At 57.8% G+C, this 55,935-nt stretch overlaps 1 protein-coding gene across 1 annotated transcript; it reads right to left on the bottom strand.

The window, feature by feature from the left end:
• Positions 1-20,363: 20,363 nt before the first annotated feature.
• On the bottom strand, positions 20,364-46,998 carry EPHA2 (EPH receptor A2). Its single transcript, XM_081817549.1, has 17 exons — positions 46,813-46,998; positions 42,241-42,308; positions 40,150-40,819; positions 31,819-31,974; positions 31,393-31,725; positions 30,806-30,921; positions 29,994-30,147; positions 29,226-29,325; positions 28,678-28,733; positions 28,307-28,432; positions 28,020-28,205; positions 27,768-27,829; positions 27,447-27,656; positions 27,086-27,235; positions 26,203-26,396; positions 25,435-25,590; positions 20,364-21,319 (listed from the first exon to the last, which is right to left on the bottom strand). Exons 1-17 carry the CDS (start codon positions 46,895-46,897, stop codon positions 21,214-21,216), a joined length of 2,928 nt encoding a protein of 975 aa, XP_081673675.1. The 5' UTR covers positions 46,898-46,998; the 3' UTR covers positions 20,364-21,213.
• Between the last annotated feature and the right edge of the window lie 8,937 nt (positions 46,999-55,935).

Here is a 55,935-nt window from a genome sequence, read left to right as displayed (position 1 = left end):
TGCAAGAGAAGACTCTGCCTGGATGAGAAGTCCCCTGCGACTGGGGTGAGCTGTGACCTTGAACTTGGCCGCAGTCTCTCCTGCAAGCTGCCACACACCCAGGCTGCGGTATTGCCTTGTTCCGCTCTCTGAGAGAGGGAATGGGGGGCGGGGGGTGGGGGACACAGGATGAACACATCTCAGCTCACCATCAGTCTCCCTCGGACTCTCAATAAGCCCCGGTTTCCTCATCTGTAAAATGGGGCTATAGTGGTGTTTGCATCAGAGGGCTGATAGGAGGGAAAAGTGAAACCATGTGCAAGGAGGCGTGGCATATAGCAAGTACCCCACACAGATACAGTCTGCCCATGGTGCCGAAGAGGAAAACTGAGGCTCCGGGAGGTTAAGGGGATCTGCCCCTGATCATCCTGCAGTTCTAACCATACAACTCCCCAGCTTGGCTTCTCTGCAGGGAGATGGCTGGCGGTGTATGAGGGAATGGGTGGGGTGCTAGGCTGGGTGCAGGATCCTCATGCCCTTCACTTGGAATGAAGGAGAGGGGATCCAGCCCCTCTCCCCGAGCCCTCTCCTCCATCTCTCCTGCCCTGACTCCCCACCCCTGCCAAAGGCAGGCCCTGAGACAGATCAGGCCGGCAGCCCCATAAGCATCCCTTTCTGACTCCAGCATCCCTCCTTGGGCTGTAATGACTCTCTCGGCTCTAACCCGAATCCTTCCCACTTTAGCAACAGCCTGTTTCTGCCCCACCTGACTCTTACTGAGCCGCACCGCAGCCCACCGATGTGGAAGAGAGGTCACCAACCCCTTCTCCAGGGCATCATCCTTTCTAGCGCAGGGGTGCCTGAAGCTCTACCCAGCGTCCCCTGCTAGAGGAGCAGATGTCCCTCAGGCTCAGAGGAGTTGCTGCGGCCCCAGGAGGGAAATCAGACATCTGGTTCTAAGCAAGGGTCCAGGATCCTCCTCCTCTGGCTTCCCTTCTTGTGCCCAGATCCAGCAGGGCCAGAGCACTGAATGACGACCAGAGCCAGGCAGGAGCCAGCCGGCGTCTCCTGGCACACCTGGCCAGGTGACAAGGCAGTGAAGCCAAGAGCCAGCTCATCGCTTGGGTGTATACAGCAGCCGGTGGGGAGTTGGCAGCCACCTCCTCTGCCCTTTCCCCAGCCCCCACCCCGCGAGCCCGGCCCAGGGGAATGAGGGTGTCCCAACTTGTTGGAAGAGTTTCCATCCCACACCTGTGCCCATCCTAGGTGGGTGTGTGGGGTTGGTTGACTGAAGGGGGCCCACAGAGGATCTTTGTCCTCCAGACCCGCCCCCCCAACTTCTCTTCCCTGATGCTGGGAAGGTGCCAGGGTTCTTGGAATGCCGAGGCCCCCACCTCATCCGACCCATCTCAGATGCCTTGGCCACTCATTCCCAGGGCCCACGCCAGCAGAGCAGAGCAAGGGCAGTCTGGGAACTGGATCATGCCCTGAAGGAGGACCCCCTTGGCTCCCGTTCCCACCAGCTGAGAGCTGTGTCCTTTGGAAGAAGGGGAACAGCTCCAAGGTTTCCAGACACCTGGAAACAACAAATCTCCCACCCAACACTTAGACCCTATGCCCTGTGCTCTACAGATGTGATCCGGGGAATGGGTATTGCCGCCTCTGCTTTAAAGATGGGGAAAGTAAGGCTGGTTGCATGGAAGCCTGAGCTCTGCCTTGGTTGCCCCTGGCTCCCCAGTGCCTGGCACACAGCTAGAGCTCAAGGTGTGCTCCTGGCATAGACGGATGAGGCTCAGAACACGCAAGTGCCAGGGTCAAGTTCACACAGCCGGAAAGTCCCTCAACTGGGAATAGACCCAGGCTAGTTTGAATCCTAAATTCAGGCTGTTTTCAAGACCCACGCACCGAGGTGGGGGTATCACACACGCACACACGAATGTGCACCCCCCCTGCTGTCAGATCCTGCCCACGCACATACACACAACCTCCCCGCACCACCCTCAGCTGAGAGCCCCCACCTGCCATACCACTCAGACCCATGTAATGGGCCCTCCCCCTGCCACCTCCTGTGGGTGCACAAACTTCCTTCTGTGCGGGCCTCTCACACCCTCCTGTCACCACCCCTTCCTCCACGCCTGGAGAAGACAGGATGGTGCATGCCCTCGTCCACCCCCGCAGCCTTGGCACCCTCTCTGCCTCCCCAGGCCCTAGTCACCACATTGGCACCACTGTTCTGGAGAAGGCCCAGGAGCTACAGATCACCCCTGTTGGGAGGGGACTCCCAACAGACCTGCTTGGGGACCAGCTGGGGCCTTGGGTCCCTGGGCAAGGGGGCCGGGACTCACTCTCCAAAGCAGGCTGTACATAGAGTGGGCCCCTCCTGCTTCCCCACTCATGAAGGCCCCACAAGGCAGGGGTGGTCAGGGAGGCAGGGACCCCAGGAAGTACAGTGCTTGAGACTCCCCCCCAACACAGTTTTTCATTGAGCCTTACGGCAACCCTGGGAGATAGGCACTAATTTATCTTAGGTACCAAGATTATTCCCATTCTCTGGAGGGGTAAACTGAATCCCAGAGAGTGAGGCACTTGCCCAAGGTCCTCAGTACCTGGCAGACAACAGGTGTTGGTTAAATATCTATGGAGTGGATGAAGTTGCAAGAGGGAAGTGACTTGTCCAAGAGCACAAACGAAGTCAGGATTCGAATCCCAGCCTGACTCCGAAGCCTCTTGGCTTCCCCGCACAGCTTCCCCTGTAGCCTTGGGACAGACAGACAAAGTGTGACTGACATTTACCCCTCACGGGCACCCTGTGTGACGTGGCTCACTTTGCAGGGCTCCATGCTGGTTCCTCTCACAGGGAGAAAGAGAAAACCAGCCCCTGATAGCCTGGCCTCCCCGTTAGGCCATGGCATGCTCCTGTGAACACAAGCAATTTCACAGATCACCAACATCAGACGAGGCCACCCAATGACCTTGATGGATCAAGACAAAGACAAGACCACTCCGTAATCGTGTCTGCACACAGACAAAAATGAACATGGTCCAAACCACAAAAATGACCAGACGTCCCTCTATGTGGCTGAATGAGGGACAGATGCTTCTTTGCCAAACACAGTTTTAGCTTCAATTCATTCCTCTTCCTTTCTAGATTAAAATGATTGAGACACCCAATCCCAGAATTATTGCTGCTGCCTGACTGTGGCCAATCCAGAGCAGGGCTCCACCCCCCTCGAGTCCTCTCAAGGAGCACCCATCACCCCTTCATACGCCCCGGCCAGCTCCCTCTCACGGGTGCCCCGCGTCTTCCTGAGGGGTGCGTTCTCCCCCCTCACTGGGAGAAGTAAGCCCAGCTTTGTTCAGGTGTGTTTCTGGTGGTCTCTGGCTGGAAAGCATCAACAGTCTTAGGACAACTCAGCAAGACGCGTTTGTTCAGCCCATTTTGTTGATGCCTCTGGAGCCTTGGGCCAGGAAAGTGTCAGCCTCTGATGAGGCATGACGGGGAAGGGGGAGGAGCCTGCAATCTCCCTCTGTTCCCAGGAGGCCGTGTTTCAGGCTCTCGGGGCTGGGGGATGGTTAACTCCTACAGCACCTGTCAGCCGCATCCACCAGAACCCAGATGTGAGCCTTGAAACCACCCCCAAACACCACCACCGGGTCTGGGCATCAGTCATCTCTATGGGAGGATCAGAGGAAGGAGTGATCGCTGGGCAAGGAGTTGGGAGACCTGGGTTCAGATCTTGCCTCTGCTTCTCATTTGTCAGGTGACCTGAGCCTCAGTTTCTCTATCTGGATAAGAGGGTGGGGTCGGGATGAGTGGATTAAGTGAAGGGGGGGACCCCTCCCCAGCTAGGATCACTCACCCAACTCTGTGCTATAAACCTTTCAGTGGTCAAAATAGAAACCTAGTCTCCCCTCAACTCCTGGCTCCCTAAGGTTAACCCTGCCAGGCTTGATGTTGGAGTGACCCAGGGAGCAGGTGAGGGACTGGGGTCCTATCTGTCCCCAGTCACTAGAATCCTGGCTGGGTAGAGAACAGTATTAGTTGGAACCATTCCTGAGGGCTCAGGGCTCAGGGCTCCGTGCCCCCACACCCTGTCCCTCCTCTCTATCAGGGTCCCCGTCCAAGTCAAACAAGATGGAGCCGGAAGTGCTGCAGGAAGGGCCCCAGGGCCTGTACAGAGGACACTCTGGCAGGGGCCACTGAGGAACACAGTCTCTGTGGCCTCATTCAGCTCCACATCCTGCTTCTCCTGCGACAAGGGGATGTGGCTTCCCTCCGTTCTGCCCCAGGCAGGAGGACAGGAAAGGGGCCGAAGCTGAGGGATTGGAATAAGCCAAGGACTGGGACCTTTCCTGAAAGGAACTGTTTAGTACAGAAGGTCAAGGAAGTTTGCTTTCCCTCAAGTGTAGCCCCATCTCTGTCCAGAAAGTCAGACGGGGGTGCCAAACCCACCTCCCAGCCTCTCCCCTTGGCCCCTTCCTTCTCCCTCCTGATTCACCGGCACCTCTCTGTGAAGACAGCTCTTCGTTCTGCCTGGAATGCCCTTCCCTCCCCCACCCCTGTGCTGGGTAATTGCTACACATCCTTCAAGCCTCAGTTTAAATATTATTTCCTCTTGGAAGCCTCCCTTGGTTGGATCTCCTTGCAATGTACTCTGCTTCCCCCTCACAACCTTGATACCACTCAGCTGCAACCAGCTGTCTGTCTATCACCCTCCTCAAGGGTAAGGGACATTATGGTCAATTGATTTTTTAAAGAAGTTTGTTTGTTTGTTTGTTTGTTTTAGTAATCTCTATGCCCAGCGTGGGGCTCAAACTCACAAACCAGAGAGCCAGGTGCCCCTGGTCAATTGATTTTTGACAAAGGTGCCAGGAAAAGTAAATGGGGAAAGAATCTTTTCAAAAATTATGCTGGGAGAACTGGATTTTCACATGCAAAAGAACAAAGTTGGAACTCTACTTCACACCCTATACACTATGTACGTCCATTGTTAACTCAAAATGGATCAAAATCCTAAATTTAAGAGCTAAAATGATAAAACTGTTAGAAGAAAACAGGTTTGACCTTGGATTAGGCAATTGTTTCTTAGATACAACATCTAAGCAGAAGCAAAGAAAAAAAAATAGATAAATTGACTTGATCAAAATTAAAAAGTTTTATGCTTCCAAGGACACTATCAAGAAGTGAAGACAGGGACGCCTGGGTGGCTCAGTTGGTTAAGCGTCTGCCCTCGCCGACTCAGGTCATGATCTTAGGGCCTGGGATGGAGCCGGTCAGGCTCCCTGCTCAGTGGGGAGTCTGCATCTCCCTCTGCATGCTGCTCCCCCTGCTTGTGTTCTCTCTCTCTCTCTGTCAAATAAATAAATAAAATCTTAAAAAAAAAACAAAAAACACCACAGAATGGAGGAAATATTTGCAACTCAGATTCTAATAAGTGCCCAGTATCTAGAATATATAAAGAACACAGCTCAACAATAAAGTGACAAATAACCCAATTTAAAAATGAGCAAGGGGGCGCCTGGGTGGCTCAGTTGGTTAAGCGACTGCCTTCGGCTCAGGTCATGATCCCGGAATCCCGGGATCGAGTCCCGCATCGGGCTCCCTGCTCAGCAGGGAGCCTGCTTCTCCCTCTGACCCTCCCCCCTCTCATGTGCTCTCTCTCTCTGTCTCATTCTCTCTCTCAAATAAATAAATAAAATCTTTAAAAAATTAAAAAATAAAAAAAATAAAAATGAGCAAGGGATTTGAGTGGACATTTCTCCAAAGAAGATATGTGAATGACCAATAAGCACACTTAAAGACACTTACATCATTAGTCATTGGGAAAATGTAAATCAAAACCACAGCGAGATACCACTTCACACCCACTAAGATGGTTACAGTACAAAAGAAGACATCGGCCACTGTTGGCAAGAGTGGGGAGAAATTGGAACCTCATACACCGCCAGTGGGAATATAAAATGGTGCAGAAGGGGCGCCTGGCTGGCTCAGTCAGAACAGCGTGTGACTGTTGATCTCGGCGTCGTAAGTTTGAGCCCCACGTGGGACGTAGAGATTACTAAAAAAAATAAATAAATTTTAAAAAATAAATAAATGATGCAGCCACTTTGGAAAACAGTTTGGCAGCACCTCAAAAAGCTCACTGTGGGGTTACCATACGACCCAACAATTCCACTCCAGGGAAAATACTGAAGAGAATGAAAAACGTGTTTACAAAAAAACTTGTACCAGGATGCCTGGCTGGCTCAATTGGTAGAGTGAGTGGTAGAGCAACTCTTCTTTTTTTTTTTTTTTTTTGAGATTTTATTTATTTATTTGGCAGAGAAAAGAGCACAAGCATGGGGAACAGCAGAGGGAGAGGGAGAAGCAGGCTCCCCGCTGAGCAGGGAGCCCGATGCGGGGCTCAATCCCAGGACCCCAGGATCATGACCTGAGCCGAAGGCAGACCTTAACCGACTGAGCCACCCAGGCGCCCCAGGAATGAATCTTGAAAATATTTGCACTAAGTGAAAGAAGCCAGACCCGAGGCTGCATATTGCATTTACATGAAATGTCCAGAATGCACAAAGCCACAGAGACAGAAAGTAGATTCGAGGTTGCAGGGGAAGGGGTGGCGGTGTGGGGGGTGTGGAGATGCAGAGTGACTAATAGGTATAGGGTTTCATCTTGGGGTGACGAAAAGATTCTGGAACCAGTGTTGACGGCCTCACAACCTTGTGAGTCTACTAAAAATGACTCAAGGGTATGTTTTCAAAAGGTGATCTTATGGTATGTCAATCATACCTCAATTGGGAAAAAAGATCCTTACACATAATGTTAGCTAAGAGTAAGGGCCCACATCTGTTGAGCACTAACCGTGTACCAGGCTTGTTGTAAGTACTTGACATGTATTAACTCACTTAATCCTGTGGGTAGGTACTATTATTGTTCACCTTTACAGTGGAAAATGGAGGCAGAGAGACGTCACTTGCCAAGGTCACAGTAAGCGGTAGAGTCAGGATTCAAACCCGGGGTGGGGGGTCTTCACAGGACCGAGTCTCCTTGATCCTCCAAGCCAAGTGGTTATTGTTCAGAGCGGGAGCTTGAGGCCCAGAGAGGGATGACGACTTGCTCGGGTCACACAGCAACACAATGGCAAAGCCAGGATGAGAATCCAGAGCTCCTGCCTGGGAGGCCCTCAGAATCAAGCCTTATGTGGGCTAGGGGTTGCTCTCAGGCGGGTCTGTCTGTGTGTTCTAGAGGCCTCAGGAAATTCTTCATGGAGAATAAAGAACGAAAACAGCTCCCACAATTGAACACTTAGCACAAGCTGAGCGCTGTGCTCAACACTCTATGCCTCATCCCAGCGGAGCCTCCCAAAGCCCTAGTTACCTTCCCCATGTGGGAAAACTGGGCTCTCAGAGAGACAATGACACCTGCCCGAGATCACACAACCGATGAGTGGCGAAGCAAAATATGAACTCAGCCGTGGAGCTTAGCGTGGTTGCTCTAACCACCGCACCGTGGGAGAAGGCAAGGCTAGTCGAATGAAGGGGAGTTAAAGCACTTCCTGGCAGGTCCCAGGCCCAGTCTGTCCCTCGATCCACTCCACGGATGTGGGGAGACGGGATGGGGCGAGGGAAAGATGTTTTGGGGCAACTGGGCCAGCTACTGGGTTAATCAGAGAGCCTGGGAGAGGGGGCCCTGGGATGTGGACAGAGGGATGGGCAGTAGGCTGTGAGTGTGCGCGGCCTCCTAGCTGGGAATCCGGCGGCAAAGGGCTCCAGGCAGCCTTCCGAGGTCCTGTGCCATCTCCGGCAGGCCAGGGCATCCACAGCCTCCCGCTGTCCCTATGGAGACCGCCCCCCCTGGTTGTAGCTCTTCATCAGGGGCTTCGAGCTAGGCGAGGGAGGGGCCCCGGTGCGGGGCTCAGCCCAGCCCTCAGATTCACCCCATGCCAGCCACCCCCCTGCCAGAGAGGCACGAGGAAGGCCACGCGCCTCCTCCCCAGCTCCCAGGAGTGCCTGGGAGAGTCCACAGGGCAGCGGTCGGGGCCCCAGTGCCCTGGCTGTGGCAGGGGATCCCCATGGTGAGGAGCCCCCCAATCCAGGTCCCCGAGTCTCCTGTCAGAATTTGCCAACGAGGGTCTCATCTCCCCACGCTGACTTGGAGCAGAGATGAGGAGCACCCCGACCTCCTCCTTTTCAGAAGCCTCGCTTCTACCCATAGCAGCACTGGAGGCGGCGGGGGTGGGGGGGGGAGGCGAGAGGGCCAGGGTACAACAGGGGGATAGTCCTTCTCAGGGAGAGGGAAAGATGGGGGTCTGGGTTACAGTCACATTTGCAGAGAGGCTATGGTGTGGCACTGTCAAGTTAGGGCATGAAACTCCAAAACCAGCTGCCCTGGGTTCAAATCTCAGCTCATGCACTGACTAGCTGTGTCACTTTGGGCCAGTTACTTGACATCTCTGAGCCTCAGCTTCCCCGTCTGTGAAATGGGTATACCAATGGTGCCTACCTCATAGGACTGAAACAAATACATATATGCAGAGTGTTCTAAGCAAAGTGCTTAAAATAGCCTCTGGCGGTTCTAAGTGAGCTCTCAATTTTAGCACCCAGTACTCAGCGTCTGGGTACTGTTGAAAGCCAAAGTCCCCAGCCTTTGTGGAGCTCACAGCCAAGTGGAGGGTAGACAAACTATAATAAGGATTTGAATAAATAAACAAGATCGTCACGATTTGGGCATAAGTGCTGGGAGGGAAATAAACAGAATGTGGAAGGGGGTAGCAGTGTCAGGAAAAACTGCTCTAAGGAGGGACTATTTGAGCAGATTCTGGAAGAATGAGAAGACAAGCTGTGTGATGATCTGGGGAGAGCGTATTCTAGTCGGGGCTAACAGCAAGTGCAAAGGCCCTGAGGCAGGGACTAATTTGGCATGCTCAGGGAACAGAGGGGAGGGGAGTATGTTAGATGATTCTTTGTTGTAGGGGCTCTCCTGTGTGTTATAGGATGTTTAGCAGCATTCCTGGCTTCTACACACCAGACACCAGTAGCAGCACACTCCCCTAACTGTGACAAACGAAAATGTCTCCAGACATTGCCAGATGTCCTTGGGGGGGTGGGTGGAGGGCCATGTTGCAGGGCCCATGCGGCCTTGTAAGCCACTTAGAAGCCACTTTGGGGAGGTGGATGATGGTAGGGTCACAGGGGCTGAGATGTGGCTGGGGAGAAGTGGACCTGCCCCCTGTATGGGCCTGACCCAGCTCTGCACCAGCGTCCTCCAACACTGCCGCCTCCATGCTGCTCCTCCATCCAAAGTCACCCTCCTGGCCTCTCCCCCGCCTCCCCTCCTGGCCCCCGTGCTCTCCAGCCTCTGAGCTCTTGCTTCTGCAGGTAGACCCCACCCCTGGGATGCATGCATAAGAGGTCCTCAAAAATTGCCTTAGGGACGGGTGATCTCAGATGCACAGACCAGGACAAAAAGCAGACATGAGGGTTCCTCCCTCTGTCCCCCACTCAGGGGCGGCAGAGGGGGAAGCCCCTCTGGCTGAGCCCCCTTCCCTCCAGGGCTGCTCCACCCCTGTGCTCTGTTCTCTGGTTCCCTCTTTGTCAAACTTCCATCCTTTCTCGGGGCGGGCGTCTCTTGGGCTTTTCCTTGGGCCTCTCCTTGTCTCCCCACCACTGCCCCAACATCCTCCGTCATCCTATCTGTCTGTCCGTCTGCCTCCCATCCCACCTCATCCCTCTGTCCCTGTCTCTGTCCTTCGCTGTCTCCTCTCTGCCTTGGTCTCTTTCCCTCCCTCAGGCCCCCCCCACCTACCCCCTCCCCTTGCTGCACCCCGCCTCCCCCCCAAGTCTGTCTCTCTCTCCCCCAGTGGCTCCAGTGGTTTGGACAAGCTCAGCTCCCTTCTGCCCAGATGACCTCACTTCCCCACCACATGCATGCACGCATGTACTCCATGTCACACACAAGTACCCACAGATGCAAACTGCCCACACACCCAAGCACGCACACGTGCACCAAAGCACACTGCTCTCTGGCTGGGTTTCACTCTCAATCTGGAGGGTCCCAGCCCGGCCCTGATCTACCTGGCCAGGTCCTGGGAAAGGGCGAAGCCCAGGCCAGGCTTGCGGAAGGCAGACCGTGCTCGGAATCCACTGGCCTACACCCTACCTGGTCTCTGCCAAGCAGCCCCTCAGCCCCCTCCCATCACCCCCCTGACTCATGGGTCAGCCCCCCCCGCCCCAGGATGGACTAGCCATCTCCACTGTTCCCCTTCCTCTCCTCTGCCTTCTGCAAATCCTGCCAGTCCTGGCCTGGGAGCTCAGCCACCGAGACCCTGGGTAACCTTGGTCTCATGCCTCAGTTTCCTCCTCTGTAACAGGGAATCTTGACGTCAGTCTTGCAGTACTGGGAGGATCAAAAGGGCTAATTTAGCCCCGTGCCTGGCACGCAGCAGACACTCAGCAGGGACAGGCGTGAGGATTCTGTGGATAGCCGCCCGCCCGCCCACCCGGCCTCTCAGACCCCCCCAGTCTGGGCCCTGGGCACCTCTGTAGTTAGCCCCCCACTGGCGGCCTGTCTCCAAGAGAACTTCCCGTCAGACTTGGGGGGTCAGAGGGAAGGGGGAGCCGGCCTCCTGCCTTCTAATTTAGATTCCTGGGTTTATGGCAGGAAGCGCAGGGAAGCTGATGCTATAATTAAGGCGATTCCTGAGGCTGAGTGAGGAGGCAGGGAGAGGAGCCCACCACAGGGCTGGCCCCCCACTTCTCTCTGCTCTCTGCCAGGAGTCCCAACCCCAAGCCTGCAGCAGGCTCCTCTGCCTCCAATCCCCTGTTCCTGCACTCCATTTTGCAGCCCAGGAAACCAGAGATGGGCAGCAGACCCAGGGTCACACAGCACATAGGGACACAGGCCTGAGCCACCCTCAGAGGGCTCCCCCCGCCCCCGCCCCCAGATGTGGTGCAGCCCCCGGGGGTGCAGGGAGGGTCCAGACACGTAGCTTCTTTGTTCTGTCCGCCCCTGAACCCCAGGCCCCATCTTTCCTGGGTCCCCCTCCCCCCACATTCCTGAGGTGTCTGGGCAGAGTCTGGCCAGGGTGGCGGCAGGAGGGGCAGATCCTGCTCAGGGGTCAAGACCAGGGCAACAGCCCAGGCCTGAGCACCCGCCTCCAGGTTGGGCCTGCCCTAGCTGAGGCGGCTGGGCCAGGGCGGCGGTGGCTGGGAGGGCGTCTGGGGGCTCAGCACCTCTGACCATCCCTCCCATCCGTGGGGGGGGGCCTCAGGGCTGGAGCTCAGCTCCTCCCTCTGCTCCTCACTGGGTAACGTTGCGCTCCTCCCCTCCGAGTCTTGGTGTTCTCATCTGTACAAAGGGTGCAACCTTCACCAGGGAGGCCAGTTCCTGTCCCCAGCCCTGGCCGAGCTTGGGATGAGACCCTACAGCGCAGAGAGGCGGCCTTCCCAGCAGCCCCTCCCCACCACTGCACCAGTCCCGCCTCACCGGGCTCTGTGGCCTCTGCATCTTCCTTGGTAAAAATGAGGGGTTTGAACAGAGTCAGGGGCTCAGATGCTGGGACAATTCAAAAAATGGGGGGCGCCTGGGTGGCTCAGTCGTTAAGCGTCTGCCTTCGGCTCAGGTCATGATCCCACGGTCCTGGGATCGAGCCCCGCATCGGGCTCCCTGCTCGGCGGGAAGCCTGCTTCTCCCTCTCCCACTCCCCCTGCTTGTGTTCCCTCTCTCGCTGTGTCTCTCTCTGTCAAATAAATAAAATCTTTAAAAAAAAAAAATGGGGCAGGTGTGGGTGGAGGAGCTGTGACTTTTTGCTTTGCCAAGTGAGGGTATTTTTTAAAAACATCAGCAAGCACAAAGACACAGGAAGAGCCAAGGTGAGGCAGGGTCCTCACACTCTGGCCCTTTCTCCAGCCCGGCGGGCTGTGGACATGTTTGCTCCAGACCGGCCTGGGATTCTGGACTGAGCTCAGGGCTCCGACCTGAGGGCTGGGCTCTTTGGGGGATGCATGTGGGTATGGGGGTGTGTGCGCGTGAGTGTGTGTGTGAGTGCGGCCAGGGGAGGTGCGGGGGGGGCAGAGGTAAAGGGCCAGGACTGCCTCACAGGCTCAGGGCAGGGCCAGTGCCCAGCCTGGGCCCCACAGAGTGAACCCTGGGGTCTGGGTCTCCACACAGATAGAGGCGGGGGTGAGAGGGGTGCCAGGCATTCCTCAGGATGGGGAGAAAGGGGGCTTTGTTGCCTGAAACGGAGCCACCCCCAGCCTCCCTGCATGCCCGGGGACTCTGCCAAAGATGGCGAGCCCACTCGGGCGGTGGTGGAGTGTGTTGAACCTCTCCTGAAGCTATGGTCTATCCCTGCCGAGGTGTCTCCAGTCGGTTGCCCCCTACTCCCAGCCTAGGGCCAGACACGTCCTTCAAAGGGTCCAATGCCAGCCTGGGAGGGGGCTTGGCTGAGGGCTGACACCCAAGGATGGCGGTCGGGGTGGTGGCGCCAGCCCTGAGATGCCCTGCCCCCACCCCCAGCTGGGCGCGTGGGCTATCTCATCCAGTCCTCGCCACAATCCTGGGAGAAGGGTCCGATTAGTCCCATTTCACAGACGAGTACACAGAGGCTCAGTGAGGGGAGGGCATGCAAGTTCACTGCAGAAGAGGAACTGGAACTCAGGCCCTCTCACCCCTGAGCTCAAGCCTCAGGGGGTCCTGCCCCCTCCTCCCTCAGAGACACCTGGGAGAAGGAGGGGGCCACCTAGCTGTCCCCAAGCTGGGCCTCCCCCCCTCCGAGTGCCTGTTCTGAGTGGCCAGGTCTGTGGGGTTGGTCCTGGCTGCCACCTTCCAGAGTTTCAGGGATCAGATGACCCACGGCATAGACCAGTGTGGCTCTCAGTAAGAGTTTAATAAGTGCTCATTGATGAGTGCTCATCGTTGATGCTGCTGGGCGACAAGTCCTGTCCCTCTCTAGGCCTCGGCCCCCCATCTATGCCCCAAAGCTGCCTTCTCTGGCTCCAGCTGACTCCACCTCCTTCTCCCAGCCCGGGGGCCCCCCGGAATCCCCCAAGGCCTCCCTCATTTTACCAGGCTGAAGGCGGCCTTATCAGCATTTAGGGGACGCAGGAGGAGGTCCTGCCTGCAGCCTCACATCACAGGCTCTGGCCCCAGATCTGAGAGAGGTGCAGGGCCTGGTATTGGGACGGTGACTGGTGGTGACAGCAGGGCCGCCAGCCTGACCTGCAGGCCCAGCTGGGGGAGGTGGCAGGCTCTGGAATGTACAACCTCTTGCTGTCCCCTCCCTCTGCAACCTGTGACTCACTTCAGACAGGGTTAAAACACAAAGCGCCTTCCTTTGTCCCCAGCCCATGCTTAATAGGATTGGGCGGGAGTGGGAAGGGGGCCTCTGGTGGGGGGCACCTCGCCTTCCACGGCCACAAAGGGGCCCTGTGACATCACGCTGCCCCCTGCCGTGATGTCAGAGGCCACCACAATGGACCTTCCCAGACAGATGGCTGAGGATGGGGTGGTGGGGGATGGGGCTGGGACACCTGCATTCTCGGTGGCTCCATCCTGGGAGTTGTTCTGAAGAGCAGGCCCTGAGCAGGCCCCCACAGGGGCACACAAATAAATCAGCTTTTCTTTTTGTAAGCCAACACACACACACACACACACACACACTTTTTTTTTTTTTTACAAGGGGACAGCAAATTTTGAAAAACATGCAAGTTGAGATTTTTCTTGCCCACCTTCCCTTCCCCCAGTTAAAAACCATCGAGCTGCTCCCTGGTGCCCACCCTTAGGATAAAAATCAAATCCTCAGCTGGGCAACAAGGTGCTCTGCGTTCAGACCCCTGTCCACCCCTGCAGCCTGGACCCTCCCTGCTGCCCGCCCTGCCCTCACAGCTGCGGCCACCCCGGTCAGTCTCCAGCTCCTGAGGTGAACACCCTCCATTCTCCCCCTACCACCCCATCCTTCCAGTCAGCTCAGATACCACCTCCTCCCTGAAACCTTCCCTGACCTGCCCTAGACTGAGCAAGTGGCTCTTTCTCTGGGTCCCCAGTTCCCATGCCTGTCAAGCCACAGAATTTCTCTCTCGGGCACTCTTGATGTTTCCCATGGGCCTTTCTCCCCAACAGACTGGGGAGTCTGTGAGGGCACCACCTGGGTTCTCCCACCCCTGACCCTCTCCCTGGTGCCCAGCACCATTGGTGGATTCCTTCATTGGATAGGTGGGGGGACCGTGGTGGGGAGCCAGGAGCCACGAAACAGACTTGTCCTCACCCTCATGGAAGTGGCCTCTGGGCAGGGGGTGGGCATCAATGACAGATATTGACCATTGCCGCCCATTGTTGCGAGGAATCAAAAGTGCAGGATAGAAATACGGTAGGGGTTCCAGGGCACCTTTAAGAGGGGAGATGGGGTACCTTCTCTGGGGCTGGACACATGAGCCAAAGGCCAGAGGAAGCCGGTGTGTCAGGCCACGGGTGTGGGGAAGAGCTCCAGGCACTGGATGGCACATAGTAGGCCCTGGAGAATGCCTGGGCTCATTCATGCCCAAACCCATCAGGGTAGAGCAGGGCTGTGGGGCGAGGTGTCCGGTTCGAAGCCTGACTCTGCCACTTGTTAGCTCTAGGGCTTTAGGAAAGCCCCTCCCTTCTCCCCGTCTCATGGTGGGGTGACCAAATAAATTATCATCCAAATGGGGACAGAGGGTGAAGAGGAACACTATTACTAATTATATAGGACAGTCGATGTAAGCCAGGTCCTGGACAAATGGGGTACACAGTCCCCCCACCTGTGGCGTACATAGCAACAGTTCTACTTCATAGAGTTCTTGAGGAAAAGAAGTTGAGCTGCTCAGAGGATGAGGGAGGGACAGACGGACACACGGCTGAGGACCATTGCAGCTCCACGGCCATCCACGGGCTGAAGGCGGCCCTGGGAGAGCTGGGGTGTTTTTTTTCCCAGTTCAGAGCAGGGGTGGTTCCGGGGATCTCTCAGAGGATGGGGAACCCCAGCTGGGTCTGGGAGACTGAGGACAGTTTTCGCAGGCAGAGATAGAGATGGGGGCGTGGGGGTGGGGAGAGCTCAGATGGAGAAGCCAGGGTAGGATTGGGGCGCCTGGCTCGCGCCGGAGTGCGCCGGCCGGGTGCAGAGTCTAGGGGAGGTGGGCATAGCCGATGCATCCTGGGCTGAGGTGGGGAGGTGCATCTGTCTGCGCCCAGATGCTGGGGTTGATCTAACTGACCCCTGAGGTCTGGTCCTTGGCGGGGAGGACGCCCCCGCCCAGCAGGAGACCTGGTCACACAGCTGCCTAGCTCCGCCAGACCAGTGTGGAAACTGCATCCATCCATCCGGGCTGTGGAGGCCACGGGGGAATGTGATGAGGCTGCTGAAATGGGGCCCAGGCTCAGGCGGAGAGAGGGGGCCCCCACCCCTGGCAGGGCAGGATGCGGCCGCAGCTTCCCAGAAACCGGAGTCTGGTTCTGCCGACAGACACTGGCTGACAAGGTCTGGATTGGGAAGCCAGACCCCGAGGGGCTGGAGTGGGGCCTGCCGCTGGGGACTGCCTGGGAAGAGGGCCGGGGCAGGTCTGGGGGTGGCAGGAGCCCCTCATCCCAGCAGGGACGGACTTCCAGCCCTCCACGTTACGAATGGACAAACCGATACCCAGAGACACTGAGGGACGTGCCCAGGGTCCCCCAGCAAAATCAGTAGGTGCCCAATAGAGCCTCTGACTTCCTCTTCCCACCCTGCTTCCCAAGAACCCCTAAGACCCCCAAATGTCACTCAGCAGCAGGCGGTGGGAAAAGAGGGCCCTTGTCTCATAATTCTGCTCTGTCACCTCCTGGCTGAGTGATCACGGTGTTTAGCCTCAGTGTTCCCCATCTCTAAAGTGGGGATAAATCCATGTTTTGCAGGGTCATTGTGATCCTTCAGTAAGACAACATGGGCTCGAGCTTGGCATGCTGATCGGCACATAGTAGGTGTTCAGAAACGCTGATCCCTTCTCCTTTACTGCCTGTGTGGTCCCAGCGGCCAGACCAGCGGGAACTGTGTTGTCTGTGTCACACACGCCCCACCCCCAACACCCCCCAACACAACCTCGTTTTGGGGATATTGAATAATCTGGCTCCAGACAGCTCCCCACTGGATCCTAGGGCCCCTCTTCCCTCATTCATTTGTTTATTGAGCAAATATTTATTGAGGGCCTGCTAGGGGCCAGACACGGCTCTGGGGAGCCAGAGATCCAGGCATAAAGCACAGTGTGGGTGAAGGCACAGAGGGCCAGAGCTGAGAACTCCAGCACACATTTCCTCAACCTCTGTTCTAGCAGCATCTGCTGTGCGGCAGGCCCTAGCCTGGGCCCTGGGCCACAGCTGGAGGTGGGGGGGTGGTAGGAGGGCGGAGAGCCTGCCCATTCCTCTAGGATTTGCTAATTAATTAGGAAATCTGAGCCCCGTGCCCGGTGATACTGTTTTAACTTGCCACCTAGACTGGGAGCAGCTGAGAAAGAGGGCAACCCCCACCGAGCACCCTCCTAATTGCTGCCTTCACCTTCTTCAGGGCTTTATTGGGTGTATCAAAGGGCTGCCAAGGCCCCTGCAGCTCAGAGCCGGGGGGAGGGCAGCGGGCTGAGAGCCCACTTCCCAGCTATGACAACTGAGGTCAGAGATAAAGGTTCTGCTTGGGGTGGGAATTCGAGCAGGGCTGGCATCATAGGGCTGCGCGTGGCATGAGAGCCAGGGCCCAGGGTGGTGTTGGAACCAGCGCATGGCTTGTCCTGGTCCAATGGGGGAGACTCAGGCCCTACCCACAGAGGTCGGGAGTACGGAGGGCAGGGACAGGCTCTTCTGAGGGCCACTTCTCTCCACCTCACCTGGTAGACTCCCACTTGGCCTGTGTTTCAGCTTGGATGGCTCTTCCTCCTCCAGGGAGCCTGCCTGAACCTTTCAGGCCTGGTCAGGTGTCCCCTTCTGGCTCCTATTCATCCAACTCCTCCCCCTCTTAGCCTGGGTCCTGCTGTAGGGCCACTCCTGCCCGCACCTGAGAACTCTAGAAGGGAAGAGAGGGGCCAGGTGCATCTCTGTGGCTCCAGCGCCCAGCGCCCACTGAGGGCAAGGGGGGAGCAGCAAACCCATCTCCATCCTCTCCTCCCCCTGCCCCAGTCTGAGTGCCTGGGGTGTGGGGCCCTGAGGTATTTGGGGAACCTGGGCAGGTTACGTGACCTCGGTTTTCCCAGAACCAGTGCTTTTCGGATCATATCTAGGGAGGTGCCCAACATGGCAGAGAGAGCAAGAATGTCCTGTCTTGGCAGTTGAGGGTAACAAACGGAAAAGCATTTTTTTTAAGTAATCTCTACACCCAACGTGGGGCTCGAACTCATGACCCTGAGATCAAGAGTCGCAGGCTCCACTGACTGAGCCAGCCAGGCGCCCCCAGAAAAGCATTTTATTAGGGGCTCTGTGGCTTGGGACCAAGACTGCCTGGACTTGATGCCTGCCCCGGCCATGCAGGAGCCAGGTGGCTCTGGCAAGTTAATTAACCTCCCTGTACCTCGGTATTCAAATCTGTAAAATGGGCTAACAGTGACACGCCCCTCAAAGAGTTGTTGTGACTATTAAACAAGTAAACATGAGCGAAGCACTGAGATCAGTGGCTGGCACCCAGTAAATCCCGTGTGTTTGATGATACCCGATCTGGAATTCAAGAAACATATCCCTTCTGCCCTCTGTTTTCGGTTCACGGCAGTGTTTGCTGGGTTTCTCCTCTGTAAAATTTGTTTCTCCCTCTTCTTTTTTTTTTTAACCCTTTCTGTAGTTCCTGTCTTTGGAAGGGTATCCCTAGGTCGAGTTCACATTAAAAGCCTGGATCTGGAATTAACCTCCACCCGCTGGAGGTGAGAACCTGCATGAATTACGCGGAGCTCTTCTCTAAGGAAAATTTGTCTAGTCTCCTCTATTTATTTATTTATTTCTTCCATCCCAATTTCTATCAGTTTGGACTCGTGGATATGTCTTTCATTGGGCTACCATTTAGTCCTGTGTCATTTGTTCAACCTGCTCCAGGTTTGGCCATGGGGGATCTCTTTCAGGTTGGCTCCTGGGTCTGACATCCCCCCTATCTATTTATTTGTTTTGAGCATTTCCTTACCCTCGATCCCTACAGGATGCTCCAGACTCATCCTGTACTTTCCCTGCCTCAGCCCTGGAATCAGCCACTTCTCTAAGGAGTCCTGGGTTCTTCATTAGCGAGTGGTGCTTAGGAGCCAAGATGTGGGGGCTGGATGTGCTAATCGCTTTGGGGGTGTCGCTGCCTCTAGGTCCTCTAGAGGGCAGAGCTGGGTTTATTTTAATTAAACACACACACACACACACACACACACAATTTCCCCTCTAGGCAATCATGGGGTCCGCTGGGGGCTCCAGACAGGCGCCCACTGGCATTTGAGCACAGATCCCAGTCTGCAGCTCAGAGGTCGGTGTCCTCGGAGAGCTTCATATCCATCAAGGCTTGCAGGGAGAGAGCCCATGAGGCCATCTCTCTCCCGTGCTCAGCCACTTCCCCGTGTCCACCTCTGCTCACCAGTGGGGCCATCGAGTAGCCGAGTTGCTTTGGGATTGGGACCCAGGCCTGGCCTCAAGTGCCCTCGAGTGCCCTCGAGTGCCTGGATTGCTGTGGGATTGCAGGCTTGAGGCCTGCTGGACCCACCATTCTGTCGGTGGTGATGGCAGTTGCCACGGCCCAGTAACAGAGCCATGGTGGCCAGCCAGGCAGGCCCAGCAAGGGTCAGGTCCCAGGAAAACCTGACTCAGCCACGGTGCCTACCACGCCCAGGCGGCCTAGCACTAACGGGAGGAAGGCCTGGCGAGCTGGTCCCGGGCTCCCTTTCCTTTCCCAACTCCAGCCCCACCCCATGTTGCATGGCTCCCTGATGCTCAGTGGGCCAGACCCAGACCTGGCTCCCCATGGAAGCCACTTTCCTGTGGTGGCAGGGCGTCAGGGCGGAGCGGGCCAGGCTTGAGACCCCAAGGCAAGCTGAGCATCCTCACAACTTTGCTGCCGCACAGCTCCAGGCTGATTTAGGAAGCAGGGGCTGTGGGCCTACTCTACCGTGCCTTCTGTTTGGGGCACAGTCATCACGCCTCACCCTGCTTAAAAATCTTCAGTGGCTCCCCACTGCCCTCAGCTTAAGAGCCCCACTCCTGGACCTGCCTGATGAGGGAGGGGAGACCATTTCGGCCCCCCACCTCACGCCCTAATAACCAAGTGTTTGCGGTTCCTCCTTGCACAACCACGTGGTTTCACACCTCCAGTTTCCTCTGCCTGCACTGTCCTCTCCCACTGCTTCACTGGCTAATTCCCACTCATCCCTACAATCCCTACTTGGCTCAGCTCAGGGGCCAGCTCCACCAAGAAGCCTTCCTCCTCTGCCCCAGATCATCTCTGCTTACCTGGTCCATGTCCCTGGTCACCTGTGGATGACACCTTCCTTTTTTTTTTTAAAAGATTTTATTTATTTATTTGACAGAGAGAGACACAGCGAGAGAGGGAACACAAGCAGGGGGAGTGGGAGAGGGAGAAGCAGGCTTCCCGCGGAGCAGGGAGCCCGATGCGGGGCTGGATCCCAGGACCATGACCTGAGCCGAAGGCAGCTGCTTAACGACTGAGCCACCCAGATGCCCCTGGATGACACCCTCCTAAGGCTCGCTGTGAACGACCTCCAGCATGCGGGGCCGCAGCGTGGGATCATGGAGAAGGCTCAGGGTTTGAAATAAGGACTCTAGTTGCCCTCAACGCCTCTGTTCCTTCCTGCTGTGTGCAAGGTACTGTACATTTCTGAGCCTTAGTCTCCTCATCTGTGAAAAAAGCATCTAATTGGGATTCCCGGCCCTGCTTTCAATTCTGGCCTCTGCTTCTAACTTGCTGTGTGGCTTTGGGCAAGCCCTGTCCCTGCGCCTAGCCTCAGTTTTCCTCTTCTGTAAAATGGGGCTGCTCACAAAAACTCAGAGTACTGAGGCTCCAACAAGCCAAAACTTGTGAGAAGCCTTTGTAAACCTCAGGGCCCTACGTGGATGGTCGAAAAATCTACTTCAACAAGCTCTGCAGAGATGTGTGGGAGGGGGTCCATGGCTGCTCTCACCATTCTCCTGCCTCCCAGGCCTCCAGAAGTCTAGAGATCAAAGGTGACAGAGGCCAGTTGGCATGGAGGCCGGGCTCGGCAGGGCCTGCTTCCTGGCCCCCTGCCCACCTCCCACCCACCCCCACTCCCATGATTCCACGACGTGTGTGTGCCTTGGGCAGGAAGCTCTGTTTAAGCGCTCGGGGTGAGCTCCCCACCCCCCACTTCCAACACACAGGGCCTCTCTCCGGCCCCACTGCTCCCTCCAAAGACTCAAAGCAAGATCAGTTTGAATCATCTGCAACTTTATTCCAGAGCAGAAATAAGTCATTTCCTAACAATAAATATAAAAAAAAATAATAATAAATTAAGGTTCGAAAAAATACCCAACAAAAACAAAATCAGTAACACTGACATAGTGAATGTTGTCTAAAGGGGAGGGAGACCGGATGGACCGGCCCCCAGCCTGGGAATGTCTGACACAAGCCACCGTCTGCCCCCCAGCCCTGGCTGGGCCCCCTGCCACACACACATACTCCCCACAAAGTACAAAATATATATTTAAAAAAAACCTCAACACAACCAAGCATCCTGCGAGGGCCCCAGGGAAGCAAGATTCGGCCCGTTGGGGCTGAGGACAGGGCCTGGGGGGCTGAGGAAGGCACCAGAGGGACCGGGGAACCACTTTGGGTCTTGCCCAGCTGAGTTTGCTGGCTGTCCTCTTCTCATCTGTGGGTGGCGCTGGAGGTACCCTGTTCACGTGGCCACAGGCTAACCTCTCCATCTCCCGAGGCGGCGCAGGGGAGGTCAGTTTGGAAATGTCCTGTGTCTGTCCAAATGCCTTGGCGGGGCTCCCGTCCCAGGGCATGCTGGGAACATGGCGGCACCTGCTAAGTGCTTGGCAGTCTGTCCTTCATAGACGAAGAGGCCCCCAGCTCGGGGTCCCTGAGCATCTCCCCAGTGTAGGCCAAGGTGTTGTCCAAGACCTCCCCCCCAGCAGAGGCCTCAGGGTGGCATCAGTAAGGAATAACTAGAAATAAATAAGGTCCCTGGTGGCCCGGTGCAGAGCTAGCAGGGAGACAACTCAGCTTCTTCAAGTATTCTTGGCCAAGGGGGTTTGAGGCCTGCCGGGGCTCAGATGGGGATCCCCACTGTGTTCACCTGGTCCTTGAGTCCCAGCAAGCTGTAGGCGATGCGTTTCTGGTGGCCAGGCAGCCGCACCCCAATCCTCTTGATGTCCCTGTGGGGGAGGGAGAGAGGGAGTTAGGGGCTGGGGCTGGGGGGAGGGGAGAAGAGGGAGTTGGGGGGGGGCCGGCAGAGGCTCGATGGGAGGATCCACATCCTGAAGGCTTGCTAACATCCACCAAGTTAGGAAAGTGATAGAAGCACCCACTCTGTGAGAAGCTTCTCCCCTCCCCGGTGCAATCTACACCATCATCTGTGAAGCAGGGGCTCTTTTCACCGCCATTTTGCAGAGTTGGACATTTGAGGCTCAGAGAGCCTCCTCCCGGGAGCAGCGTGGACGCCATCACTGGGGGCTGGGGAGCGGGGGCAGGGACCCTCTAGCTGTTGCTCACAGCTCCCCCCACCAAGGCCTCTTCCCAGCCACCGCTTTATTCCACCCCTCCTCCCTCCGAGTGCCCAATGCTGACAACTGAGGAAGAACGCAGGAAACACTGCAGGGGGACCTCAAGGGTTAAACTTCCATGTGCAGAGGGCTAAGGGGAGGGGCTTGCGGTCACCAATCAGGTGACTAGGTCACCCCAAGGCAGGTGTTCTCCCTTTAGCATCCTCAATTTCCTCACCTGTAAAATGGGATGAGTGCCTCACTGGAGGGTGGGAGATCCCCCGGAAATGGGTGGCAGAGGGGGAAGGTGGCAGCCAGATGGGGAGATGTGCCCAGGAGCCCACGGCCCTCTCCTGCCCGCCTCAATCCCCTTGTAAAACCACTTATGCTCCCAGGAGCCCTGGAGCAGGACGTTTATTGCTCACTCTGGGGCTTTTCTCTTCCACCACCCTCACCCATCAGCCCAAACCCATGAAAACACCCAGGTTTTTATGGGCCGTCTCCCGGCTGTAAATGAAACTAATTATACAGTGTGAGCTCCTGTTTGCAATTCTGGAGACATGACTTTCCCACAGTCTCTGGGAGCCCTCAGAGAAGCGCTGGGCAGGGAAGGGCAGACCAGGGTGCGTGGGGAGGATGGCTCAGGGACCTCCAGGAGGGGCTGGTTGCTCCCGCCGCAGCAGGAAGGCCAGAAGTCAGACGCCAGGGAGAACTTCCCAACCCACCACTGCGGGCCATTCTAACCGAGACAGCTGGGGCTGTTGAAAAAGCAGCGCTGTTTCCCCCACACCTATAGGTCTCCAAGTGTGGCTTCCCAGGGAAGCACTGGGACCCCTGGGGAAGGAGGCACTTCCTGAAAAGGCAGGATCCCAGGCCTAAGTCCAGACTCACTGACCTTGAAGTTCTGATGGGGGGCGGGGGCGGCAGGGAGTCTGCATCTTATCAGGTCCCAAAGACCCTGATGTATGATTTAAGAACCAGTGGGTTAAGTGAGTGCTAGGAGGGTAACAGCAGACACCTAGTCCCCTGGGCTCCAGGATAGGCCTGGTACACAGTAGGTCCTCAAGAAGTATCTGCTGAATGAATGAGTGAACATGGAGCCACTACCCAGGCCGCCTTGGGCCCCTCTCCCAGACTGGTATAGTTAATCTGACAGGGTGGGAGTGAGGCTGCTCCCGAGACTCGTCTAGGAAGCAAAAACCCTGGGCCGGGAGGCAAGAAACCAAATTCTAGTGCTGGACTTCATCAAAGCCTTGGGCAGGTCCTGTCCTGTCTCTGAGCCTCAGTTTCTGTATATGTAAAATGGGAAGCTTTGCTTAGATGCTCCTGAGCTACCTACCCCAGCTCCACTCTTTTCACACAAAAGAGACCCTGACACCTTCCCTGTCTCATCTGCTAACCACAGAGGCACATAAGATGAGAGTCACAGACCGTCCCAAGACCGTTCCTGCCCCAGCCTCAGTTTCCCTCTTGTCACTCCCATCAACTCTCATCACAGGGGTAGGGAGACACACGACCAAGGCTACCTTTTTCCTGAGCACTCTCAATGCCGGCCCTGGCCCTGGGAAATCCAAAGGCCACACCTCCCCAGCAAGCACCTACTGTGCACTGGCCCTGGGCACAAGGAGTGAGAGAGGGCTCCTGGAGCCTCACGCGTCAGTGATTCATTCCCTCGGCAAACAGTGCACCAGCACCAAAAGCCTATGCTGAGGGCACGTGGAGACCATAAACCCCATCGGCCTGGGCCCCCCTCCTAGAAAGCTGTGTTGCGTCGCCCCAGACACTGGACAGGGCCTCTTGCTGGACTGGGCATTTTCTGGGGCTACAATATCTACCACTTCCTTAGTTCCTCAAAAGACATTTAGAACCACTAGTCTGGCTAGAAACTCAAGCAACTCCAAAATAACCTGGTGAATGCTCAACCCGAGAAAAGGTGGCAAGCAGCCGGCCCCTTGGAGGGGATGGGAGTGGGGGATGGAGGGGACACTGAAGCCTAAACCTTGACCCAACCCCATCCAGGAAAGTGCTGCGTTCTGAGACCAGCTCCCTGCCTCCCACTGGGACTCAGGGCATGTGTAGACACAGCCTTCGGGGTAAAAAAAGTGCTCTAAGATCCCCATTCATTTCATTTATTTGAAATAAAGAAGGAGGCAGTGGGGGTGAGTCACGCAGGCCCCAGCTCGGAGCACCAGCAAGCTGGTGGGAGGCGGAGGGAGCGTGGAATGACTTCCTGCCTTTATTCGGGCCTTTCAAAACACAGCGCACATGCACTCACACACACAGCCTCCATCCACCCAAGACAGCCCCGTCCCTGCTCGTGGGAAAGGAATTGGCCAAGGAGCACCCCGGGCTATTTCGGGAAGCTTCTAAGAACATGTGTTTCCTGTAAGCCCTTCTCCTTGCCCTCTGCTCCGCTCACCCACAAGAGTAGCTATGCTGTCCCCGGTGGGAGCCCCTGGAGGGGCCAAGGGGCTGTTCTAGGTTCCCAGACAAAAGGAGGGGGTGCAGGAACCCTGGCCTCTGCCCACAGGCTGCGGGCTGAGAGCAAGGAGGTCAAGGTGGGGAGAAGAGGAGAGTGACAAGGGTTAAGCCCCTACTGTGTACCAAGCACGTCACCTGCTCTCACCCATGCAAACTGCACAGCAGGGAAACAGGGACCAAGGCTCAAAGATGGAACCGAATCTGACCAAGGTCTCCTGCTAGGAAGTGGCAGATGTGGGACTTGAAGCCAAGTGTGACTGCAGAGCCCGAGCCTGGGACCCACCCCCTCTCTCCGGGCCTCCCTCTGGCCCACTCTGGCTCTGTCTGACTCCCCGTCCCCTGGGATGGGCCACCGCCTGGTCTAAGAAGCTTTGACCAGCAATCAGCAGCCCAGCTCAGCGGTCTTCAGAGGCCCTGGAGAATGTTCTTGCTCGGGCTCAGATCCCAGAACTTCTGTGACCCCGAACTGTGTGAGGCCCGGGTGGACCCCTCCATGTGATTCCCAAAACCTCCCAGCCCCAGGGCCCATTCTGGCCCTGACCTTGGACCCTAAACAAACTGGGCTTTTGGGACTTAACACTATTTTTAGAGGCACAAAAGGCTAAGAGGATCATGTCTTCTCCCTCCAGGGATGAGAAGAGGTATCCTTGCCAAGGCCATGCTGGGAAGGGTCCCTGATGTTGGAGGGGAGAGCAGAGCTCCCACAGGGCAGCCTGACCACCATGCGCGGAGACGTCCCCAGGAGGGGATGGCCTATGGCACTCTCTCCTAGGCAACAGCCAGGAAGTCCAAGGGCTCTACCCATTTCTCTTCGGCACCCTGGAGAGGCACCCTGCCTCTAACTGGCTGTGTGACCTTAGGCAGGCTACCTACCCCCTCAGCCTCAGTTTCTCCACTAATGACCTCCGTGGTCCCTGAGTTCTGGGCCCTCACTGACCAGGGCTGGAGCTCTACTGGGCCCCTAGTGGCCACGGGACCCTGGGCAAGTCATTGCACTTCTCTGCCCCCCCGGTTTCCCACCTGTCCGTGGAGAGATGGACAAGCCCCACCTGCCGAGTTATCCTGAGGCCTGATTCAAAGTGCTCAGGCACGCAGTCAGTCCACAAGAAACCCTGCTCTGATTAGGACAATGACTATTATTTTCCCATTCTGGAAAAAAGCTGCAGGAAGAGAGGGAAGCCAGGCCTGAGTGCCCAGAATTCCTGGCTGCCGGCCTGGCTCTGCCCTTCCTGGGAAGCCTCTCTGCCCCCAAAAGGAGAGGAAGAGGGGCGTGGTGGGCAGGTGGGAGAAGGTGGGGCCGGACTCACTCGTTGCTCATCTGCACCACCTTTTCGATGGCGGTGTAGCCAGCCGCAAGGAAGTGCTCTGTGTACTGCTGCATCTTGATGGACTCGAGCCACTCGGACACTGTGCGGAAGGGCACCCCCTCGGAGCCGCTGGTGCTGGGCAGTCGGATGGACACCCTGCAATGGGAGTCACCCACCTGCCAGTGAGCGGCTACAGCAGCCGGCCCGCCCCGGGGCCCCCAGCCTGCCGCTCCCCAACCTGGGCAATTCACCCCACCCCACCGCCCCGTGCCTCAGTTTCCTTATCTGGGCAACCGAGAAGCCCAGTTGGGTAGGGTTCAGGGAGACAGGCTGGCATGTCAGGAGCACTCCTGCTGCCACCCCACCCCACCCCCTCCCCCTGGCAACACCACCACCAATAACCACAAAATAACAAAATGTTAAGATTCAGGTTCCTGGAGGCACAGCCCCAGCCTGGCCACCTGCCAGCACATAAAATACTTAATCACCCTGTCTCAGTTCCTCATCAACAAAAGGCGGATAATTATAGGACCCATCTCATCGGTCGTTTGAATGAGTTAAAACATGTCAGGCGCTGAGCACAGGGCCCGGTGCATTTCCCATGTATGTCAACTGCTTCTCCTAGTCTCATCTGAGCCCCCATCCGGGGTAAGCAAAGCCCACACGGAAGTCCCGAGCCCCCTGCCCACCGGCCCCAGCTGGCCGCCACCCCGCAGCGGCTCAGGAGTAGAACTGGGGGCCGCCGTGCATGGGGGCTACGGAACTCACCGGGGGTCAAAGTCAGCCAGGGTCTTGAGGGAGTCGGGGGCTCGGATGAGCTTGTCCAGGATGCTGACGATGTCGGCGAACTTGGGGCGGCGGGCACGCTCCTGCTGCCAGCACTGCATCATGAGCTGGTAGATGGCGGAGGGGCAGTCCATGGGCGTGGGCAGCCGGAAGCCGTCGTTGATGGCTTTCATCACCTGGGAAGGCCGGACGGTCAGCGGTGCCCGCTCGGCCGCCACACCCCTGCAGGCTCCCTGCGGAGGCCCGCGCGTGCAGGTGGGCACAGGAGGGAAGGGGAGCCCCAGACACAGAGGGGATGAGCCTTCTTTCTCGAGTCCGACACGCAAGTGTCAGAGGCACCAAGGGCAGGCGCTAAGGGGGCGGTCTCCGGAGCTCCACGGAGGAAGGGGCTCCTGACCCTGCTCCCTCCGGGGCAGCCCAGGCAGCAGCCAGGCTGTGTGCCCTGCAGCCAGCCTCCCTCCAGTCTCGGGACGTCTACACCAGCCACTCAGCTAGAGCCCACCTCCCGCTCCGTGTCGTCCCCCCACTCCCTCGCTGCACTCAGTCTCCAGGCCGCGTGAGGCACCAGGCGAGCACGCGCACACGCACACAAATGCATCTACCGCACGCACACACGCGCACACACAGGTCCGTGCGCACAGGAATGCACACCCCCTCCCCACTACCCGTTTCCGTGTCCTGCCACCGACTGGAAGCAGGGGCTGGCTCTGGAGCCCAGCACAAGGCCTGGCCCATAGTAGGCCCTCGATAAACATTTACTGGACGTACCAGATGAAGATGAGCCCCCAAAACTCTCCTCTGCCTGGCCGCCCGGGCGCAGAAAGGAGTAAAGGGCTCCAGTTCAGGGCAGGGCGCGGGGGCCTACCTCATGGTTCGACAGCTCCCAGTAGGGCCGCTCGCCGTACGTCATCACCTCCCACATGACGATGCCATAGCTCCACACGTCGCTGGCGGAGGTGAACTTGCGGTAGGAAATGGCCTCCGGGGCTGTCCAGCGGATCGGAATCTTGCCGCCCTGCAGGGGACCCAGGCCCGGTCACTACCGTCCCTCTGGCCAGCCCTAGGACTCTCGCAGCCAGTTCGGATAGAGCCAGGGCCCCTGGCCCATGCTCCCTGGAGGCGTTCTTGCCTGCGGAGGCCCACGCCCAGGTGCACAGGTGAGGGGACCTGGGGCAGCGTGGAGGCCGCTTCACCCCCGGGGGGCCGACAACTGCCCTAGCGCTTACACTGGTGGTGTAGGTGGCCTCGGGGTCGTCTTCCAGCACGCGGGACAGGCCGAAGTCGGACACCTTGCAGACCAGGTTGCTGTTGACAAGGATGTTGCGGGCGGCCAGGTCGCGGTGGACATAGTTCATGTTGGCCAGGTACTTCATGCCGGCCGCGATGCCCCGCAGCATGCCCACCAGCTGCAGCACGCTGAACTCGCCATCCTTCTCCTGCGGAGCACAGGCCCTCAGCCAGCAGCCCCCGAGCACAGCGGGGCACCCCGAGCAGCCCCCAGCATCCACCAGCCCCGGGTTCCCACCTACCCCGACCCGCAGCCTCACCCGAAGGAACTTGTCCAGGGCCCCGTTCTCCATGTATTCAGTGATGATCATCATGGGCTTGTCTGCAGAGGGCGGCACAGGTGTGAGGGGGTGGCCGGAGGAGTAACGGGGGGCGTGAGTGGGGGTGGCGGTGGGCACAGCTATGCACAGAGCCCCCCCCATTTGGTGGCCCTGGCAGCCCCTCTTCACCCCCACTGGGGGTGGGCAGGTCCTGGGTCGAGGTCCCGTCCCCACCCTGGTACCAGCGCTCACATTTGGAGACAACTCCCTCCAGGCGGATAATGTTGTGGTGGCTGAACTGGCCCATGATGCTGGCCTCGCTGAGGAAGTCCACCCGCTGCTTCTCCGTGTAGCCGGCTTTCAGCGTCTTGATGGCCACGGGCACCTCCTTCTTCCCTGATGCCTTCAGCGTCCCCTTGTACACCTCCCCAAACTCTCCTGCGGGAAGACGAGGCGGGAGGAGCACCCAGTCAGCCCGGCCACTGGCCATCGGGCGCCCCCGACCGGTCCCAGGCCCCCCTGCAGGGCGCCACGCTCACCTGCTCCAATCACCTTCTGCCGCGTGACACAGGAGGGGTGGATCTCGGTGGTGAACTTGAGCACCGCCTGGTTGGGGTCCTCGTATGTGTGGGGGTCCACGTATGTCTTTAGGGGCTTCAGTTGTTCTGGAAGGGAGGAGGAGAGGCAGGGTCCCAGTTTGGGGAGGGGTCACCCAAGAGGAGGAGGAGGCGGCCACACGATGATCGCTGAGCTTCCAGCTCAGCCCCTCTGAGGCGCCCAAGGAAGCCCCAGGCCCCCTCCCCGCAGAGCCCTGGGAGCGCCCTAGCTGCCCCATCTCCACCACAGAGCTAGGGGGCTCTGGGGGGGCTGGCAGGGGCGGAGCTGAGCATGGAAGAGCGCTGCATCTCACCTGACTTGGAGAAGTAAACGTCCTCTGAGGACTGGCGAGTCCGCAGGCTCTTCCTCCTGAGAGAAACCCATGGGGAGCCAAACACACAGGGGAGGTCAGCGACCTGCTCTGGCCATGAGCCTCCTGCCACCCGCCCCCCCACCTCAGCCGCCCCATCCTAAGCTGGGGCTTGGTGTGCTGGGAGAGGCGGGGAGGAAATGAGCAAGCAGGGCTCCCTCCCTGGGATCTACACCCCATAATGGCCCCTTCAGTGGCCATAATGAAGGCTTTCCTCATTAGAGCTCCCAGAGCTTCCTGTCTGTGTGTCCAGAGGAAGTGTGGACACACCGTTACTAACGAGAGCAAAGATAATAACCGCCACGTCCCGAGCCCCCGCGGTGTGCCAGGCACTGTGCTGGGCACTTGACAGCTCACTGCATCTTCACGGGCCCCCACGAGGCAGGGATTAGATTACCATCAGCCCCATTTTCCAGACAGGAAACCGAGGTTCCCGCCCCTCTGCATCCCACCTCAGCCCCTGGGGAGCCGGGGCATGGGCTCCGACGAACCTGCGATGGATGAAGAAGCCGATTCCTGCCAGCACCAGAAGCAAGACAACGCCAACGGCCACACCGCCTATCACGGCCATGTTGCCAGATCCTTCCGTGGCTGTCAGGGGAGACCAGCTGATGACAAGGGAGCCCCCCTGCACCCTAAAACATGGCAATGCCCCCCTTTTTCTTCAAGATTTTATTTATTTATTTGACAGACAGAAACACAGAGAGAGAGGGAACACAAGCAGGGGGAGTGGGAGAGGGAGAAGCAGGCTTCCCGCCGAGCAGGGAGCCCGATGCGGGGCTCGATCCCAGGACCCTGGGACCATGACCTGAGCCGAAGGCAGACGCCCAACAACTGAGCCACCCAGGCACCCAGCAATGCCCCTTTTGCACCCAAGGGCCACTTTAGGGACATGTGCTGGATGCCTTTACTTGTGATGGTTCATGAGAATATTTATTCCCATTTCATAGATGACAAATGACAGGTCTTCCCTAGGGAATACGGTAGGAACCGCCAGGTATGTGGGACTTTTTCCACGACACAGGATTGGAACTGCATCTGCCAATGCTGGACCCCATGTCCCTCCTTCTCACAACACTGCCCTGAATGCATGTCCCTGGGACCCCTCCCCAGACTTGGGGTCGATCCCCACCAGGCTCTCCTAGGCCCTGGCTGACCAGGAGGGGGGCATTTCTAAGTTCTTTGATCCATTTCCTCCTCCCAGACGTCCCAACTGTTCCAGGGCCCCGGCCCAGCCCATGCCCTGCTGCCCAACTCACACAACGTCTGGAACTCATGCATCTTGCTACCAGCACCCTGGCCCTCCTGCGTCAGCGCCTGCACCTGGACCAGGTAGACGGTATCCGGAGCCAGGTCATCCAGGGTCACCGAGAAGCCCTCAGTGCGGCGCACGTTATAGCTGTTGGAGTCCCCCTGTGGGTGCGGGCAGGGCGGGGGCATCAGCTCAAGCCACCAGGGACCACCCCCAGCCCAGTTTAGCAAGGCAGCTCACATTAGCAAACTCGATGCTCTTTTTTTCTTTTTTAAGATTTTACTTACTTTTTTTTTTTCAAAGATTTTATTTATTTATTTGAGAGAGTGTGAGCACAAGCACGGGGAGGGGCAGAGGGAGAAACAGACTCCCAGCTGAGCGTGGAGCCCAGTGCAACACGGGGCTGGATCCCATGATCACAAGACCATGACCTGAGCCAAAACCAAGAGTCGGACACTCAACGGACTGAGCCACCCGGGCGCCCCTTGACGCTCTTAACAGTGCAGGAAACTGAGGCTTGGAGAAATGAAGTGAGTCACTCAAGGTTCCAGCCAGCAAATGCATGACCCAAGACTTGAACCCAGGTCTGTCTGATCGCCAAGACCTGGCTCTTTCCCCCACCCTGACTATCTCTTCTGGGGATTCCAGAACACTGTGTCTTCCCTCCCACAACTCTCTGCTGCGCTGGCCTGGGAGAGGTGACTCTCAGGAAGACCCCAGACTCAGTGTCCTCATCTGCAGAATATGGTAAGCATCTATGGGACCAGGCCATCCTCTGCTTACAGCCCAGCCAGGGTCAGCCCTGACCCCTTGAGTTACCTTCTTGTGATAGGTGACCTCATACTTCCACACACGGCTCTGCTGTGGTGGGGGGATGCTCCAGGAGACACTCAGCGAGGTGGTGCTGCGGCCCTCCAGTTTCACCTTGGGGGGCTCTGGGCAGGACAGTGTGGGGGGGAGTGTGAGGAGCCACGTGGGGGCAGTCGGGGGAGGGGGCTGAGTGCCCCCAGACCCAGTCCCATCCACAGCCCAGGCTCTTCAGATCCCAAGCTGGGATTCTTCTGGCTCTGGCACACGCAGAGCCGCAGGCCCTGGACCCCACGGGCTGGCACATATGGGGGCCCTCTGAGTAGTTGTGAGTGCATAAATAATAAAAGTCAAACAACAGCTAACTTCTGGTATATCCCGTCTGTGGACAGGCACTGTTCTAAGAGCCCTATATATAATAATTTACTGAATCCTCTTGAGAGCCCTATTACGACTCCCATTTTATAGGTGAGGAAATTGAGAGGGCTCACAGAACTCGGACGTAACCCCACAGCCTGTGATCTTTAACCACTGGATGCTGCCTCCCTCTGGACACAGCCAAGCCCTGGGTGGCCGTCCTGCCGACGCGCGGCCCGCACCTGTCTGGTTGATGCTGACGCTGGCAGTGAGGAAGCTGCGGCTGGCCACCAGGCCCGAGACACCGTTGCGGGCCTCCACGGCAAAGGTGTAGTTCATGTGCGGCTCGAGGTCACTGACGGTCACACTGGTGCGGGTCAGCGCGTGCGGCGGCTCGGAGTAGCGCACGCTGGCCTCGCAGGGCCCGCACTCGCCCGACTCGGGCCAGCACTGCTCACAGGTGACGCGATAGACGATGTCGTCCCGGCCCCCGCTGTCCTGGGGGGGCGTCCAGCGCAGCTCCACTTTGGCGCCCATGCCCACGGCCGTGAGGTAGTGCGGGGCGGAGGGCGGGCCTGCACAGAGGGCAGAGGCCAGAGTTCAGACCCCGGGAGCCTGGACGCCACGTCCCCCCCCGGCCACCCTCCCTGACCCGCAGCAAGACTCACGAGTGCAGGGCATCGACAGCAGGTCCTGAGGGGCCCGGAAGTAGCCTTCCTCACACTCACAGAAGGTGGCCCCCTCGGGGGCCAGCACCGTGTGCACGGGGCACTCCAAGCAGGGGCTCTCAGATGCCTCGGGCTTGAAGAATCCAGGCGAGCAGGCTGGCGGACACAGGGATAGACATCAGTTCAACCAGGTCCCACCTGAAGCGACTTTTCTAGTGGGACCTCGTCGTGGGACCCCAGCAGGTTGCTAAACCGCTCTGGGCCTGGTTTCTCGTTGGTAAAGCATCTTGTGAAGACCAAGTGCACGGCAAGCACACAGCTCACGCTGGGCACCCAGGAAGGGCCTCTCCCGTGTGCTCCAAACCTCTGCACACCACCCCCCCAACCAGCTCTCGCAACCAGGGCCACAGCTGAGCCTGGCGTTCAAGGCTCACATCTCACCCGAGGATCCCATCTCACACCTGGCTCGGCACCGGACGGAGCATGCTGCCCGCCTGCCTCCTCCCCTTTAATCTGTGCAGACCAGCCCGATGGGTCCCCACCTCCCTTAGAGCTGCCCAGGGCAGTAAATGCATCTTCGCCGCTGGCCTCTGTTGACCCACTGTCACCACCGCCTTATCCCAGCGGCCAGGCACACCCGTTCAGGATGCCACCCCTGCGGGTGTCCCCCCTAGCCCAGGACCCGCTTGCCTTCCTGTTCCAGGGCTGGCCCACCAGGAAGCAGGAAAGGCCAGGCCCCCAGCACCTTCTGTGGAGCTACTTCCAGGACCGAGTCATTTCCGCCCCTTACAAGGGCAGCCAGGAAGCAGCATTTCCTCCCCCGGTGGAAGGTCCTGTCCTGGCCCTGCCGGCTAGGGGCTCAGGCACCTGACTCCAGAGGCTTCTTCCTCCCACCACCCTATCCTGCCCCTGCCCCTGCCCCAAGCCCCTTCCTGGCTTCACAAGCAGGAAGCTGCCCAGACACAGGGCCCACGGTGCAGGGCTTGGGCAGCTGCCGAAGTGGCCAGAGTGGGGGGTGGGATCACCCAAGGGACCTCTTCTGCAACCCACCATTACTGTACCCACCTCCATCTTATTCACCTCAGGACATCACTCTGCGGCATGGCTCAGGGAGTGGGCCTGCGTGACTATGTCTGCCATAAAGGAGTAGGGGAGAGCTAAGGAGGTCTGAGCAGTCATAGAGGGGATATTTCAGCTGGGGCTTAGAGGCTTAGTAGGAGTTCGGCAGGGCAGAAATGTTGGAAGGAAGAGGTAGGGGTGAGAAAGAACAAGACTCATACAGAAAGTATGAGTGGCTTTCTGGGCATAAATGGGGGGGGGGGAGGGCGGGGAGCAGGAAGCAAGAAGGCCGAGGGGTTTCCAGGGACCACACTGAGTGAGGCCTTTAATGCCAGGCCAAGGAGCCAGGATTTTATCCAGGGGCAATGTGAGCCATTAGGATTAAAGGTTTGATGCAGAGCAAAATGGCACAGTCAGATCCACACCGTCGAGAACATTCTCAAAGTCTCCCTCCTTGTCCAGTTCCCTTTGTGAGCAGAGGTGGGGAGCAGGACTGGGAGTCAGGGGACAGGCCTCAAAGGACACCTCGGCAGCCCCTCTCGCCCACCGTGAGTGAGCAGCTTGTCCCGCCACGTGCCGCCACCACGTCAGAACCGCAGCAGAGGCCCTGAGGGCGCTTGTCCAGGACACAGGGGGCTGCTCTGTGCAGTGACACAGTGACTGCTGATTAAGCACCTCCTGTGTGCAGCTCCTGGACCACACACTTCACATTCATTCAGTCCTCACAACAAGCTTGTCTAACTTGGGCACTGTATCATTCATTCCACTTTTGAGGGGACAAACCTGAGGCCCAGAGAGGCAAGACCACTTGTCCTAGGTCAACAAGCTCCTAAGACACAAAACCAAAGCCTAAACCCAGGACACCTGACTTTGAGCCCCTCTCCTCCCACATGCATCTCATTTTAGAGCAAAGAGAAACCAACGTTCTGAAACGAGCCTGAAGAGACAGATGAGTCCTGACCTGCTTTAATAGCCGGAAGATCCCAAGACTAATTTCAGAGCAGTGGGGTGGTGGGGTAGGGGTCGACATAGGTCTTTTCAAACGCAGCACATTTATGGCCTATGCGAAGAAAGCGTAGAAGCAATCCCACAGCATTGGTTGAGGAACCATCTCCTATTGTACTTCAGCAATCCACATGTATTTTTTTTTAAGATTTTAATTTTAAGTAATCTCTGTACCCGATGTGGGGCAAACTCACAACCCTGAGATCAAGAGTCGCATGCTCCACCGACTGAGCCAGCCAGGCGCCCCTCATGTGTACTCTGCATTCCTCCTTATATATCTGTCACATTACAAAAATAGCTGTCTCCTCCCCAAATCTTCAAGTAAAAATGAGACTCCAGAGAGCCGGGCCATTTTATCTTGGGATTTCAATTCCCCCAAGTGCCCTGATTTGGCCCTGGAGGGGCCTATACCCCAGGTAAGGGCTGGCCCCAGCTATCCAGGCCCAGCGGAGTCGGGGTGCTCGGGGGACCCCTAGAACCACCTTCCAGCCCAGACCCTCAGGCTGGGGAGGGGACCACAGGCCCCCACGGCTCGGGCTTGGTTCTACCGAAGGCGTTAGCCACCTGCCACCTCCCCCCCACGACGCCCCCGTGCAGCCCCCCACCCAGTCCTATGCCAAGAGGAGGAACGTGGGGTGGGGGAAGAGTCAGGTTCCATTCTTTGGCCCCAGAGCCCGGGGGTGGCCTGACTGCTGCCGGCAGGAAAGAGGGAATTTGGAGAGATTTCCGCTGCGGATATGCCAGATAATACAGGGGAGAAGCAGCATCAACAGGGCATGTGCCGGCCTGACGAGAATGCGCTGCCCCCTCCTCCCACCGCGCGACAAGGGGCTGTCCCCGGGGCCCTGCCAGAGTGGGCCAGTACTCAGGGGCCCCGGGGTTCACGGGGAGGACACCAGCAAGCCCCCGTGTCTTTCTGACCTTGCCTGGCTGGGCTTCCTGGCATTCTGGGCACACATCGGGCGCTCACACACACCCAACCACAGCCACGTGCACGAAATACCCACAGTCCCTTAGCCGGCCGGGGGACTCCTATGCACCCTTCAATACCCTGCTTGAGCTCCTCTCCACAGCCCTCCCAGACTGCCCAATTTCTGGCCCTCTTCTGCCCCACGGGGGCAGCTGTTACTCAATCTTATGTTTACCAGATAGAAATGGAGCACTTCCTACGTGTCTGGCACCATCTGGGATATGATGGTGAGGCAGATAAACACCGTTTCTGCTTCAGGGGAATTCACAGCCTGGCTTGTGTACTCCCTTTGAAATGGCTGCTGCTCCTATTAGAGCCCTCCGTGGGACTGGCAGCAGGCGCTGAGCCCGATCTCTCTGTGGCGCTTGGCTCAGCACAGGGTTCGGCACGCAGTAGGTGTGCAGCTAACGTTTGCTGACTCGGTGGAGGGACGGGTGAGCGAATGAATGAGTGAGTGAATGTGTGAGTCAATGGCTAACCCTAGGACGTGTACATTACACACTCGCCCCAGGAGTGAGTGGTGTCGCCGTGCCCTGGGAGACCCTGCGGGGACGGCGCCCCAGGACGTCCACCTGCCTGGCACAGGAGCCTGGCCTCGGCACACCTGTGGAGAGCTTCTCTGGCCCGGGGTTGACTGGCGGGCCCGAGGCCACACCAAGCAAGGGAACTGGGCCACGGTGGCTGCACCCAGAGCTGCACCCCGGTTTTTCCAGTTCCCGATGCCCGCCTCTCAGGTGGCAGCGTGGAGTGACTTAGGGACATACACCCTCTGGAGTGACGCAAATCGCCCCTGGCGGAGCCCCTCCCCCCCAGGCCCAACCACCTCCCCAGCTGGTAGTGGCGAGGTCACAGGGTCAAGAGGTCGCAGTGGCCATTCACCTGGGGCCAGTCACCTCCCCAGCCCTGGAGGCAGAGTGTGGACTTTGTCTTGTGCCCTGACAGGCAGCAAATGGTGACCCAGAAGTCATCGACCCTGCCAATGAGGGGAACTGCTAGCTCCTGACCCTGGGGGCGTCTCATTCCCCAGCGGCCCGGCGGCCCCATGTGGGGATGTCCCTCCGGCCTGACTGCCCCCTTCACACACACCCTGGAGAAATCTTCAGGCACATTCCTCCCCGGAAGCCTGTGATAAGCACCGCTCCCCAACCCCCGGCCCCGCCGCCCCACTGCCCCACCACCAACCTCCACCTCCTGCTCTCTCCCCACCACCAGCCTTTTATCTTCTGTTTGCTTTCCCTGCCTCCTTCCTTCCGTTCTGGGGACCCACTTACCTCTGGAGGGGGGGGAGGGGCCACCCCATGGAGCTGCCAGCTGAGGGCGGGGCAGGTAGGGCGCAGAGGTGGGGGACCAGCCATCCATGGCTCCCACCCCAGCAGGCCAGAGGAAAGCACAGAAATGAGGCCAATGAGGCCAGGGAAGTGACGTGCCCAAGCGTCAACAGCTCACAGAGCCCCCGGCCTGGGGATCAGTCATGTCCTGACTGAGCGGGGCTTCTGCCCATTGCTCCTGACACAGCCCGGGGCCCACCTGCCCCGAGACCACCTTGACCGGAACTGTCCCCTGCCCAGGGAGTGCCTCCTCTTCAGCTATGGACCCTGGGCTGGGCCTGGGCCACTCAGGATGCCAGGACTAGGACCCTGCTTCTCGCCCCGCGTGGTGAGGTCATCCAGTCAGCTGCTTACCAGGGCAATCCGGGTTCTCAGGCTTTTGGTAAAGGTCACGGGAGGTAGATCCTGATCACTAGGTCAGCAAGGGTTCAACCCACCCATTTGACAGGCGGGGTGAATGAGACCCAGAGGGGACTTGCCAAGGGCACACAGCTTATGGGGAGGACACACGCCAGGAGCAGCAAGCTGGGGACAGTACACCGCCCTCCTCGTGCCAGGCCCCCGCTCTTTTGGTCACTGGTCACTGTGTCTTCTCTGGGCCTCAGATTCTCATCTATAAAATGGAGCTAATGTCCTCAGCCTTTCCGGGTTTGTGAAGACTGAAGGAAACCACATGAAATGCTCAGCCTGGTGCCTGGACTGTGTAGGGTGTCTGTATGAATTGGGCGGGGGGGACACAGAGAAATTAGAGAGGAGACATCCCCAGGGGGCTGGGCCCCTTGAAGGCGCCTCCAAAGAGGGAATGCCCCACGGTGCCCACCTCCAGCTCTGGCCTCCCAGCTGCTGGGCTGAGCCTTTGGCCAAAGCTGCCGGCCACCTGCTCACCTGGCCGGCAGTGCCCACGGCCGAGGCGCCAGGCAGGGCCCCAGCAGCTCAGCGGCCGATGCCAGCACAGGAAGCAGAGACAAAGCCTCCCTGGGGGAGAGGATGGGGGAGAGGCCGGTCAGCATGAGCGACTCCACTGTCCCCCAGGCAGGGCCGGGGCAGGGCGGGGGCCTGGAGTGAAGCTGGCTCATTCCTGACATAGCTCGGAGAGCTCTCTGGGCAGGGTGCCCACCTGTCCGACCGCAGCACCTGGGAGGTGCCTCCCTTCTGTTGTCCATTTAACTCTTTCCTGAGTGCCAAGCTTCCTGGGGAAAGAACCCTGAAAAGCAGCAAGCTCTGAAGATGACCTGGACCAGGTGCTCGGTGACCTCAGGGAATCCACACCCCTCTCTGGGCACGATTTGTCATCAGTAAAAGCCCCAGTGGGAGAATCTGGCTCCACAGCCCCGGGGAGGGTCAGGCGAGGAGGGCTGACCCTGCACCTGCCTCCATTTCTCCCTCTGTGTGCTCAGTAACAGCCCCCGATTATCCACCCTCCCACACCAGGAGCCGCCATCCGGGGGCTGCCCGGAGAGCTCGTGCTCCATCCCCTGGCCAGGAGCTGAGTCAGGGATTCCAAAGGAACCGGTCATTTCCCGCCCCATTTCCTGACCCATCCTCCGGCCTGGGCGCCGCTGCATCGCCTGGATTCAAATCCCGCTGTGACCACACATCGCTGTGTGACTCCAGGCGAGTCTCTTCACCTCTCTGAGCCTCAGTCTCCTGTCTATGAAATGCCTCGAAGACAGGTGGGCCCGATTCAGCAAGTGTGCTGATAAAGTGCTCGCCTGGCTCCCGCCAGCCTGTGGAGGGCACCTGTCTATAGGAGCTCCTGTTTTTATCTCCACTGGCCCCACGGTCGGGGGCTGCTGCGAACATCTGCAGGGATATAGAGCAGTCAGGCTGGGGGTTCCCAGCCATACCAAGGGCCCCTAAGAACCACGCTGAGGGATCTCAAGGAGAAAAAATTGGGGCAACAGGTAGCTGGCCGTTGAGAGCGTTCCACCAATAAAGTCAAAGATTTTGCTCTTGGAAACCAGTCCTCCAGATCCGGGGCCTACTCAGCTCTTCACTGGCAAAGCCTGCCAGAACCCTGACCCCCCACCTCTAGGGGAAGGAAACCTGCTCCCCGCTTACTGGAGAGAGCCCCCCACTCCTCGCCCCCCCGGACAACCCCAACATCCACTTATCTCTGCAGGGCCTGAATCACCAGCCTGTGGAAAGTTTTCAGCTGCCCCTCACTCCCCACCCCTGCATTCTTGTGTGAGGATGTCATTTGGGAGGAGCCTGCTCGACCCACTGGGCTGCCTAGGCCCCCCCACCCCGCAGTCATTGTCTGAAACTGGGAGTGTGCACTGGAGGTCACCTAAAGCAGGGGCCGCCTCGGGAAGAGAGACTCGGCATGGGGAGCTGGAAGGACAATGGGATGGTAGGAAGGGCTGCAGCAGAAGCTACACCACGGGCCTTCTAGGGAACTTCTCATCCAGGGGTTTACAGACTGTGTTAAGCAAGGTTCTGAGGATTTGTTTGAGGGGGCAAATGGAGCCCATCAGAAAAGGCTTTAGGCTCCTCCAACATTTCAACTTACTTCGTCTGTCACACGATCTATGGCTAAAAAACCAAGGAGAAAGCCTTCTTATTTTAGGCCAGAGATGAAGAGAGATTTACCCAAGATCTCTTGCCCAGTGGGTACATGCAACTGCAGGGACTGAACCCCAATTTCTCAACACCCCGCTTATCTCAGCAAAGAAATTCCCAGAGAGAGCAGATGTGCTGGTCTTCCAACAGTTGGCCTGCATTCCACAAATGCCCTGCCCCACAGCCATTTCTAGAAAAAGTCACCCATTGAAAAAATCCACACTGCTGTAGAGATTTCCGCTGTCACAGGCCCCAACCGTGCCAAGCCACAGCCTCCTGATGTGAGCTCACTGATGCCCAGGCCCTGTTCCCAGACAGAGTCCCAGAGAATCGCCCCCCGCCCCCTGCGCCCCCGCCGCCTGCTTCTATTTGTTATCAGTTAGAAGATTCATCAGGAAAACCTGGGTCCGCGGCCCCGGGGAAGGTCAGGTAGGGAGGGCAGATTTTGCACCTGCCTTCCACTCTGACCTCAATGCAGACATTTTTCAAAAGCTCCCCAGGTGATTCATGTACAGCTGGGGGGTGTGAATCCTGGGTCCAGTTCCCTCACCACCATGTACCAAAGAGCAGCCTGAGACCCAGAGAGGTTAAGTGACTTGCCTAAGGTCATGCAGTGAGCTAACAGAGATGGAACGAGCTCCAGGAACAGGACCACGTGTCCACGGTGCTGGTATATAGCCGATACTGAAGTTATATTCGTGGAATGAATCAAAAATAACAAGCACACCTACGTATTAAGCACTGAGCTAAGCACCCCATGAGCGTGAGGTCATTTGATTATCATAACAAGCCTACAAGATGGGCACCGTGTTCCTCTCCATTTTACAGAGTGGGCAACCAGGCACAGAGAGGTTAAGAAACTGGCCAAATGTCACACAGCTAAATGTAGAGCTGGGATTTGAACCCAGGCATTTTTGTCCTAGAATCCTTGCTCATAACCTCCACAGTATACCGTTTTTTAATTTATTCCTTCTCAGTGAATGAGTGACTCCAACCATAAATAAGGAAACTGAGGGGCGCCTGGGTGGCTCAGTCGTTAAGTGTCTGCCTTCGGCTCAGGTCATGATCCCAGGGTCCTGGGATCGAGCCTCACATCGGGCTCCCTGCTCCGCGGGATGCCTGCTTCTCCCTCTCCCACTCCCCCCACCACTTGTGTTCCCTCTCTCGCTGTGTCTCTCTCTGTCAAATAAATAAATAAAATCTTTTTAAAAATTAAGAAAAATAAAAATAAGGAAACCAAAATCCAGGAAGGCTCTGCGATTTCCGCTCACAGAACCACCACACGTCAGAGCAGGGGTGACCTTCCCAAGGTCCCGATGGTGCCAAAGCCGACCCTAGAACCCAGGAGCACAGCCTCCCCCCACCCCCAGCACCCCCTTTCCCCTCCAGCGCCGCACCACCACTCACCCTGGCAGGCGTCCTCCACCTTCTCGTAGCCAGCCTGGCACAGGCACTGACCGATGGGCACCAGCCACTCTCCATCCACCGCGCAGTGCATGCGGGGCTCTTCGTCCCCCGGCGGCACCACGGCGTGCTCCACACACATGCCGGCCACCGTGGCCAGGGAGGGCGCGTCGGAGCCCGCGATGGTCTCGGGGAAGCGGGCCAGGCCCTGCAGCAGCTCGGGGCACTTCTTGTAGTAGACGCGGACGGAGAGCAGCGCCACGCAGGCGCCGATGTCCTGGAAGGCCAGGTAGAAGCCCTTGCGGCTGAGCGGCCCCACGGAGCGCTCCTCCACGTTCAGCTTCACGTGGCGCGCCTCGAAGTCGCTGCTGACCGTGATCTCATCGGGCGCGATGGTGTCGATCTTGGTGAACTGGCGCTTCTGGAAGTTGGTGCCATAGTCCACGTCCGACTCGGCGTAGTAGAGGTTGAAGGTCTCCTTGCAGGAGCTGGCGCCCCCGGGGAAGCTGTTGCAGTCACGCACGGTGAACTTGAGCTCGATGAAGATCCGCTCGGCCTCGCCGCGGTACACCCAGTTGGTGCGGAGCCAGTTGTCCTGGTCGCCGGCCACCACGTTGCACACGGAGTACATGTAGATGGGCATGTCGTCCATGATGTTCTGCATCAGGTCCCACTGCGCGGGGGCCGGGGGGGGGGGGACAGGTTAGTGTGGGCAGGCGCCCAGGGAGAAACTGAGGCCCAGAGGCAATGCCCCCAGGTGGCAAGCATCAGGACGGTGCTTTACAGTTTTTAAATCTTGGCTTTGGAACAGATCGGCACATGTTCTTCCCTCCTCAGAACATCAGCTCAGTCTCCTCTGGGAAGACTTGGGCCAAGTGTCCCCCCCTCTGGCTCCCACAGTCTCCACGTCCCCTTTATCACAGCACTTGGCACCTATGTGGTGATACCTACATCTGTCCGCTACTGGATTTTGAACTCACTGGGGCAGTGGGTACCCCGAATTCATTTATGCATCCCCAGGGCCTACATGGAACAGAGTAGGTGCTCAGGAAAGTATCTGTTGAATGAACAACTGAATGAATGAATGAATGAATGAATGAATGAATGAATGAATGAAAGAAAGCAGAGGAACTGGGGATAGAGGCCTGGGCTACACTACATGACATTGGCCAAGGCCTCACTCAACTGCCCTTGGGCCTCAGTTTCAGTTTCAGTTTCCCACTCTGATGGGGATGAGTGGGTTGGATTAGGTGATCTGTGTTTCCTCCCAGCTGGACATTGCAGGATCCTGGAAATCTGTAGAGATGTATCTCAAGCCTGCACAGGGCTAAGGTGACCAGGGACAAGCACGTGACTCACACAGACCTGGCCAGCAGTGGAAACTGCCCCAAGTAACCCCCTGGAGACGTACTTCTCCCCGCGTCAGGGCCCCAGGACAAACTCAGCAAGGGCCTATTATACAGAGGGGAATATCAAGACCCAGAGAGCAGCAGTTATCCTCCGCAAGATCATGCAAAGCCGGGAAAAGGATCCATCCCAGTGTCTTGCCCTCCAGTCCTGGTGACAGTCGGGCAGGGAAGGGGGGCAGGTCTTGGGTGGGGATAAGGCAAAACAAACTCAGCCCCTAACAGGAAGGGGAGGTAACAGCTGGGGGAGAAGGGAAGGGGGCCGAGCAGGAAGGAACTGGATCCCATTTCCCAGGGGCTATGGGGACCCTGTCTCTCCCTTACCCCTCACCTTCTAGGCTGGGACTTTGAAGACAGGGAGCCTTTAACCCCTTCCTCCCAAGAGGTAGATGGAGAAAACTAGAGGGGGTTCCTCTGAGCATTGGCCGGCTGGGCATCCAAGGGTCCCCTGCTCTGCTGGGGCCTCCAGCTGTCTCCCCAACCCTTTCTGCCTCCCCCTTCCCCACCAACCCGCAGCCCCCCGCCCTGGTCTGGGATGGCAGACTCTGAGCCCGGTGTGGGAAACAGGAGTTTGGTGTGGGAAACAGGAGTTTGATCCCTGACTGAGCTGTTCGATTTAGGTGGGCCCCATCCTCCCTGGGTTTCAGTTTCCCCATCCCCATGCCCGCACTTGACCTTGAAGGCTTACCCCTTTGCCATATGGGTGCGTGAGCCAGCCGAGTTCCCCTTTAGCTGCGGCAAAGTCCAACAGCACAACTGGAAGAGACAGGAGGGAGGGCCCGTGAGCTTGGGGGCGTCTCCAGGAGTCAGGCCGTGGTGGGAAAGGTGAGAGTCCCCCAGGAGCCCCAAGAGGCCTTTACGGCTTCCTCAGCTTTCATAGAGAGACCCTACTATATGGGGTTACTATATCCCAAAGACTTGTCCCTCAATGGAGAGGGAAACAGGGACCCAGGGAAGGGAGGGGACCCAGTCAAGGCCATGCGACAGGCTGGGTGAGGACTAGGCCCCCTGTCTCCCAGGCCACAGCTCCAGCCACGCCACCCCCCCCATCAGCCCCCAGCTGGGCAGAGCAGGACAGAGCTCAGCTCAGCAGGAGGGACAGCAGCTGGGCAGAGAGCTGGGGCGGGCAAGGCTGCTAAGTGACACCACGCCCACCACATCTGCTTCCAGAAACAAGGCCCCTCAGCAGCACTTCACATGCATGTGGGCCTCGGGGGCACTCGTGTCTGCTCCTGCCACATCCCCCCCCCAGCATGAAACACCCTCATCCTGCCCAGGCCACGTAGCACACACAGACAAGGCACACATATGTGCATCATGTCTCGTGGCACTCTGAGAGGGCTGTTAACAGGTGGGAACAACTCCAGGGGAGGAGAGGGGGGACGATGAGAGGGGGGTTTCTGGAAACTGATCTTCCCACCACAAAAGCCACAGAGCAGGCAGGATAAAGCTCTGAACCCGTAGGGCCCCTAGGAGGGGCCCAAAGATATACACAGCTGGCAAGGTCCTGTCCCTAGGAAAGTCGCTCCCACTGCCCTGTCCTTCATACCCTGGCTACTGCCCTATCAGCGGTGCCTGGGGGGAACAGAGCTGGAAAACTTTAGAGGGGACTTCCAGGCCCAGAGGGATCAGGGGCCAGGTTCATGCTGTCCGCAGAGAGGCATCTGGAGCCTGACAGAGGGACACGTTGTCAGTGGCCTCCCCTAGATCTAGCCCTGCCCTTGGGCAGCTCCCATCAGTCCACCCCTGGCTCTTTGCCAGGCTCAGTGGCTATAGCCAAGACCCAAGACCCCGGGGAGCATCCCTCCTCCATTGCCAAGTCAAGTCCAGGTAGCTGCCAATAGGCGCCACCCTCCCTAGAGAGAAAGGACACTGGGGGAGCTCAGGCAGAGAACCTAGACAATGTCGACCCCGCCACCCCCCCGCCCCGGATTCAGAGGGTAATAAAGCCATGGGGGTTGGTGAGGACCAAGCACTCACTTCCTTGGACCCTGGAGCATGAGGAGTATGGCCTCAAGAAGCGGCATTCCTCAAGCCTAGGTCTTGGAAGAATAACTCTGAGGGTGGAACCCGGGCAGGCAGGGAGCAGAGATGGGCCGGATTTAGGGGTGGGGATGGAGTGAGGGGACTGAGAGAGGAGTCTTGGAAATCCTCTCCTCGGGTTAGGATGGCCTCCTCCCCTGGGCTGAAGGCCCCTAGGCCTGATGTGAGGCATGGCCACCCGCCGCTGAGCTGGGCCAAATCTCTCTAGGAAGGGCCCCACAGCCCAGACCGGGAAGAGGAAATCCGATGTGGCACCTGTCCCAAGGCTACAGGGATAGGGGAGGGTGGCTGGAGCGGGTGGGGTAGGGGCGCAGATTTGTTCGGGCATGCCCAGGGCCCAGGCTTGGAAAACTCACTCACCCCACTAGCAAATGGAATGTTCTGGCTACAAAGGAAGGAATCTGGGGGTTCCTGGCTCCAGCGGGGTGGGTAGGAGGACAATGGTGAGTGCCCCCCACAGTTCTGTATATCCCCTCCTCCCCAGACTGGTAGGGAGCTGCAGACTGTGCCCCTGAGGGAGGGGGCTCAGGGCTCCCAGGCCCTGAAGGGTTAACCTGGCCCAGAGGGACCCCACCACCCCTGCTAGAGCACATTCCCCTTCCAGCCCCAGGCCTGGCTCTAGAAGTATCACGGGGCTCCATCTGAGAAGAAAAGAAGCCTTCACACAGGAAGGAGCCTCCCCAGGGGGCTTCCAGCCACAGCCCCCTCCCCGGAAATTCCCTAGAACCGATCACCAGGAACCGGAGCCCAGCCCTGGTGCAGCTCTCTCTCCCTGAGCTCTTCAGGGACAGAGGGCTCCGGTTCCCTGGGAGGGGTGGGGGGGGCCAGGGAGCCCCTTGGCTGCCCCTGAAACCCTCACTGAGAGGCCCTGGCTAGGCAGGGCTCATCCGGGAGCCCTCAATCCCTGTCGCCACCCCCAGGAAACCTCCCTCTCTGACTTCGCCTTCGGTTCCATCTTGAATGTCATATTGCTTTCTTTACTCAAACACAGCACTACCTGGGGTCACCTCCCTGCTCCCCGCACCCCACTTTAACCGAAACCAGCTAATTCCTAAAGAAAGGGGGGGACACAAGGGGCTCTGTGGGAAAAAAGGAAAGAGAGGGCAAACGGGGCTCTTACGGAACCCGGCCAAGGACTTTCCAGGGCCCCGGACCATTCTCCAGCCCCCTTCCCATCAGCCACCTCATCAGCACCACTGCATCCGTGCCCAGCTATTTTGCTTCCTAGGAAAATCAGCCACGAAACCACAATGCCAGGGGCCCAGGGCTCCAGCGGCCCTAGAAGCCAGCCGCTCAGATCTGACCCTCTGTGCAGAGGGCCCTGGCTGGCGAGGGCTTAGCTTGGGCCTCCCTCAGTTTCCCCATTTGCAAAAAGAGGACAGATACAGTGGCTCCTGAGAATCCAGATAGGCTCCATCTGGGTCTCCAAATACATTCTGGCTCCTCTACCCCCAGGGAGGAGGCAAGAAAGGAGAAGGGAAGTGAGCAGAAGCCTGGGTTAAGGGTGGAAGGGGCCTGTGTGTCCTTCTCTCTGCCCACACACCCACCCCCATCTACCCCCAGCAGACCCACCACCACCACCGTGGCATACCTAGTGAGTTGTTCACAGGGACTCTTGGAGCCTAAGCAAAAATGTTCCCCCACCCAGGACTCTCCAATACACACCCTCTTCCTCCTCAATCCCATGGAGGGGGTGGCTAGTGGGCTAGGCTGGGGAAGGCACAATGGGGCACAAGGACCAGGCGGCTCCAGGCTTCCAGGCTGGCCGCCGGGCACCCGCTCAGCAGCTCAGTAGTGTGGGTCCTGTCTAATCCCCTCACCCCCAGGACAGCCTTCCAGAAAAGCCTGTAGTGATTCCAACTGTCTCTCCCCTTTTCTCCAAGCACAGTCCCCCAGGAAGGGGGAGGACCAAAAGCTGGCGGGTGGTGGGGTGAGTATTGGAGATGGTAGAAATCCCTGCCGCCCACTCCTGCAAGTTGGGACCCGGAGCCCTGACCCATACAGGAACTGGAACAAGATGTGCCCCCCACCTCCACCTCCAAGAGCTCCAGCTCTGGCCTCTTTTCCTCCCAACTTGGAAAAGCAAAACCTCCCACCCCTTTTTGGGAGGCAGAAAAAGAAAGCAAGGCTCAAGGAAACTTCTCACCGGCCCGGGGTTTCCTCTGCACTTCCCCCTTCTGGAGGCTGCGGAAGCCTCGCTCTGCCCAGGCCGACGGGGAAAACTTGCTCTCACTGTTGGAAACCGAAGCCGGCCTCGGCTGGACAGGAAGGTCCTCGGCCAAGGGCAGGAGCCCCCATCCGCTCTGCGACCCTAGCCGAGGGGCAACGCCCCCACTCACACACCTGCCCCGCCCAGGTCAAAGTCTGCGGGCCCCTCACCCGGCGCCACTCCGGGAGCGCTGGGGCGGGGGTGGGTGATTCAGTCCCCCACCCCCGGATGCCCGGACTCCCCGGTGGCCCTGGGGTGACGGCTCCACACCTTTAGGGACCGCGCCCCCACCTGCCGCATTTCCTCGTTCTGAGTCACCCCTTGCTCAGAACGCTTGACTTTGGGACTTCCTGTCCGCACTCGCGGCCCCGAACCTGACCCCCGAGCCTGGGAACGCGGGTTGGGAAGACAGGGAGGCTCTGCGTGGGCAGGTTGGCCCGAAACTCCCCCCATACTCTCCTGCCCGACTAGAGGCAAAGGGAGGCGTGGAGAAAATCTCAGGGGGCAGGGGCTTCCGCAGGGGGCTCCCTGCCGGGTGGAGAGCCCCCTCCCCAAAAATGAGGGGCCTCCACAGGAATGCTTCTCCGCAAAATCGGGGCAAGCGGATTAGTGAAGACAGGTCACCAAGAGGCTAAGTCCGCGGAAAGCCCCTCAGACACCCCGTTCTCCAAGGGACCCCCGCGCCCCCATCGGGACGTGTTTCTGAAGCCGCCGCCGAGGCTGCGACCGCGTGGCCGGCGCCGCGGCCCCTTCTCGGTGGCCTCCGAGCTCCGCGCGCCCGGCCGCCCCCCTTAGTCCCTGGAGGCCCCGCAACCCCGGGCGGGGGGTCCCCGATTCGTCGCGAAGGCAGCGCGCGCGCCCTCCCGACCCCAGCACGCCGGGGCTGGCGGTGCCAGGTCGGTTTCCAAAGTTGCGCGCGTCGCCCCGCGGGGCTCCGAGAGGCTCGGGGTGCCGGGGTCGGGCCGCTCGGGCTGCGGCGGGCCGGGGCGGCCCCACGCGCACACTCACCTTCTTTGCCCTGCGCCGCGGCGGCCGCGGCCAGCACGCAGCCCCACAGCAGGGCCAGGCAGGCGCGGGGCTCCAGACGCTCCATGCCGCCTCCTCGCTCCGGGCCGCGTCCTCGGCGCCCGGCTCCCGCACGCCCGCACGCCCGCACGCCCGCACACCCGCCTCGCTGCCCGCTCCCGCCCGCGGCCCGCGCACAACTTCTCGCCTCCTGCCCCAGTCTTAATGGAAGTTGGGTGAGAACCGGCTCGTGTTCATTCATGCCCCGCGCTGACGTCACCGAAGCCACGCCCTCAGGAATGTCTTTAAAGGGGCAGGGCTGGCACCGGGCTAGAAGGGAGGGGAGTCCCGAGGGGTTTGGGGAGGACTTTGGGGCCCTCTGGACTCCCTGGCGCCCCCCAGGCCCTCCCAAGTTTCAGCTCTGAGCCAAGATCCTCGGCCCAGACATGGGGATGGTTGGCGCTGAGCCATCCGCACTCTCACCCTTTGCCCTCGGGATGGGGCTCAACGTTGGCCGGCGGGCCTGGGCTGACATGGGCTGGGGAGCAAGAAGCAGTTGCCTCCTCAGAAGCACGCCTATGAGGGGAGCTGCGAAATAGACCGGGATGCCCCTCTTTCTAGGACCTCTGAAGGGCGCACCAAACCGGTGGAGGTCGAGGAGAGCATCTCTGCTCAGGAGCCTTCAAGAATATCGTAATCTAAGAGCAACCACCTCTAGGAATGAGTCAGACATGGATTATCTCATGTAACTCTCCTCTGGGAGGCAGGTATCATTATCCCTATTTCACAGAAGAGGACACTGAGGATCCAAGGGCTTACACACATGCCCAAAGATTGCACAGCTCAAAGGAAGTAGAGCCAGGATTTGAATCCAGGTAGTTTCTGCTTCAACCGCTGCCAGGTGCTGGGGAAGGGCAGGCAGGAGGCTGCTGTGTGGAGCACCCCATCCCCCACCCCTGGCAAGGCTGAATCTGTCGGTCTGTTTCAATACCTTGGAGGGCACCTGCCTCCTCCCTGCCCCTTCAAGGGGCCCCTCCCCAAAGGTTCCTCAGACATGAGCTCATCTCCCCTCCCAACGGAAGCGGGCCGGAATTAGTGAAACAAACGGGAAATGTCCTCTCACCTGCCTGCGGGCCACCCACGGCTGCCTGTTGCCCAATCGCCATTTGGCCAGTCCGGGAGGAGCAGCTGTAACAGGCCTGATTCCCTGAGAGACTCCAGGCCCCTCTGTCCACCTCCCTTCTCTTTGACCCCATCCTTGACTCTCCTTGACTCCCCTGGACCTGTTTGGCCAAGCTGGGCTGCTCCAGTACCCGCATCCTCCCTACCAGATGTGGACATCTTGGCCTCTCGGCCTTGGCGCCTGCCCTTGGAAAGCGGGTCCAGACACCTCCTCTGGAGAAGGAGGAGGGCTAATTACAGGTGTTGGGGTAGCATAATTAAAGCCTTTGACCAAGATGATAGGAGAACCTTGGTGTTCTGAGAGTCTGTGAGCGTGCAAGTGTCCATGAGAGTGAGTGTTGGTGTGCGTGAGTGCATGTGGGCCTGTTGGTGTGTGTGTGTGTGTGAGTGCATGTGCATGTGTGGGTGTGTGCGTGAGTGCGTGCAGACGTGCGGGGGTGTGTGTGCATGTGTGTAAGTATATGCGGGTGTAAGTATATGTGTGTGTGAGTGTGCCGTCCGTGGCAAGGGCTGAGAACATAGGCTGTGGACTCAGCCCATGGGTTTTTGGACGTTTCCCTTCTCTGAGGCTCAGTCTGCTCATCAGGAAGATGGATAAACCTCCTTCAGAGGGTTATGGCGACGATGGAGAAAGGTCGTGCATGTCAACCACATGGGCTGTGGCTGTGGGACGTACTTGTTAAACCCCAGCTGTGACGATGGTTACATGGAGGAAGCAGCATCCGTGCTGGGTGGGGCCTGTGGCGAGCACTGGGCGCCTCGATGGCACGTGCATTGTGTGTGTGTGTGTGTGTGCGCGCGTGCGCGTGCACGTGCGCAGTAAATGTATGGCTAAGTGCTTTGCATATTGTGTTGGACGCTCTGGGCTGTGGTGAATGGAAGATTTCATGTGTTGTGTGTAGGATCCTGCCCTTACAGGTGTGTTACCTGCCACGCAGGCTCCGTATGCTGGATGTCAGGCCAGAAGATACGCTCCAAGAGTGTGGGGACGTTTGTCTGTAGAACACAGTGTCTGACACATGGCAGGTGTTCAGCAAACACTCGCCGAGGGAGCGCATGAAGTAATGAGGGCATGAGGGGGTTGGTAAGCTCTGTGTTGCCTGAGAGTCTCCGTGCGTTGTGTTGGGAGGTCCTTTGCGTGGCAGGTGTCGCATAGGCTTCCCTGCGTGGCCCCACTAGGTTGGCTCCACGTGCCAGGGGGGCCAGGGGTGCGGGCAGGCCCTGCTGGTTGCCCGCTGTGTGCCTGGAAGTATGTGCCCAGCTGGGGACCCAGAGCGCAGAGACCGGTGCCGCTCATCTATGACATGTCAGCGGAGGCCCGTGGGAAGGGGTGGTGTGTGCGAGGAGAGGAGGGTGAGGGGCGGGGGCAGCTGCTCAGTTTTTAGTCACTCACCTGGTGACACGCCCTTCTCTCTCTTCCTGTCTGACCCAACCCGGAGTCCTTCCCGCTCAGGTTGACTGGATGCTGACAAGAGAAGTTCTTTGGTGAGTCTTATGAAGCGGCAGCACTGAAAAGTGGTATTTATTGTGACATAATAAAGCCCTAATGGAGATAGAATTACCCCATAAAGGCCCCAAAAAGCCCGCGGGGCCTGGGTGCCACCGCAGGAAGTGAGGCTTCGGGTACAGGCAGGTTGAGGCTGAGTGTGTTTGTGTGTGGCTGCGCTGGCCTCCTTGCCCGCCGTCCCCACCTCCAGCCCACCAGCCTGCTCAGGTGTCCCCCTTTGCTAGGACTTGGCTGTGGGCTGGGGACAAGGAGATGACAAAGATCAACACTGAAACAATAGCTTCATCCACCCCACCTTTGATCTGTGCCTGCCTCTGGCCAAGAGTGGCAGGAGGAAAAAAAAAACCACTGTAGCCAACACTTACAAAGTGCTTAAGCGCCTGGTCCAGCCCGGTTGGTTCTAGGCCCTTGACCTACATTGACCCCCTTAGTTCTCATAGCCGCACAAGGTGGGCGCAGTGACTGTCCCCATTTTGCCGAGGAGCCAAGCTAAAAGTTGCAGCTGGCATTCTAGTCCAGGCAATCTGGATCCGCAGTGCACACCCTCACGGGTACCTGTCTTGTCCCCTACTTCTGGAAGCTGAACTCCACAGACCACCCCCCCTTGCCCGGAGCCGTTCCCTGGCCTGGAATGAGACACCTGCTTTCTTTCTTTTTTTTTTTTTTAAAGATTTTATTTGACAGAGAGAGAGACAGCGAGAGAGGGAACACAAGCAGGGGGAGTGGGAGAGTGAGAAGCAGGCTTCCTGCAGAGTAGAGAGCCCGATGTGGGGCTCGATCCCAGGACCCTGGGATCATGACCTGAGCTGAAGGCAGACGCTTAACGACTGAGCCACCCAGGTGCCCCGAGACACCTGCTTTCTGTTGCAGGTGTCTCGGAGGCCAGTCTGAAGATTCCGTCTTCGGTGAACCCCCCCCGGGGATCAGGCCTTCCCCTGAGCCCCTGGAGCCCCCATACCACATGCCCCCCTGGACCCTGGCATCAGTCAGCTAAGCTCTTTTTGTCTCCCCAACTAGACTGTAAGCTCTCCAAGGCAAGGAAGGAGTCTGACGCCCCTTTGCCTTCCTGGCACCAGCTAGAACAGTGCCCTGCGCCCAGGAGTCACTCAGTAGATGCTCACATGTGATGGTGACATTCTATTTTTTTTTTTTTTTTTTTACGATTTTTAACTAATCTCTTCACCCACTCAGGCCTCGAAACCACAACCCTGAGATCAAGCGTCTCCTACTGTACCGACTGAGCCAGCCAGGTGTCCCAAGGGTGACATTCTAAATCAGTTCCCTCCATTTGTTTCAATTCCCATTTCTTGAAGGCCTTCTATGCGCCAAGCCGCCTTCACGTAGAACTCATTCACCCTCCCAGCAGCCCTGGAAGGAAAAGCTAATATTGTGGCCATTCTTGTGGATGAAGACTGAGGCCAAGAGAGAATGGACTTGTCTAAAGTTACAGCTAGGACTCAGCAGAGGTAGAACTAGAAAGTTAAGTGTGTCTCATCCCAGAGCCCAGTCTCCCTGCTCTTTCCTGAACACACTATGTGTTTTCAAGCCTGCATGCCTTTGTCCAAGCTGTATCCTGCATCTCCCTGGCACTCTGTCCCCCTCGGCAACCCCGGGAGAAGGAACACTGGAGCCCCACACGCAGGGGAGTGCCTGCTCTACGGTGAGCACCGAGACAGACTTAGTGGGCCAATGAAAGAATGAATGGACAGTGGGTCCAGCGGACCTGGATTCTGCCGCTTAACCAACACTGTGGCCTTGGCCGAGCCTTATAGCCTCAGCTGCCTCATCTATTAAATGGGCACAATAATAATGGTTTCAGCCCTTCAGCACTGCTGCTGGATTAAATGAGAAGACATCGTGTCTAGCTCTTGGCACAGTGTCTGGCACACAGTGAGTGTGCACTAAATCTTAGCTATTTGTTACCTTCACAGTCAGAAGGCACTTCTGAAAAGCCGCTGGGCTCCCCCAGGCCAAATTGTTTCACCCTGGAACAAACCTCAGCTCTCAGGTTATAATTACTTCCTCACCTGCCCTCCCCTTTAGGCAGGGAGCTCCTTGAGGGACAGAGGCCGGTGTATTCCTTCTTGCCATGCCCTATGGAGCCGGGGATGCAGCAGGCACTCAGTAAATGCTTGTGGGCTGCACAGACATGCAGGCACCAGGACTCTTTTTTTTTTTTTTTTCCAAAATAACACATGCTTCAGTTGCAGTGGCAATTGGAAGCGATGTTCAGGTGAGGTTTTGGGGGTGAACTTGCCTGAACAGAAGTTTTGCTGAGCTCCCCTCCCCCGATGGAACAGTTTGACATTGGGGGAGGGGGTACTTAAATGTGCGCTCCTCCCGCATATGGAGCGGAGGCGGACAGCGTGGGAGGAAGCCCTCCCCCCCATAATTGCGGGGCTTCCCCCAATCCCAGAGCTGGGTCGGAGACTGTGCCGCTTCCTCTGGGGCTTGCTCAAGCTTCCTGGGACCCTTTGAAGTGGGTTCCTGGCAAATCCTGCCCCGGGGCCTGGATACGGGGCGGAGTCTCGGGGGGCGGGGCGGGGCCTCAGCCTGGGCCAGCCGCTGGGGGTTCGAGGGCCAGTGTTGCTGGGGGCCATCTTCCGCCTGGTGCCCCCATCTTCCTGACTCTGGCTCCCGGTTGTCACCCCTCATTTCTCTGAGCCTTCCCTTCCCACTCTGGCCACATCCTCCTCCTCCCCTTCCAAACTCAGCTTGGACCCTCCACTCCCGGAAGCCTTCCCTGACCATCCTGGGCCCCCAGCCCTTTCTCCCTTCTCTGAGGGCCAGTCTTTAACCAGGTGTCTTAAATATCAAAGGAAAAGCAGTGCCCACTTGTTGAGTACCAGTGATGATGAGCCAGGTCCTGGCTAAGAGCTTTGCAGCCCTGCCGCATCCCAAGCACACAAGCACCCGGAGAAGTGGGGGCTCTACTCCCATTTTACAAATGAGAACTTTGAGGTTCAGGAAGGTCTGAGTCATTTGATCAAGGTCAGGAGCCTGAGGGGCAGAAGGATCTTCAAAGTCCTTGCTCTCCCAGCCCCTACACACACACACACACACACACACACACACACACACAACCTTGACCATGCTTGGGAAACTAGTGACAGCATGTCCTGTGGAACGGGACCTCAGAAGATAAAGTCCAACCTCTGTATTTTACAAAACTGAGACCCGTGGAGGGGAAAGGCCTTGCTGGAGGTCACAGAAACAGCATGAAGACTGGAACCCCGACCTTCTGACTCCAAAGACTGTCAGGCGCCTGGAAGGTGCCTCATCAACCTTTGGATTGAGAATTTCAAAGACAGAAATAACCCTGCCTTAGGGCCTTTGCACTTACCTTTCCCCTGCCAGGATCACTCCCTCCCACACTTCCTTCCTCACCTCCTTCAGGTCCCTGCTGGAAGTCCATTCAGCTCACTGGGGTACTTTGCCTGACCATTCTATGTAAAAGGGCAGCAGGGTACCCCACATTGGACTCACTATCTCCCTTCCTTGCTGTGTTTTTCTCCATGGCACTTACCAGCAGCCCCACACTCTACTACGTAGTATTGTTAATCGTCTGATCTCTCTCTCTCTCTCTGTCAAATAAATAAATAAAATCTTTTTAAGATTTATTTAGCCACCCAGGCATCCCTAAATAAATAAAATCTTAAAAAAAAAAAAGAAAGAAAGGGTGCTTGGGTGGCTCAGTTGGTTAAGCATCTGCCTTTGGCTCAGATCATGATCCCGGGCGTCCTGGAATCTAGTCCCACGTCAGGCTCTCTGCTCAGCGGGGGGCCTGCCTCTCCCTCTGCCTGCCCCTCCCCCTGCTTGTTGTTTCTCTCTTTCTCTCTGTCAAATAAATAAATAAAATCTTTTTAAAAAGTTGCCTATTGTCTGCCCCATTAGCGTGTCAGCTCCAGGAGGGCTGGCACTGCTCATTTTGTTCATGGCATTGAGCTTTGTTGAACGAATAGGCCACTGTTGAGCTTCAAACAAACAAACAAAAAAACAGCCCGTTATTTTATCAGTAAAATGGGTTTACTCAGGAATAGCAAAGAATTGCAATTCAGGAAAAGCAAGCCATAGGCAAGTCCAACAAGTAAAGGAGAGGAATGTTACTTTATGGAGAAAAAGGAGGAAATTGGGAGGGGTTGTTCTGAACAAAAGTCCACCGGAGGGTTCAGGGTGGTGACAGTTTGTCATTGGCTGAGTTGCTGATCAGGGAAGGAAATCTTCCTTCCTCCTGGAGGGCTACAGTAGTATTGACTTGCAAGGCACATCTCTTCCTCTCTGGGTCTGACTGAGGGGTGGCAGAGTGGTAGTGCATGAAGGCTCCCCCTTTGGGCCTCCCAACTCCATTGAAATTAATTAATTAATTACTTTTAGCAGGGGAGGAGCAGAGGGAGAGAGAATCTTAAGCAGGCCGCACGCCCAGCAGCGGGCTCAATCTCATGACCCTGTGATGGTGACCTGAGCTGAAATCAAGAGTTGGAGGCTTAACCGACTGAGCCACCCAGGTGCCCCCTCCCAACTCCATTTTAGATGGGGTCCTCTTTTATTAATTTTCACACTTCCCACTGCACTGGTAAGAGAACTCACTCAGTGTGATCTGGGCTAGTTACTTCTCTCTTTCCTTCCCTTTTCCTCACTGCTAACAGGGGGTGGGGGTGGGTGGGGCTCCAGTGGGGTGTGGGGGGAGGTCTTCCTCTTAGAGAGGAGGAAGGACGGCTCAAGCACAGTGCTCAGCCACACCCAGAGGCCCAGGACGAATTTGGGAGACAAGGGCTGATGGGACTTGTGGGGGATTCCCGCTGCTGCAGAAGGTGGGGAATCTTCCCTGAGTTCCAGGGTCCCCCACCTCCCCACTGTGGCCCTGGGGTGCTCTGACCTTCCAGGTGCTTTTCCTGCATTATCTTATTTCATCCTTATGGCAGCCCCTGTAAGCAGCACATCCCCCATTTCACAGACAAGGAAACTGAGGCTTAGCCAGTACAGTGACCTGCCCAAAGTCATGCAAGCAAGTGCAAAGCCAGGATCCGAATCCAAGCCCATGGGCTCTATGGTCCCAGCGCTACTGGGCTAAGCATGACCTTTGGAGATCACTCTTGTCTTCTGTTCCCCCCGGCCCCCTCCTTGTTGTGAGTTGTGATGCTCCAGCCCGACAACCAGGGTCTCCTGTGCCAGGGGTGGCGAGGGGCCAAGGGCACACTTCTGGCTTCCCACAGCCACCACTGACAGTGAACCCTGGAGGAGGAGCTTCTGTTTTCTCCTTGGTCAGGTGGGGATAAAAATAGTATCTTTTTTTTCTTTTGTTTCGGGGATAAAAATATTATAGTACCCACCTTGTGGGGGGAGCCATGAAAGTGTGAAAAACTCTTGGCACAATGCCTGGCACATGGCAAGTCCTCCGTAAATGGCAGCTGTGATTATTTTTATCACTGACACCATAGCTGGGGGCCGGGGCTGGCACAGTACCTGCCAGGGGCCGCCCCGCATCCCGCATCCTGACAGTCACTGCTGGCCCGGCGGAGGCTCTGGTGAGGAAGGGAGGAAGGGCAGGGAGGCCGCTCTGCTGGTTTTCTGAGAACCTCCAAGTCTGACCCCAGCCACTTCCCCTCCCTGAAGGCCCCATTCCCTGGGAACCCTGCCCCAGGTCCCCTTCTGGCCCTGCTCCCTGGATAAACCTCTCAGGATCCCATCAAGCCCCTAAGGGAAGGGCAGGGACCCCACCCTCCAGGCCCTTCTTCCCTTGCCCAGCATCAGGCCTGTGCCCTCACGAGTCTACACACATATTAGGAAGTGCTGTGAACACAATCACATCCCCAGCAGCACACATATCTGCATGCACACGCGGGCACGCGCGCGTGCACACACACAAACCTGTCCAGGCACACAGGTCTCTGTAGGAACCACTGCAGGACAGACAGAAGCTCCTATCCCACCCCACCCCTGCCCCTCCTCCCTATCCTGTCTCCCTCCATCTGTCTATCCATCTCCATCTACCAGTCCCAGTGGAGCCCTGGTCACTCCTTTCCGACTCCCCTCCCCATCTACCCACCCACCCATCCATGAGTCCATCTGTCTGTCCTGCTGTCTGTAGCCAGCCCAGCAGTAAGCAATCCATCCTCACCCAGTCCTATGCATCATCTCTGCCACAACCTCCCCAGCAAGACCTTGTCCCCTCTCTCAGCAGAGTCTCTCTCATCACTCACCCACCCCCTCCCCCAGCCCTCCTCTACTCCCTCATCTGTCTCCCTCATCTGTCAGTCTGTCCGTCTATCCATCCTTCCTTCCTTCCTTCCCCCATGGGCTCAGCCCCATCCATCACTTCCCAGACAGTCCTGCCTAGCCAGGTAGTCACCTCTTGGCAGCTGCTGTCTGTCCGTCTGTCCACCAGCCCATCCATCCATCTGCAATCCTATCCATCACCCCACAGCCACTTGTCCACA

The sequence above is a fragment of the Leptonychotes weddellii genome, chromosome 4, assembly GCF_054177405.1.
Source record: "Leptonychotes weddellii isolate Sample4059 chromosome 4, ASM5417740v2, whole genome shotgun sequence".
In the NCBI taxonomy this organism is placed as follows: domain Eukaryota; kingdom Metazoa; phylum Chordata; class Mammalia; order Carnivora; family Phocidae; genus Leptonychotes; species Leptonychotes weddellii.
This window is presented reverse-complemented; position numbering and strand designations above follow the sequence as displayed.

Excerpts from the sequence above, each read along its gene's own strand:
- EPHA2 (XM_081817549.1), bottom strand. The coding sequence starts at position 46,897 with ATGGAGCGTCTGGAGCCCCGCGCCTGCCTGGCCCTGCTGTGGGGCTGC. Across the intron at positions 27,830-28,019 it reads GGAGGGAGTTGTCTCCAAAT|ACAAGCCCATGATGATCATC; the intron begins GTGAGCGCTGGT and ends CGCCCTCTGCAG. Across the intron at positions 27,657-27,767 it reads CCCTGGACAAGTTCCTTCGG|GAGAAGGATGGCGAGTTCAG; the intron begins GTGAGGCTGCGG and ends TGTGCTCCGCAG.